This window comes from Bubalus kerabau, chromosome 3 (genome assembly GCF_029407905.1).
Source record: "Bubalus kerabau isolate K-KA32 ecotype Philippines breed swamp buffalo chromosome 3, PCC_UOA_SB_1v2, whole genome shotgun sequence".
NCBI classification, from domain to species: Eukaryota; Metazoa; Chordata; class Mammalia; order Artiodactyla; family Bovidae; genus Bubalus; species Bubalus kerabau.
Genome location: NC_073626.1, coordinates 17,742,901 through 17,803,848, shown reverse-complemented (window position 1 = coordinate 17,803,848; position 60,948 = coordinate 17,742,901). Strand labels below are relative to the sequence as shown.

At 38.6% G+C, this 60,948-nt stretch overlaps 1 protein-coding gene, 2 non-coding genes and 1 pseudogene across 3 annotated transcripts; 2 read left to right on the top strand and 2 right to left on the bottom strand.

Annotated features, from left to right (window-relative positions):
* Nucleotides 1–1,295: 1,295 nt before the first annotated feature.
* LOC129647448 (placental prolactin-related protein 4) lies at nt 1,296–12,118 on the bottom strand. Its single transcript, XM_055574539.1, has 5 exons — nt 12,064–12,118; nt 6,318–6,499; nt 4,049–4,156; nt 2,117–2,296; nt 1,296–1,487 (listed from the first exon to the last, which is right to left on the bottom strand). The coding sequence occupies exons 1-5, from the start codon at nt 12,116–12,118 to the stop codon at nt 1,296–1,298; spliced, it is 717 nt and encodes a 238-aa protein (XP_055430514.1).
* Nucleotides 8,488–8,592, top strand: LOC129647999 (U6 spliceosomal RNA). Its single transcript, XR_008712605.1, has one exon. It is a non-coding gene; the product is annotated as a U6 spliceosomal RNA (small nuclear RNA).
* Nucleotides 12,119–30,419: 18,301 nt separating the features above from the next.
* Nucleotides 30,420–42,089, bottom strand: LOC129647447 (chorionic somatomammotropin hormone 2-like; annotated as a pseudogene).
* LOC129648031 (U6 spliceosomal RNA) lies at nt 37,674–37,783 on the top strand. The gene has a single exon (XR_008712636.1). It is a non-coding gene; the product is annotated as a U6 spliceosomal RNA (small nuclear RNA).
* Nucleotides 42,090–60,948: the final 18,859 nt, after the last annotated feature.

Genomic DNA, 60,948 nt, shown 5'->3' with positions numbered 1-60,948 from the left:
CCCCAACTTGTGAATGTCCTGGAAAATCACCAGGATACCCCACAAGGGAAACACTTGTCAGTCAGGGGGAATTTCAGATCAGTCCGTCTAGACCAAGAAAAGGCTTCAACAGCACCATGTAAGTCAGTGATGTCAGAACTTTCCCATCTTGTTACCATTTACCCTGATCCAACATGGCCCAAGGAATGAAGATCCAGAGAGGGAGAGATAAGGGACCTTGCAGAAATGGACACATCTGCACTTCCTGGTAGGTTCCCTGGGCCTCAGCAGGGGAGAGGGAAACATTGAATAGGCTGAATATGAGATGGAGCTGACACTTGACTGACCTGGACTTGTGAAACCCTGAGTGATAGAATGATTGGCATGGCTGCAAGGTGATGCAGGAAATGAAGATACAGCGGAGTGTGGGTGATGACAGCCACTGCAGGAGGATGAGCCAGTTCACGTTTGTATCTGCTATAGTCTCAGCCTTTGCGTTCCCCAGAAATTTCATATGACAAAATCCCGATTCCCATGGTTATGACATCCATGGGCGGAGCCTTTGTGAAGTGATGGAATTATAAGGATGGAGCCTCCTCAATGAGTTGAGTGCTTTTATATATAAGAGACCCACAGAGCTCCCGAGCCCTCCCCCGTGTGAGGATACAGTAAGAAGTGTATGACCAGAAAGAACCCTGCATGACCACGCTGTGGAAATCCATTTCCATTGTTTTTAAGCCTCTGATGTTTTGTTATAGTAACCCAGAAGGACTAAGACAGCATCCTAACAATCCTTAGATAGTTCAGTAAAACTCGTGCTGTTTATACAAAGGTTCAAAGCATTTATATTGTCTGGTGTAACACTGTGATTGTAACAGTTGACTGACAATTCGTGGCTGGCTTTCATAAAGAATCCTGAGAATTCAGTCTTCTTGGTAGCATGACCAGAATGATGAACAATTGTCTAATTCTTTGACTCTAATAACATGACCCAGAATAATTGGCTGTGATTCTTAAGTAATTTTTAATGGTCTTCTTTGTAATGCCAGCTTCTATTATTTGTGACTAATTTTAATAGGAGCTTCATTCTTTCAATTGTAGGGGTAGATTTTTTTTTTTATTTTATATTAAATGAAAATAAGAAATGTTGACAAATTGCCCTCTTAGATTTTGACATCTCTACAGAGTCTGTGTTTATTTTTTTAAGAAGAGACCCATTTCACAGAGCATGAATTAAAAATCTGTAAATTTCAAATAAGCTTGCTATGGGATAGATCATTATGACCATCTCAGACCTGGATGTTATAGATGTGGATTTAACACTTCTTATAGATCAGTCGGCATGCCACGAACTTGGTGTAAATGTCAAGTTTACGTGTATCTCTGCGCAGGCAGTGGAACAGGTTAAAAAATGCAGAATGACGCCTATCTTCATTGCTCGACAGTAGGGATCGTCCAAACCAGTAAACGCGAGCGATGTACATCTTCCTCCTGGCTGTAAAAATAACCTGAATATCCAAAAGATAATGACTTCTTATGTGTTTTATTAGTATTTGTTTATCTTTGTTCCTTCTAATTATCAAATTAAGATTTGGGGAAGACATACAAATATAAAATTCTCTAGATATGGATTTGGAGCCAGCCTCTAAGAAAACTATTAGGAATCTAAAAAGCAGAAACATAACTCAAGTTTAGTTTTAACTTTCTCTTTGCTTCCTTCCCACTCTCATCCTTTGATTTGAGGAGCGCAGATAAAGAAGACAAGTGGAACTTGAATAGCAGATGTCCTGGGATACTTTGAAGAAAATGCTGATCTTGGAAATTCTGTACTCTAGTTCTCTTACTCTTGAAAATATTTCAACCACCAGTTCCCAGGAAGAGGCAAGCTTTTGGTGGAATTGTATGTAATGTAGGGAAGGCTGCACATGTCAAAAATTGCAGTGAAATTCTGATTCCTTTACAGTAGAATCTATCACTATGAATGACTAGGCTCCTGCTTTATGTAGTAGCAGTCTAGAATATAGAAGTCATGAATCTTTTTCTTACAAAATGAGATATTTCCAAACTCCTTACACATAACAGAGGTCACCTCTTTCATCCATGAGCAAAGCATGAAAGCCCTCTGCAGGATGCTCACCTGGCTGAACGGCCTCTCTATGAGTGCTTGAAGTTCTTTTAGTTTTTTCACATTTTCTCTACCGCTGGATAGGATAGTATCTGAGACTTCTTTCACACTCCGCAGGTCCGTGACTAGCTGATACAGAGGTTTTTGCCAGGAGTACAGTAACATGAGTATCCACATAATAAGGCCTTTACTCTAAGCAAGCATAAGAAACAGTCTCATTAAAATAATAATTCAGTGGTTTTGGTGACATGTGATCTTTGCTCAGAGCAGCTGACCTAAAAAACTCTTGGTTATTCCTATGTGCATGCAGAGATTTTTGAAGGTAGTAAAAGCTGCAAAAGTATAAAATGTAAGCTATTAGTTCACACTTTGTTGAATTATTAAAACTCTAGGTTATTTTACTAATATTTCTGATAAGTTCTAATTTATACCATGAAGAATTTTCTTTTTTCTTCTGAAATTCTACCACCACTCAGTGAGTTCTTTTGTGTTTGTATATTTGCCTGAGAGAATCTAAGTATTTACACAAGTCAGTATGTGCTGCAGGGCCTGACCCAGGAAAGAGGGATTCCACCTGTGCCCACATCAGTGTCACCCAGTGATTCATTCGTATTAATGAATCAGATGAGTCCTTCGTATTTATTTTTGATCAGTAATTTGTTTTATGATATTACAACAAAGAGACAATGAAGAAGACAAGACATTCCTAAATAGGCTTCTCTTCTCAGCTGATCCCAACACCAGCCCCCTGCTGATATCAGAAGAGTCTGTTTTGTTGACATGTGTCCAGGCAGAAAATGGCACAGCGTTGTCTTTAGTAACAGCATCAGTGGGATTCACAATGGAGGGTTCCCCTCTAGTTCACTACTACTACCAGAATTGAGCTTGAAAATCCCGGGGGCTGAAGATCTCTAGTTAATATGCTTGATTTCTTTACAGCCATGAACTGTTTTAGTGGTAAAGAACAGAGAACTGAATAGGATTAAATATAGTCCTCAGCATGTTTATATGCTGAGTAAAATGTATAGCCATGTAGTAACTCTCAATAAAATTTAAATTTAAGCTTATTGAAAAATCCCTCCTCCTCTTCCTCTTTGATCTTTGTCCTTTACTTGATTATCCTCATTATTAATGAGCTTAACAGAGGAAAAGAATGCTGGTATCATTAAGAAGGTTGTAGAGAAAGAAGATAGTATTTTAAGAGGGGATGCATGTGAAAATATTTTAAATAATGTTGGGACGAAGGATAATGCAGGAAATCAGAAAGGAGAGATTATAATGATGAAAATTTGGAGCTGCCATGAATGATTGAGGCTTGATATGTAAACTGTGTTGTTCTCAGAACAGAGGCAATCGTTACGGCCATGAGAAGCAAAACAATGTTTTATAGGCCATTGTTGGGGAGACTTACAAATTAAGAATAAAAGGTGACAGAGGAATCATTGAGAATGACGAATGAAGGTGGTGTCAGGGAAATAGAAGCAGAATAAGGAGAGCCTTGAAAGGAAGATGCGATGGCTCGGGTGGTGCAGTATAGGATTCCCATGTAGGAGTCACTAGTAACAGGGAGTATTCAAAACTGGGGTGTGTTTCTTACATATTCATGAATTTTGCAATCTTTTATTTTACATATGGACATTCCCATTTATTTCCTGTTTTCGTACAGTATAATAGCTGCAATCCTGTGTCTAATGCATTGGGTGAAGTAAACTTGTCTGCATGGATGATTTATAGATCTGTTATTTATGTTGCTACTATAGATCTTTAGTCATCCCTTGATTTTGCTCATGCTTCATCAACTGCATAATATAATTTCTCTTCAATTGCTTACAGGCCTCCAACTTTTTCTGCATGTACAGTTAACATTACCTCTAATAATCTGAAGCCTGGTAACCTACATACTGTCTCATTTGATACAGTAAAAACCCCAGGTGAAAGACTCACATTCATCCGTCGGATGTGCTCCATATCTTCAGGCATATGGAGGGAATTGGTGTGGCACTTGTCGGAGGCATTGATAAAGTACTCTTTGCCCTGGGCATACTGTTCATCCTGAAAGTGATCAGACAATTAGTTAGGGTTGTTGGGCATTCAGTAGATGAACCTAAAACCACAACATTAACATGTTGATACATGTATAATTTTTTACTGGGGGGATCCCCAAATTAGAAAGTCATTCTTTTCCTACTTTTTCTATACATTGTCTCTATAAAATTGATTTTACATCTAACTTCTCTAAGTTTAACCTTTTCTCTTCTCTGTTATATTATTATATATTGTTTATTTTTTAGTATTTGAACCAAATATAGTACATATGTACCAATATTTGGTGCTTCTCAGGTGATGGTAGTGGGAAAGAACATTCCTGCCAATGCAGGAGATATAAGAGGACTCAGGTTTGATCCCTAGTTGTGGTGAATCCCTTGCAAGAGTGTACATCAGCATACTCCAGTATTCTTGCCTGGCCAATCCTATGGACAGAGGAGCCTATTGGGCTACAGTCAGTAGGGTTGCAAAGAGTTGGACAGAACTGAAGTGACTTAGAATGCATGCATGCACCTATATTTAACCATTTAATCTCTTATTTACTGTGGGTTAAAGCCAATATATTCCCTTGCAAGGAGTTATACAGTTATGACTGACTTATCTCTGAATCCGCATACCAAAAAGCTTAGTGTTCATCCCAGGTGCAGAATATAATGTTGTTTATGGTGACAAAATGATATGGCAGAAAAACATGGCATAAAGTTATAAGAAATAATAAGCAATGGACTGAGAATAAGAGTAGAAAAATCTAGCTAACACATTGACAGAGAAAACTAATCTTTGGCAAAAGTTATGAACATTTAGAGAGATTACTTGGAAGAGTTGGAAAAAAAATGGACAGTCAAAAATGGAGGATGAAACAAAAATAGTGACTAAAAAGAACTACGTGAATTTAATAGAAACCTTTAGCACCGCTTTTTATTAGCTGTCTGCTCTACTGTGTGCTCCTTGATTGACCAAAAAGAATTAACATACAATTTTCAAAGACCTTCATCAGAAAGAGAATAATTGTTTCCAATTGTAAACTCCCCTTCTATTGTAGCTCAAAACCTATTTAAATCTCAAAATCTTAAAACAATAATTTGTAGCATTAACAAAAAACTACCAGTATTCGTTTTTATGACCTGGATTCAGCTTTGTTTAACATGTTCCATCCACCCAGTTCACTGCAGAGCAGTTCTCATTTACTGGCTCTTTACCCTGAGCCTGGAGAAGAAAGCCCAGAGAGACACTGAAGGACCAGAAAATCAACACGCTTCCTTTTCCCCAGTCCCACCTGAAAGTGCTTTGTGTCAGGTAGTATTGTGGGCTGAATCTGTGTTCTTCAAATTCATGTGTTAGAGCCCTAACTGCCAAAGTGCTGTGTTTTGAAATGGATTGTAGCCCACCAGACTCCTCTGTCCATGGGAGTTCTTAGGCAAGAATACTGGAGTGGCTTGCTGTTCCCTCTTCCAGGGAATCTTCCAGACCCAGGGATAGAATCCAGGTCTCTCACATTATGGGCAGATTCTTTACCATCTGAGCCACCAGCGAAGCCCATTAACGTTACATGAGGTCATAGGATGGAAAACTGATCCAACAGGTTTAGTGTCTTCATGAAGCAAAACAGCAGAGAATTTTCTCTTTTCTCTCTACGTCTCTGTGTCTTTTCCTCTGTCTCTCTTCCCCACCCCCCACCCTGTGTGAGGACACAGGGAGAAGCCAGCCTGGGAAGAAAGAGTTCTTACCAGAACCTCACCTTCCTGGCACCCTGATCTGGGACTTGTAGACCCCAGAACTGTGAGGAAATAAATTTCTGTTGTTAATTCCACTGAGTCTTTTGTATTCTTTTATGGCATTCCTAGCCTACAAATACAAAATCATTTATTTTGGAAAATAAAAAACAAAATGAATGAAAGGAAATTGAAACAGTTATTGCACTTCTTAGGAATCTTTGAGATTTCATAAAACTGAACCTTTCTTCAATTTCCACATCTTATGAGCTGATAGCTTCTTTGACCTAGAGAGGGTATTGAAGTTTGGCTGATGCAGCCTTCTTATTGAAAGGATGATATAGCCCAGTCACTTACGCGAAGGTTCCTTCTAGGAGCCTGGCGGGCTACTATCCATGGGGTCAGAAAAGTCAGACACGACTTAATAACTAAACTACCACCACCACAGTACTTACAAAATCAGTGAACATTTTCACGGAGTGGTTATACATGCCGTTGGACAGAATGGTGGCACGGACAAACAGGTCTATAAGGGAGGCCCGGCAGATGTCATCCCCGTCAGAACAGAGGGATGGGCATAAGACGCCTTGGCACAAGAGCAGATTTGACATGACCAGCAGCAGGAGCAGGCAGGACCCTGTTTAAATAAAAACATGAGCCATTTTGAGATGATATAGTCACCTGAGATGATCAAATCCATCCGGTGGAGGGAAGCCTTCTCTTTCCCTGTTGCTCTGAGCAGGAGTTGGTGCTGTAGTAGTTGGGGTGGGGAAGGAATGCTTTCTGTGTAAATTTAAATGGATGATGATATTGTACAGATAGATAGTTGGAGAAGTAGGTTACTCCCTGCATTTTTGTATTGCTCCCAGAAGTACTTCTGTGCTCTGCAAACATTTGGAACTTAATTCTGAACCAGATTGCTTAGGTCATTCTTTTAAGACAGTTTAATACTGGGACTCTGCAGACTCTCAGCAGCAAGGCCTCTAGGAGTTTGTAATTTTTTCACTCTACATTGTCTAATGCTTGCATTTTAGACACTGAAATGACAAGAAAAGTCCAGTTGATCTGTGTGGTTTACCATCACGCTGGGATAAGAGTAAACACGTGACTGACTGCTGCTATTAACTAAAAAGAGAATACTAAGAGAAAAAGGATACTGTACCTTGGATCTGCTCACTCACCTTAAAACCCTATGCATGTCTTTGATACTTTCACAAAAGCTTTAGAACATCTTAAAATTTGTGTTTCACAGGAACCCTGTGAGATAGCCTTAATCTTCACTATAATCATGAAGTTATATCAATTAAGATGCAATGACTTGGAGAGAGCAAGTGATTTTCCCCAGGTCCCATTATTAGCAGATGCAGGTGACTGGGCAGCAGCACACTCATGTGTTCACTTCCTGATGTCACATCACACGTGCCTGTGGCCCTCGGTCTGCATGTGTGTAACCAGGACCACATCCGGAGCTGTGATGACTCTGCTTAAAGAGAAAATTATTTTGTCTTTGGCTGCAAAACAGCAGTGGCCCTAGAACATTGGTTTTATCCACTGTTCTACTCTGTCTATAAAACACTCACTGTTACAGTCTTTGACGATTATCAGTGTGGGGGCCTGGTTCTCCTGGCTAGCCTTTTTTCTAGGCACCTTGACAGCTCTTCTACTTTTATGCATCCTTAATCCTTTCATTATGTTTGTTTCTTCGAGAAAATAGCAAATAAATCTCCAAATGGTAATACAAGAATATTACCTGGTCAACACCCTAGACAATGTCACTGGCTCTGCAAACAAGGCCTGCCTTTTCCTGACTTTGACTTTATAGGAACAAAATTTATCTGTTTGGTCGGGAGTACATCCTGACAACCCATGGGGCTTAGTTTTTGAACCATCTCCAAACATCTCCTCTTTGATAGTAGAACTAGACCTTCATGCTTCCACGATGTATTGTAATATTTGAGAAATTATTCCTGGCCCTACCTTTGGACAACAGAAGCATAAAATCATAGACTCTTGAAGCGTGATTTTAATATTACTTTTCCTGTGCGTCCTTTGTAAGTAATAGAATTTAAGACTGAAGTGAGCAAGAATTGAGTTTGGACAAGAGAACTGATAAAATAGAGATTTTATCCTCCTGAATAAGATCTGAACATGATTCTTTTTCCAATTTACCAGAAGAGTGATAATTTAATTAAGGATAAGATATCAGCATTTACTAGGTTTTCTCTACTCTTCATTAGTTTAAAGGGGCATTGTATCTAAGAATAAACTGGTCATTTAAAATTAGGTGATGAAAATAAAAGAAGTGGTTCTCAAAAAGGAGACATAAAAGTTGGAGAAATTTGGGACTATATCTCTCATCAACTAAAGAGCTTATTGTGAGAGGCAAGGAGAATAATAGGTTGTATGAACACAGATGTATTTGTGTGCATATATTTCTGTGCATGTTATATGTGTTATGCATAAATATATGCTTAATTCCTACATGGAATTTTGGACCTTATAAAATTCAATTCTATAAGGGGTAGTAAATATGGCAGAATACCCTAATTCCTAATGTAATTGATCATTTATTGGTAGATGACTAACTATATGATTTCCTTTTCTGTTAAAATGTTAGATGTGTCATTGCTTTGGTAGCACATATATTAAAAAATTGGAATAATACTGAGAAGATTAGCATGGCCCCTGCCCAAGGATGAAACACAAATTTGTGAAGCATTCCATATTTTTTTGTATCAACTTCAAGGGTTGGGATGGGAAAGAAGGTGGGAAGGAGGTTCAAGGGCAAGGGGACATAGGTATACCTATGGCTGATTCATGCTATTGTTTGGCCAAAAGCAGTACAGAATTGTAAAGCAATTCCCCTTCAATTAAACATCAAGAAATTCAATTATAAAAACTGTTATTGGGGATCATATAACAGGTTCAGATATCCATTGTATGACTAAAGAGGATCTAATTGTAAACTGATGATGTCAGTTATCATTGGTTAGTGACTCATTAACTTTATAGTTGAATGAGAAAAGTAAACTCACAAACACTTGTCTTGATTCAGTGTCATAGCAGGCTATAATCCTTGTCTGAGTTCACTTTTCTGTGGTATAGTGCCCAAACTTTGAAACTGAGGCTGTTCCCAGAAGCGCACAGTTGTGAGTCCTGCCCAGGGTTTTTGTTCCTGATGCTGGAGGCTCTGTTCGCTGGTCACTAAGGCTGAAATTTTCTCTCCTGAGCATTCTCTAGGTCTATCATGTGCACAAGTCTTTATAGTTTGGTATTCTCTTATTCTTTTGATCAGACTACCAAGTCTCTTTATGATTTATTTTCAGACCCTTTTATGCTTTGATCTTTCTGATGCTCATTAGTGTGTTTGCTTCCATGTCTCTCTCTCTGAGTAGTTTTCAGCATCTACATAAACCCTACCCTATTCTCTTACTGTCTGGATTTTGGCGTTTAGCATCAGCATATTTTTATGAACTTCATTTTCCTTCTGGTGTGGTTTCTGGTACACAGTTTAAGCTGGTTGGCTCTCATCTGGCTTGTTCGTGTTGTCTCCAAACAATTAGAGAACTCTTCTTTCTTTCTAGGTAATACAACCCCTTGTTTTGATACCATTGCTAACTTTCTGTGATTTCACTTCCTGCCTCATAAGCTTTGTCTTTCTCAATCTACTGTAACTTGAGTACTATGTGCCTCTATGTTGGTATTATTATTTTAAATCAATATCAACCTAGTATAGCAGAGAATTAAAGGGAAGAAAATTACAGTAGTATTAGCAATAATACATTCCCCCAAATTATAATCCAGTAATGCTCCCAGTTTTAAATGACTTTCTATCCATGTATTGTTGAGGTCCCCTACTCATTTTTCCTTATTAGGAGTTTCAATTTTGAAATATATCATCAAAACAGAAAATTAATAAGGAAACATAAGCCTAAAAGGAAATATTAGAGCAAACAGACCTAATTGATATCTTCAGCACATTCTATCCAAATACAGAAGAGTACACTTTCTTCTCAAGTGCACATGGAACATTTTCCTCATCTTGGGTCACAAATCAAACCTCAGTAAATTTAAGGAAACTGAAATTATATCAAGCATTTTCTCTGACCACACTATGAGACGATATCAATTATATGGGGAAAAAAACTTTAAAGAACACAAATACATGGAGATTAAGCAACACATTTCTTAATAATGAACAGATTACTGAAGAAATAAGGGAAATCAAAACATTCCTAGAAACAAAGAACACTGAAAATATGATGATCTAAAACCTAGAGGATGCAACAAAAGCAGTTCTAAGAGGGAAGTTATAGAAATACAAATCCTACCTCAGGAATCACATTGAATAGACTGCCTAACTTTACATATCTTTCACTGCTTTTAAATTTCTCTTATCAATGTCTTAAAGGTTTTGTATAAAATCTTTTGACACCTTTTTTGAGTTTATTTCTTATTGTTTTATCTTTTTTTGATGCAATAGTAAATGGGATTGTTTTCTTTATTCCACTTTCTGATAGTTCGTTGTTGATATACACGTCGACAACTGAGTTTCGTATATTGCAATATAGCAAACATAATGTATGCTCCATCTTTAAAGAATAGACATTTCTCCACAGATAAGACATATAGATGATCAAGAGGTATATGACAAGATGCTCAGCATCACTAATAAGCAAAGGAAATGCAGATCAAAAGCACAACAGGTATCACCTCATACCTGTTTGAATGGCTAGTACCAAAAGGTAAGAAATGACAGATGTTGTTGAGGATGTGGAGAAAAAGGAGTGCTTATGCACTGTTGGTAGGGATGTATACCGGTCTCCCATGGAAACATACTGTGGACGTTCCTCAAGAAACTTAGAAGAGAACTGTTATGTGATCCATTATCCCACTTCTGGATATATAGTCAAAGGAAATGAAATCATTGTCTCAAAGAGAGATCTGTACTCCCATGTTCATTGCAGCATTATTCACAGTAGCCTTGGTATAGGCACAACCTGAGTATCTTTCGACAGGTAAATAAATGGATTAAAACAATGTGATGTGACATATATAGGTAAATATTATTTAGCCATTAGAAAAAGAAAGAAATCCTTCCATTTGTGGCAACATAGATATAACTGGAGGGCATTACACTAAGTGAACGAAGTCACAGAAAGACAAATTCCATATGATCTCAGTTATAAGGAATCTCAAAAAAAAAAAAAAAAAAAAGATGGAACTCAGAGTAGAAAAAATAATTGCTGAAGACTGGAGGGTAGGGGAAATAGGGAGATATTTTTAAAGGTTACACACTTTCATATATAAAAAATTAATAAAATCTGAAGATATAACTTTGAGCTTCATGATCTAATCATGGGATCTAATCATGAATTTGAGCAAGCTCTGGGAATTGGTTATGGATAGGGAAGCCTGTGTTGCCACAGTCCATGGGGTCACAAAGAGTGGGACATGAATGAGCAACTGAACTAACAGGGCTCTAATATATAGCATGGTTAATGTAACTATAAGATAGTGTTGTATTTTTGAAATTGTCTGAGAGAGTGGACATCATTGAGCAGCATCACCAACTAGATGGACATGAGTTTGAGTAAGCTCTGGGAGTCGAGGATGTACAGGGAAGCCTGGTGTGCTGCAGTCCATGGGGTCTCAAAGAGTTGGACATGACTGAATGACTGACTCAAATGAAGGGAGTGGAACTTACCTGTGTTCTCTTAAAAAACCAAAAGTTAAACATGTGCAGCAATTGCAATGTTACTTAATAGAAAGGGAAATTCATTTCTAATACATGCCCAAATAGGAGTGGACAAGATGACAGAGGGGTAGGTGGAAGTTGGGTACACCTCTCTCCACTGATGCATCAAGAATGTCTAAAGATGCAGCAGTTCTCACAGAAGACCAGGTGAATACTGGCAGGACTCCCTGACTACTGAGAAGGAATATCCGGATCCATACAGAATTCAGTAGGACAAAGGAAAGAAGGGACAAAGAGGAAGGGGAAAGAAGGAGGAGAGCAAGTGGGAACAGCCTGCACCTGGGGGTGAAGGGGCTGAAGCACTGGGGAGAGATCCCCGCATCTATGGCTGTCCACTGGGACGGGTGAGGCATTTGAAGCAGTTGGGGAGTGAGCTAACAAATCTGTGACAGTCTGAACGGAGTGAGAACCACATAGACAAGCCATGCTGCAGCGTTTCATACCTTGGACAGGGTTGTAAGTCCACTGGTGTCCACGGAAGCTGGGAGCTGGAGCCATGGGGATTGTGGAATGATCCCAGGGTGAGGACTCCTGTTGACCGTGGGGAGTCAGCCTGATGGGATGGGATGGAGAAAATCTGCTGCATGGAATGCTTCTTAAGGAAAGCCATTAGGCCATAAAGGTAGGGTTCTATTGCCTGTAAAGTAGTGCTGTCTCTTTCTCCATGCTGGTACCTGTAGGTTGAGCAATAGAGAAAGACTTCAGTGAGGGTGGTCCTTGAGTGCCTGATGCACTAATTAATGGAGAATTTTGAACGTCTATATACCTGACCCAACCCTATTCTCTGTCTAAATTTTGGGTTTTAGCATCGTAATGTTTTTATGAAATTAAATAACTTCTGGTAGAGTTTCTGGTTTACAAATTAAGCTAATTCCTCACATCTGGTTTGTTCTTGGTGTTTCAAGAAACTTTGAGAACTTTCCTTCCTCTCAAGGCAATACTGCCCTTTACTTTCCTACCATTGCTGACTTCCCATACTTTCACTTCTTGCCTAATATATTCTGTCTTCTATACTCACTATAAATTTAGCAGTAGGTGTCTGTATGTTGGTATCAATATTTATAATAAATTATTAACCTGATGCAGTAGAAAATCAAAAGGAATACACTTACAACAATAATAATAAATTGCCCCAAAACTTATAATGCATTAATGCTCCCGTTTAAAACTTATTTTCTATCCATATATTATTGAGGTCCCTTAACTCATTTTCCTTACTAGGTGGCTCAATCTTGAAATGAAATATAGAAAACAATGGATTGGTAAACTCTGGAAATTACCTTCCTTTTGATATACCTCATTAGTAAGTATGCAAATATTAGGATTTTTTCCCAGTGGGACTGTTCTTAGTACACATTATAGCTCACTGTGGGCTGATTGCTATTGATTGGAGAATGTACACTGTGAACTGTAATTGTCAAACAAGTGAGTGGAGATGAAAGAAAGTAATGTCAGGAAGGCACAGGCTTTTGTTGATCTAGAAGGAAAACTTTGCTGTGTCTCTCATCTACAGTCTAATCTTCAGATTTATTGAAACTCTTACTTTTCTTATGCTCCATTAAAAATTTAAATTATTTGGGTTTTTTGCCCTTGAGTTGTATGTCTCATGTATTTTTGGATATTAAGCCCTTATCAAATATATGATTGGGAAATATCTTCTGTCAATCTGTAAATTGCCATTTGATTTTGCTGATGTTCCTTGGTTTGGAGTTGGATGTGGTCCCACTAGTCCATTTTTGCATTTGTTGCCTTTGCTTTTGGTGTGAAACCCAAAAACCCATTGCAAAGACCGATGGCAAGAAGATTATCTTGATGTCTTCTTCTAGGAGTTTAATCGCTTGAAGTCTTATGTTCAAATTTTTAATCCCTTTTTAGTAGACTTTGTGTATGTTAAAAGATGGGCACAGTTTTGTTTTTTCATAGGACTATCCAGTTTTCCCAGTGTCATTTTGTAAAGCTTGTCCTTTCCCCACTGGATATTCTTGGCTCCTTTTTCATAAGCTAACCGACAATATATGGCTGTGCGTTTCTTTCTGGCTTTGCTGTTCTGCTCTGTTGATCTATGTATCTGTTTTCATGCCAGAAGCAAATCATTCTTTTGGATTACTATAGCTTTCTAATACAATTTGAAATCAGCAACCCTAGTCTCGAACTTTGTTCTTCTTTCTCAAGATCACTTTTATCTTAGGTGTTTTGTGATTTAATACAGCAGAATAGACCCAGAAGAGATGGAAAAAATACACAGAGCTATACAAAAAAATATCTTAATGACCCAGATAATCACAATGGTGTAGTTTCTCACTCAGAACCAGAAATCCTGGAATGTGAACTCCAGTGGGTCTTAAAAAGCACTGCTGCCAACAAAGCCAGTGGAGGTGATAGAATTCCAGCAAAGCTATTTAAAATCCTGAAAGATGATGCTTTAAAGTGCTCCATTCAATATGTCAGAAATTTTAGAAAAGCCAGCAGTGGCCAGAGGACAGGAAGAAGTCAATCCTTGTCCCAATTCCCAAGAAGGACAATATTAAAGAATGTTCAAGCCCGAAAGGTGCACTCATCTCCAGTGCTCATAAGGTTATGCTCAAAATCCTCCAGGCTAGGCTTCAGCATTATGTGAACCTAGAACTTCCAGATGTTCAAGCTGGGTTTAGAAAAGGCAGAGGAACCAGAGATCAAATTGGCAACATTTGCTGTAACATAGGGATACCAAGGGAATTCCAGAAAAACATCTGTTTCATTGACCTCACCAGACTGTGTGGATCACAACAAAGTGGAAAATTCTTAAGGAGATGGGAATACCAGTTGAATTTTACCTGACTTCTGAGAAACCTGTATGCAGTTCAAAAAGCAACAGTTAGAGGCAGACAAGGAACAATAAACTGGTTCAAAATTAGTGAAGGAGTCCGTCAAGGCAGAATATTGTCACCCTGCTGATTTAACTTATATGCAGAGCACGTCATGTGAAATATTGGACTGGATGAGTCCTAAAGGCTGGAATCAAGATTACCTGGAGAAATATTAACAACCTTAGATGTGTGAATGATAGCACTCTAATGGCAGAAAGTGAAGAGGAACTAAAGAGCCTCTGATGAGGGTGAAAGAGGAGAGTGAAAAAGCTGGCTTAAAACTCAATGTCAAAAAAGCTAAGATCATGGTATCTGGTCCCATCACTTACATGCAAATAGGAGGGGAAAAGGTGGAAGCAGTGACAGACTTCCGCTTCCTGGGCTCTAAAGTCACTGCGGATGGTGACTGCAGCCATGTAATTAGAAGACGATTGCTTCTTGGCAGGAAAGCTCTGACAAACCTAGACAGTGTGTTAAAAGCAAAGACATCACTTTGCCGACAGAGGTCTGTATAGTCAAGGTTATGCTCTTTCCATTAGTCATGTACACATGTAAGAGCTGGACAGACAATAAAGAAGGCAGAGTGCTGAAGAACTGATGTTTTCAAACTGTGCTGGTGTAGAAGACTCTTGAGAGTCCCTTGGGCACCAAGGAGATCAAAACCAGTCAACTTTAAAGGAAATCAACCCCATATACTCTTTGGAAGGACTGATGCTGAAGCTCCAATACATTGGCCACCTAATGTGAATAGCTGACTCATTGGAAAAGACCTTGATGCTGGGAAAGATTGAAGGAAGAAGAAAAAGAGGGTGACAGAGGATGAGATGGTTGGATGGCATCACCAATTCAATGGGCACCAACTTGGGCAAATTCTAGGAGATGGTAAGGGACAGGGAAGTCTGGGGAGCTGAGTCTGTGAAGTCAGAGTCAGACAGGACCTGGCAACTGAACAACAACAGTTTTATACATTTTGTAGAATTTTTTTTTCTGTTTTGTGAAAAATGCTTTGGAATTTTGAAAGAGACTGCAGTGAATATGCAGATAGCTGTGGGTAGTATGGATGTATTAAAATATTAATTCTTCCAATCAATAAATATGAAATATGTCCCTCCTGTGTCTTTTAAATATTTCTTTCATGAGTGTCTTGAATGTTTTCATTCATAGATCTTTCAACACTTTGCTTAAATTTATTTATAAGTATTTTATATTTTTGATGCAATTGTAAATGGGATTGTTTGTATTTCTGTAATGTATTTTGGTGTATGGATAGGTATTGAGTTTTATATATTCAAATACAGTGTACAAAATGCATGCTATTTTTTAAAGAATAGACAATTTTCCTCCCAAATAAGATAGTTTTTTATCTGTATCTTTCAAAACTCTGAAATCCCCTGGGTATATACCAGGAGAAATCTATAATTCCTTAGTCCTTGGCTTCCTATCAGCACCAGAGAGCTTTCAGTATGGATAAGGCTTTGGGTTACATTAGACAAGTCAGTCTCCTCATTGGGTGCCATGGTCTAAATGCTTGTGTTCTCCCAAAATTCATATGTTGAAAACCTAATAACCAAAGCCACAATTTTAGATGGTGGGACCATTTGAAAATAATGAGTTCATGAGTTCAGAACCCACATGCAGGCAGAGCCCACATGAATGGGATTTGGGCTCTTGTGAAAGAGGCCTGAAATACTTGTTAATCCCTGCTATTTAGGGATATGTCCTGGAAGAGGCCCTCACTCACTCAACCATGCTGGCACCCTGATCTTGGACTTCTAGTCTTCAGAACTGTGATAAATAACGTGGTTTATAAAACACCCAGCCTCTGGCATTTTGTAATAGCAGCCTGCATGCACTAAAACACTGGACATGATTAAGTGGGAAAATAGAAAATTGTCAATCTTGTTTTTCCTTCCTAGGTCATGAATGTGGAACAGGTAGCATAGATATTCAATTCCAGTGGCATGTGGTACATACACCATAGACGTGTACATTTCTTTCAAATTGTAGTTCTGTGACATGCTCACCTGGGAAGATATTTTCTTAGATGTAATTAACATTTAAACCAATAGATGGTGGATTTTATGCGATCAGTTGAGGGTGTTAAGAGCAAATATATAGGTTTCCCAAACTAAAAGCAATTCAGCCTGAAGACTGCACCATTACTGGTACCCCAATCTCCAGCATGTCAGCCCAAAGAGGAAGCAACTGAACCCTAAGGCGTGTCACTGGGTTCTATCAGAATCCTAACACAACTGCTCTTTGACTTAGTAAACTTATCTTCACTTCTCTAGACCTTGGTTTTCTCAACTAAATAAGGAAATTAAAGTAGAAAATCCTTTATATTTCCTAAATTATGCAAATCTCTGTATAAAACATGATCCCAAAGTCAAGTTTTATTCTTTTTCCTGAAAAGAAAATTATCAATTAGTCGTGCAGCTTCTGTGTTTGGATCTCTTCTACTTCGCATTATCTGCTCTATCTCACAGTGTATTTCTCTAGCTTAGCTTTAAGAAAAATTCCTTGATAGAAATAATTACTTGATTGTTAGGGAATACTACTTTTATCTTTGGTCTTTCATTGAAAAGCAGGAGTTGTAGTTAAGCACAATACTGAGAGAAAACTGTTTCTAAATATCAGTATGTCACCTAAGGAATTTTGCTATGCACAGTTGCTCATTTGAGTCTAACACTTTCCAACTCCATGGTCTGACCACCCCACAGCCCACCAGGCTCCTCTGTCCATGGGAATTCTCTAGGCAAGAATACTAGAGTGGTTTGGCATGCCCTCTTCCAGGGATCTTCCTGACTAGGGATGGAATCCAGGTCTCCTGTACTGCAGGCGGACTCTTTACTGTCTGAGCCCACAGTTCCCAATAAAAGGAGTCTTGACGTATACAGAAGATGCGTGATTTGTCTACTTTTGTTTCCTGCAACAGTGGTCTTTTTCCAGTTAACATATCAGTCCCATTTCCATTCACCTGAAAGCTATCTAGAATGCAAGTTCTTTCTGGAAAAAAAAAAAATAAATAACAGAAAAAGAACTTCCATCTGGAATAGCGGTTAAGATTTTGTCCAGTTGTCAGCTTTTTCAAAATACCAGAGCCTGAGTATTTGCTTTTAATTGTAATATTTATCTCAAAAGGAACAAATAAGCTGGTCTGTGAAAAATACCAGTTTCTGCCATGGTTGATATTCAGTAAATAGTAAGTTCAGGGCAGTTGGTGCAGCCTTTGTAAACCCAAGGGAACTGAATTAAAGCAGTGGGGATTGGTGTGGTTCAGATAATTAACTATAAGACAGAATGTGGTCAGTGAGATAAAAATGGTGAGAATGAAATTAGGAAGCCATAAGGAGGAAGACGGTACTTTCGTCTGGGAAAAGTAGGTAACAATTCATCAAGGAGGTGAATTTGTTTTGTACCTTCGAAGACAGAGTAGTTGTTTGTGTAAATGTAAGAATATTTGATTTGTAGACTCTCTTTAAAGTATTTTCATCTGTCAAGATCAGAGAGTACAGCTAAGAAACTGAACTCCTCTAGTGAAGCTGAGAATCCTATGGTAAAAAGTAGACTCAAGCGGCAGGTTCAGAGCACTGTCTCTAGTTCTGTCCTATTCAGCCTTTTGGTCAGTGACTCGATTATCACAGTATCTTAGGACATGAAACTGTGAGGGCTAGTGTATGTGGAATAAAAGACCTTTGTAAATTAGGACTTAAATTTTAATAGAAAAACAGAAATGAGGTAAATTTAAAAGTTAAATGCTGCACCACAATTGGGACACGTGTGGAGAGGGAAAAGCACAGAATGCCCTATGTCCACATAACAAGGAGCCCTGAGCTGTGTTGGAGTCAGGAAAGACTGTTGTGTGGAAGTGGTTTTTACTGAGAGCCAAAAGATGTCGAGGAAGTAATCATGTAAGAGAGGGAGGGTGTTCCAGGGGGAAGAAGGCACTTATAAAGAGCTTTAGCCATATGTGAGAATATAGAGAAGAACAGACATGCCAGGATTGAGCCTTAAAGGAATTTAATTGACTTGGTAAAACTTATGCTAACTGGACAATGAATACAAGGTGGAATATGATCACCTCTGTGAAAGAGATAAGAATCAAGTTTTGCAGAGCATAGGAGACATTTCCATTTACCGGGTAATTCAGTGAAGATTCACTTAAACCTAGGAAACCTGGTTTCTATTGCTACTTTTGCATCGAGTTTTATAAGTTTAGATAAGTGACTTAATCATTCTTGGATTTACTTATATATCCTTAATATGGGAGGACTGTCTAGATAATTTCCAAGGTTTCTTCCTTTTCTAAATATCCAGTGAATCCCACTGGTTATTATCTAGAATTAAAAAAAAAAAAAACTTTTACATACCAAGTGTAATATCTGAAATACCTACAAAATTATATAAAAAGCATTGAAATTCTTGCTTTTTTTCTTTTTTCAGTTTTTTTAAAATGTATTTTCCAGATAAAATGGCAAGATATTTAAAGTATACATGACAATTTAAATAGGTTTACATTATTAATGGATTCCCTCATTGATTTAATTAACATATCTATTAATATCACCTCACATATTTACCTTTCAAGATCTTTTTGGTGAGGACTTTTAAGTTTTCCTCTCTTACATGTGTGCTAAGTGACTTCAGTCATGTCAAACTCCTTGTGACCCCATGGACTATATAGCCTGCCAGGCTCCTCTGTCCATGGGGATTCTCCAGGAAAGAATGTTAAGGTGGGTTGTCATGCCCTCCTCCAGGGGATCTTCCTGAACCAGGGATTCTACTCTTTTTTCCTCATGTAATGTCCTTGTATTTCCTTGTCTTTCAAAATTTTCTTTAATCTAAAATCTACTTTATCTCATATTAGCATATGCTTTTATCCTTTTATTTTCCAAATATCCATGTGATTATTTAGTTTCTTGGTCTTTCCTGGTGGGTCAGATGTTAAGGAATCCACTTGCCTTGTGAAGATCTGGATTCAGTCCCTGAGTTGGGAACATCCCCTGGAGGAGGACATGGGAATCTGTATTCTTGCCTGGAGAATTCCATGGACAGAGGAACCTGGTGGGCTACAGTCCATGGGGTCACAGTCAGGCACAGCTTAGCAACTAAACCACCACCTGGTGTTCCTTCACATGTATTCCTTGGGAGGAACAGCCCTACTCAGGCTGCCTTCTGATGCTAGGTTGGAGGTCAGGAATGCTGGGCCTAGCTTGTCTTCTCTTAGGTGCTGCTGTGTTGCTCTTCCATTCTTCAGGCCCTAATCTAGTTCACCTTCTTCTTGCCAAATATACAAGGTCTCCTTTAGTGATCTCTTCTTATTTCCAGAACAGACAGAGGAGTGGGCACAAAGAGATCAAGGCCATCTTGTCTGAACCAGAAGCCCAAGGTGTGTTTTATAACCTAGGGAAGAGATTTCATGGAGGGAAGTTGAGAAGGAAAGTGGAAAGGAGTCCACAGTAGGATAGAGATGAAAGTCTTGGAGTCCCCTTCTTTAGAAGTCATCAGAAGCTGAGAAAGTATTTTTTCTAGGTGATATGTGTATTCAGCTCTGAGTGAGTACACTTTCATTTCAGCAAACTGTAAGTCTTCTGCATTTTTTCATTAATTTTCTTTACAAATGCATATATATGATGATATCCATGTGACATTTTATTCATTCTTCTAGGCCATTGCTCCACCTTTATTATGACTTGAGATTTAAACCCTGAAAAAAAGATATCTATTGTAGAGTTTGGATTATTTACCAGTAGATGAATTGATGGAATAACAAAAGAACTAAAGGTGATTACTTAATTGAGCTCACAAAATTTTATATATGCATATGAAGAGAGTTACTCACATATAATTGTATTCTTGGCCCCTTGTGGTAATCCAAGAACTTTGATTGAAACTATATGTAAAAGAAATTACTTTATTATGATAGTTAACTTGTATAAACATGTGTGTACATTCAGAATCCATTAGTCCAGTGGCCATAAAGATGAGTGTTCTCATTCCCTGGGGAAGAAAATGTTAGCATTTCCATTTCCATTTATTTTTATCTCACTGTCATTTAATTTATATTTTGTGTATATTTTTAAATGTCATAATATATTAGAATAGCAATCATATATAATATTTTTACATAATATAATTAGGTCACTGACACTGTGTTGAAAAATGGAAAATAATTTGGAGATTAGTTATTCAGGAAACAGAAAATTATCAAAATTCGCTGCATAAAATGTTACTTAGTTTGGGGGAGTTTACCAACAATTTTTTATGAAACCAGTTCAACTGAACAGAGGTAGAAGGTTTAGAACATCCATGTTTACATGAGTTTGCATAGAGCCTCAGAGATGGAAACATTTTTGAAGTTGGGTAGAAGACCAAGAGACCTGCCTGGACAGGGGAAAACTTGAATCTTGAATGCAAGAGAGCATGTTTGCTCCCCTCAGTGTGGTCTAAGTTGTTTTTCTTTAAATCACCTCCCTTTCTTCACCTTTATTCCCTAAACCCCATCCTCTGCTTTACTATTTCTTTTCCAATAGTACAGATCACCTGTTAACATACCACATAATGTACGTGGATTCATGTTTATTGCAGATTATTTGAAGATAATGTTTTAGACCAAATATGATTGCCAACATGCACATTTGAAAAAAAAAAAACTATACGAGTTGATTTGTTTTCTTTATCCAAAATATAATTATATTCCTTTTCAAAAACTGTTCCTTACATAGGTGTGAGGAACTGTTCCGTACATATATGTTTTATATATAAATAAATTTCCATCTAGTCAAACCTATGGTTTTCCCAGTAATCAGTATGGATGTGAGAGCTGGATCATAAGGAAACTGAGGACTGAGAAATTGATGCTTTTGAACTGCAATGTTGGAGAAGACTCTTGATAGTCCCTTGGACTGTAAGGAGAGCAAACCAGTCAATACTAAAGGAAATCAGCCTTGAATATTCATTGAAAGGACTGATACTGAAGCTGGAAATCCAATATTTTGGCCACATGATGCAAAGAACTGACTCATTGGCAAAGACCCTGATGCTGGGAAAGATTGATGGCAGGAGGAGGAGAAGGCAGAGGATGAAGTAGTTGGATGGCATCACCAACTCCATGGACATGAGTTTAAGCAAGCTCCAGGAGATGGTGACGGACAGGGGAGCCTGATGTGCTGCAGTCTGTGGGGTCTCAAATAGTTGGATATGACTGAGTGACTGAACTTAACTGAAGGTATACACATGTGCTATGTATATAACATAATGATTATATGATCATTATACATAGGTCACATTGACAAATATGCTATTTTAGTTTCAGGTATCATTATACATAAATAATATTGACATATAATGTTATTTTGGTTTCAGGTGTACAACATAATTGTTTGAAATATATTGCAAAATGATCACCTCAATAAGTCTGGTGGAAATCCATCACTAGAAATAGTTATAATTTTCTTCTTGTAATGAGAACTTTTATAATCTCTTAGCAGTGTTCAAATAGACAATGAGTATATTCCCTTTTTGACTTAGTGCAGTTAAATGAGGCAAGTGGCTTTGAGTCTTAGAATCAAAGAATCATGTTGAAACAGTTGAGTTGAATCAAACTTCTCAGTGCCAACTCATATAGAGCTTTCTAGAAAAATCCATTCCTGATTAGACCCACCTGGCTCCATCACACATGGTATGGTGTGCAGGCATAGATCCATGTTTAAGGCATATGCTATCTTTTCCACTTGTCCATGCATTTTTTTTCTCAACATCTTTCAGTGCTTCATCCGTCTCCTGTCTTCACTATCCAAACAGGTTATAATTATGGTAGAAGACATCTAAGTAGCTAGACTCGCAATTGCTGCCCACTGGGCATTTTGGAAGGAGGCTGGGGAGGAGTCCTTCCAGTATTATGGTTTACTTTCAGGGGATTAGAAAGCTTTTCATTTTGTAGAGTCCATCAATACAAATATATCTCAGGAGTGAATACTGTTCCTTTATTTGATTAGTGATTAGCTGATCATCTGCTGAGAGTAAGGCAATGAAGGGTTAGTAATCAAGGGAGGATTCAGGCAAAAGGAATGAGAAACTTGGAGAAAGTGGACACATGATTAAGGAGACCATTACCTCTATTTTATTTAGGTTTTAGGTTTTGTTTAGGCTGGCTCTGTAAAGGTATGGGTTGTTTCCATTTGATTTCCATTCATCCTCTATGCTTTACAATGTATGTCTTATTTAACTGTTGAAAGTGACCAGTGACTTACTGCTTGTTATCACTGGATAGTCGTGCTTTGGTTCTGATATTCCATAGGGTCTAGCAGAGGCTCCGTAGACTACTTATTTCTATCATTTGCTGCAGAACCTTAACATTTTTTGGTGATTTCTGGTACTAAGATGATTAAATACAGATAAATACAGCTCAGGTGCTTTTGGATAAAACCTTAATTTATCTCCTCCCTTCCCTCTGAATTTTCAGTCATTTATGGACTCAACTAGTTGCATATTGTGGATGCCTTTTTTGACTCTAATATCTGCCTCATTCCTTGCATGTGGTCAAGGTCTATTTCATTTCCTGTATCTCTCACATCCTTTGCTACTTTTCACTTGGCAGAGCCCTCTTTGATTTTTAATGTCATAATATTCTTTCTGGTCTCTTTCTCTTTCTCTACCAGCCCCAACAGCCTTAACTCCTCAATCCACATTAAAGTTTCTCTTTTCTAATTCTGGACATTCTGGTCTCTTGGACTAAATGTTCTTGGTTTCCTGTTGCTTTGTAGAATAAAGACAAACTCTCCAAATTGACATATATGATTCTCCCTAATGCATAAAAATCCATACAAGTATTTCTCCACTCTTACCCTACAATAATATATACAGTATATCATGGGAACCTAGTCATGAGAGATACAACATGTATAGTAAAACATGAACATTTCTTGTGTTTTTGTCAGACTTGATTATTCACTAATACCTTATAATGCTATACATATTAATATCTCAGTTTCCTTGATCTAGGTTGTCAGAGATCCTTCTTCATAGGATGATCCTAAATGAATTGACAGATATACTGTTTTCCTATTTTTCCACTCAATATCCCATCAACCTTTCAAAACTGTATCATAAAGCCATCCCATTTGTGTCACTCCTATGACACACTTAGATGGCTCCTAGCTTTACTTCAATCCACTGTAGCACCGTGTTCACATCACATCTTATTATTTTTCACTCTACAATGTAATGTAGCAATTTGTGTGTTTATGTCACCCTCTCCTTTTTCACAACTTGCGGGTCTACTACTGAAAAAAATAGATTTTTTTAAACCTCAGTTTAAGTCCTCACTGTATCCATGACATGTGATTTACTAATCTATAATGTCAGTGAACTTCAAAAGTTCTTCATTTATTTGTTTCCATTCGGTAACCACTGCTCCTGAACTTGATACAGCAGGGCCATTTCTTCAAATGTAATCTTACATGGAAATCTGTAAAAGATGGGGAAATCAATGCTTTCTGGATGGCAAGGGAGTGATTGTTAAATTCTGTCCAAATATCCCCTCTTTGGCTATTCCTGACTGACTCTCTAGAGTATCTATGGCTCTGTTCAATATTGTCTGAAATCTACAGTATTCACCTTATATGTCACAGTCAAGCAAGCATAGAGCTCTCAATGTCACCACCTCTGTACTTGATGTAAAGTCCTAAATTTATGCTTGAAATAAATTTTATAACAGACAAATACATGAAGATGTATGGTCTATTGGTGAGTGTATGTTTCCTCCAATTGCACCATCCCCCTTATTGCCAAATTTTCCCTGTAATAAACGCCATCCACTCTGCTGGAAATATCTAACATTGAAGGAAAGAAAGTTAAGCAAGTAACAAAATAGAATTAGATGTTTTGGGCAGTAAATGACTTAGAAAGTGCTTACAGGGTTTTTTCATGGTCTTTTACCTTTTGAAAAAAGAAAGTGAAAGTACAATAAAGCTGACACTTTACATGCATGAAGGACACTAAGGAGGGATTGATAGATTGCTTTGGGGCAGAGTGTTCTGTCATGTTCTGAGAGGTTTGGGTCATCCCAGGTAGAGGCAGGGGCAGGACTCAGGCAAGAATAACCCTGGCTATGAGGGAAGAGGTTGGTTTTTCTGGACAGTGTTCCTGTATGTGGGTGAAAGGTGTCTTCGCCTAAAAGAAGATAATTTGGCTGGATTCTGCCCTGAAGAGTTGCCAAGCTTTGCTTATCTCTAGAACTATGGCCTTTAGTAACAACAAAAGAATACTCCTAATATAAAGAACAATTTCAGAAAAAATAGGATAGAAGAGAAAATGGAAATAAAAGGGAATATGTATGAGATATTTGCTCTTAGGATATTAAAGCATATATATTTGGGTCCTTAAAAATAAAGTGTTCTAACAGCATTTCTGTGATTATGGCTTCAGTGTGTCTGCCCTCTGATGCCTCTCGCAACACCTACTATCTTACTTGGTTTTCTCTTACCTTGGACGTGGGATATCTCTTCACGGCTGCCTCAGCAAAGCCCAGCACTTGCTCCTAACCTTGGACGAGGAGTATCTCCTCATGGCTGCCCCTCCTGACCTTGAACGTGGAGTAGCTCCTCTCAGCCCTTCTGTGCCCGTGCAGCCTCCACTCCTTGGACATGGGGTTGCTCCTCTAGGCCGCCGTCCCTGACCTCAGACGTGGGGTCGCTCCTCTCCGCCATGCTTTTGTGCAGTCCATCACAGCCCGCAGGCTTCTGGGGGGTCTGCACAGAAAATTACTCAATCTAATCAGACAGACCACAGCCTTGTCTAACTCAGTGAAACTAAGCAATGCCGTGTGTGGCCAGCCAAGACAGACGTGTCATGGTGGAGAGGTCTGACTGAATGTGGTCCACTGGAGAAGGGAATGGCAAACCACTTCAGTATTCTTGCCTTGAGAACCCCATGAACAGTATGAAAAAGGCAAAATGATAGGATACTGAAAGAGGAACTCCCCAGGTTGGTGAGAGCCCAATATGCTACTGGAGATCAGTAGAGAAATAACTGTAGAAAGAATGAAGGCATGAAGCTAAAGCAAAAATACCCAGTTGTGGATGTGACTGGTGATAGAAGCAAGGTCCGATGCTGTAAAGAGCAATATTGCATAGGAACCTGGAATGTTAGGTCCATGAATCAAGGCAAATTGGAAGTGGTCAAACAAGAGATGGCAAGAGTGAATGTCGACATTCTAGGAATCAGCAAACTAAAATGGACTGGAATAGGTGAATTTAACTCAAATGACCATTATATCTACTACAGTGGGCAGGAATCCCTTAGAAGAAATGGAGTAGCCATCATGGTCAACAAAAGAGTCCAAAATGCAGTACTTGGTTCCAATCTCAAAAACGACAGAAAGATCTCTGTTTGTTTCCAGGGCAAACCATTCAATAATCACAGTAATCCAAGTCTATGCCCCAACTAGTAATGCTGAAGAAGCTGAAGTTGAACAGTTCTATGAAGACATACAAGATCTTTTAGAACTAACACCCTAAAAAGATGTCCTTTTCATTATAGGGGACTAAAATGGAAAAGTAAAAAGTCAAGAAACACCTGGGGTAACAGGTTAAATTTGGCCTTGGAATAAGGTGTGAAGCAGGGCAAAGACTAAATAGAGTTTTGTCAAGAAAATGCACTGGTTATGCAAACACCCTCTTCAACAACACAAGAGAAGACTCTACACATGGACATCACCAGATGGTCAACACTGAAATCAGATTGATTATATTCTTTGCAGCCAAAGATGGAGAAGCACTTTACAGTCAGCAAAAACAAGCCCAGGAGCTGACTGTGGCTCAGATCATGAAATTCTTATTGCCAAATTCGGACTTAAAGTGAAGACAGTAGGGAAAACCACTAGACCATTCAGGTATGACTGAAATCAAATTCCTTATGATATACAGTGAAAGTGAGAAATAGATTTAAGATAGATAGAGTACCTGATGAACTATGGACAGAGGTTTGTGACACTGTACAGGAGACAGGGATCAAGACCTTCCCCATGGAAAAGAAATGCAAAAAAGCAAAATGGCTGTTTGGGGAGGCCTTACAAATAGCTATGAAAAGAATAGAAGTGAAAAGTAAAGGAGAAAAGGAAAGATATAAGCATCTGAATGCAGAGTTCCAAAGAATAGCAAGAAGAGATAAGAAAGCCTTCCTCAGCAATCAATGCAAAGAAATAGAGGGAAAAAACAGAATAGGGAAGACTAGAGATCTCTTGAAGAAAATCAGAGATACCAAGGGAACATTTCATGCAAAGATGGGCTCGATAAAGGACAGAAATGGTATGGACCTAACAGAAGCAGAAGATATTAAGAAGAGGTGGCAAGAATACACAGAATAACTATACAAAAAAGATCTTTACGACCCAGATAATCATGATGGTGTGATCACTCACCTAGAGCCAGATATCCTGGAATGTGAAGTCAAGTGGGCCTTAGAAAACATCACTACGAACAAAGCTAGTAGAGGTGATGGAATTCCAGTTGAGCTATTTCAAATCCTGAAAGATGATGCTGTGAAAGTGCTGCACTCAATATGCCAGCAAATTTGGAAAACTCAGCAGTGGCCACAGGACTGGAAAAGGTCAGTTTTCATTCCAATCCCAAAGAAAGGCAATGCCAAAGAATGCTCAAACTACCGCACAATTGCACTCATCTCACACGCTAGTAAATAATGCTCAAAATTCTCCAAGCCAGGCTTCAGCAGTATGTGAACCATGAAATTCCAGATGTTCAAGCTGGTTTTAGAAAAGGCAGAGGAACTAGAGACCAAATTGCCAACATCCACTGGATCATGGAAAAAGGAAGAGAGTTCCAGAAAAACATCAATTTCTGCTTTATTGTCTATGCCAAAGCCTTTGACTGTGTGGATCACAGTAAACTGTGGAAAATTCTGGAAGAGATGGAAATACCAGACCACTTGACCTGCCTCTTAGGAAACCTATATGTAGGTCAGGAAACAACAGTTAAAACTGGACATGGAACAACAGACTGGTTCCAAATAGGAAAAGGAGTACATCAAGGCTGTTTATTGTCACCCTGCTTATTTAACTTATATGCAGAGTACATCATGAGAAACGCTGGGCTGGATGAAGCACAAGCTGGAATCAAGATTGCTGGGAGAACTATCAATAACCTCAGATATGCAGATGACACCACCCTTATGGCAGAAAGTGAAAAGGAACTAAAATGCCTCTTGATGAAAGTGAAACGGGTAATTGAAAAAGTTGGCTTAAAGCTCAACATTCAGAAAACGAAGATCATGGCATCTGGACCTATCACTTCATGGGAAATAGATGGGGAAACAGTGGAAACAGTGTCAGACTTTATTTTTTGGGAGTCCAAAATCACTGCTGATGGTGATTGCAGCCATGAAATTTAAAGACGCTTTCTCCTTGGAAGGAAAGTTATGACCAACCTAGACAGCATATTGAAAAGCAGAGACATTACTTTGCCAACAAAGTTCCGTCTAGTCAAGGCTATGGTTTTTCCTGTGGTCATGTATAGATGTGAGAGTTGGACTGTGAAGAAAACTGAGCACCAAAGAATTGACACTTTTAAACTGTGGTGTTGGAGAAGACTCTTGAGCGTCCCTTGGACTGCAAGGAGGTCCAACCAGTCCATTGTAAAGGAGATCAGTCCTGGGTATTCTTTGGAAAGATTGATCCTAAAGCTGAACTCCAGTACTTTGGCCACCTCATGCGAAGAGTTGACTCCTTGGAAAAGACTCTCATGCTGGGAGGAATTGGGGGCAGGAGGAGAAGGGGCGACAGAGGATGAGATGACTGGATGGCATCACTGACTCGATGGACGTGAGTCTGGGTGAACTTCGGGAGTTGGTGATAGACAGGGAGGCAGTGGTGTGCTGCAATTCATGGTGTCTCAAAGAGTCAGACAGGACTGAGCAACTGAACTGAACTGAACACCATTTCATCCTTTACTACCCTAGTCCTTGACTCACTTTCCCTTTGCTGCTTTTCCTTCCTTCTGTCTTTCTCTTCCTTCCTTCTTATTCATCCCACTTTCTCTTATAATTTTTGATTTCCCATTTTCTGTTTACTAGGAATTACTGCTAAAGCCCTAAAGATGCTGCAACACCAGCCCAGCAACATCACTGACTTCTTAGCAGAGCCAGTCAAGACATTGGCCCTCATCTTAGGTTGTTTGGAGGCTGTTGAACAGGCTGAGGAATGCTAATCCAGTCACATTTATCCAGTCTTAGTAGAGAATCAGTCTATTTGGAGGATTTTATAATTCAGGGACCTTCTAGGGCATGTTTCTAAGGCCAAATAATTAATGACAAGTATCGTTACTCTAAAACAAAGAGAGAATGGCATCTCACTTCTCAGATAAATGTGTTTTTGAATCTTGCGTTCTGATCTACTTGGTGTCTATGTGACCAGTTGGACAATTATCCAGACGCCTCTGGCGGGGGACAGATGCACACTAGTATTTTGCCATTCAATTGTTTAGAGTGTTTATGATACATGCATTTCTGTGGGTCACCTAGTAGATATATGACTGTGGGATACTTAATTTTCTCCAGATTGTGCTTGCAGAGTGAGGGAAACAGAGAGGCTCTGGTGAATAGTGCAGGTGGGGAGTTGTGGGTTCTAGAATATGTCTCCTGATTAAAAAAGAAATATGAAGTTGGGGATCACCAACTTGTGAATGTCCTGGAAAATCAAAGGGATACACCAGAAGAGAAACACGTGTCAGTCAGGGGAAATTTCAGATCAGTCCGTCTGCACCAAGACAAGGCTACAACAGCACCATGTAAGTCAGTGATGTCAGAACTTTCCCATCTTGTTACCATTTACCCTGTTCCAACATGGCCCAAGGAATGAAGATCCAGAGAGGGAGAGAGAAGGAACCTTGAAAAATGGACACATCTGTATTTCCTGGTAGGTTCCCTGGGCCTCAGCAGGGGAGAGGGAGACATTGAATAGGCTGAATATGAGATGGAGCTGACATTTGACTGACCGGACTTGTGAAACCCAGAGTGATAGAATGTATGGAATGGCTGCAAGGTGATGCAGGAAATGAGGATCAGTGGAGTGTGGGTGACGACAGCCACTGGAGGAGGAAGAGCCAGTTCACATTTGTATCTGCTATGGTCTCAGCCTTTGCATCCCCCAGAAATTTCATATGATGAAATCCTGATTCCCATCCATAGGTGGTGCCTTTGTGAAGTGATGGATTTATAAGGATGGAGCCTCTTCAATGAGATGACCGCTTATATATATAAGAGACACACAGAGCTCCCAAGCCCTCCCCCATGTGAGGATATAGTAAGAAGTGTGTGACCAGAATGGACCCTGCATGACCACGCTGTGGAAACCCATTTCCATTGTTTTTAAGCCTGTGATATTTTGTTATAGCAACCCAGAAGGACTAAGACAGCATCCTAACAATCTTTAGACAGTTCAGCAAACCTCATGCTATTTACACAAAAGTGCAAAGCACTTATCTTGTCTGGTGTAACACTGTGATAGTTGGCTGAAGGTCGTGGCTGGCTTTCATAAAGAATCCTGAGAATTCAGTCTCTTGGTAGCATGACCAGAACCATGGACAATTGTCTAATTCTTTGATTCTAATAACTTGACCCAGAATAATTGGCTGTGATTCTTAAGTAATCTTTTAATGGTCTTTGTAATGCCAGCTTCCTCTATTTGTAACTAATTTTAATAGGAGCTTCATTCTTTCAATTGTAGGCATGGATTTTCTTTTTATTTTCTATTAAATGAAGGTAGGAAATGTGAACAAATTGCCATTTTAGATTTTGACATCTCTACAGAGTCTGTGTTTATTTTTTTAAGAGAAGACCCATTTCACAGAGCATGCATTAAAAAGCTGTAAATTTCAAAGAAGCTTGCTATGGGATACATCATTATGACCATCTCACAGCTGGATGGGATGGATGTGGATTTAGCACGTTTTGTGGGTTCGGCATGCCAGGATCTTGGTGTACATGTCAGCTTTATGTGAATCCCTGTGCAGGCACTGGGATAGGTTATAAAATTCAGAAAGATGCCTATCTTCATCGCTGGACGTCAGGGATGGGAGTCCTGACCAGTAAATACGAACCTCATACATCTTCCACCTGACTGGAAAAATAATCTGGACACCTAAAAGACAATGACTTCTTATGCATTTTATTAGTTAGCTTATTTTGTCCCTTCTAATTATCAAGTTACGATTTGGGGAAGACATACAAATAAAAACTCTCTAGATATGGATTTTGGAGCCAGCCTATGATAAAACTATTAAGAATTTAAAAAGTAGAAACATAACTTAAGTTTAGTTTTAACTTTCCTTTCTTCCCACTCTCATCCTTTGATTTGAGGAGAACAGAGAAAGAAGACAAATGGAATTTGAATAGCAGATGTCCTGGGATACTTTGAAGAAAATGCTGATCTTGGAAATTCTGTTCTCTAGTTCTCTTACTCTTGAAAATACTTCAACCACCTGTGGCCAGGAAGAATCAAGCTTTTGGTGGAATTGTATGTAATGCAGGGAAGGCTGCACATGTCAAAAATTGCAGTGAAATTCTGATTCCTTTACAGTAGAATCTATCACTATGAATGACTAGGCTCCTGCTTTATGTAGTAGCAGTCTAGAATATAGAAGTCATGAATCTTTTTCTTACAAAATGAGATATTTCCAAATCCTTACGCATTACAGAGGTCACCTCTTTCATTCATGAACAAAGCAAGAAAGCCCTCTACAGGACGCTCACCTGGCTGAATTGCCTCTCCATGCGTGCTTGAAGTTTGTCTGAATTTTTCTCATTCTCTATGGCACTTGATAGAATAGCATCTGAGACTTCTTTCAAACTTGGCAGCTCTTTGACTAGATGATACAGAGGTCTATGCCAGGAGTACGTTAACATGAGTATCCACTTACTAAGGTCTTCATTCTAAGCAACCATAAGAAACAATCTCATTAAAATAATCACAATTCAGTGGTTTTGGTAACATGTGATCTTTGTTCAGAGCAGCTGACCTAAAAACCATTTGGTTATTCCTATGTGTATGCTGAGATTTTTGAAGGTGGTAAAAGTTGCAAATGTATAAAATGTAAGCCATTAGTTCACACTTCACTGAATTATTAAAAATCTAGGTATTTTAGAAACAAATTCTTCTAATAAGTTCTATATAACATGAAGAATTTTCTTTTTTCCTCTGAAATTCTACCACCACTGAGTGAGTTCTTTTATGTTTGTAATGCCAGCTTCCTCTATTTGTAACTAATTTTAATAGGAGCTTCATTCTTTCAATTGTAGGCATGTTTTTATGTTTGGATATTTGCCTGAGAGAATCTAAGTATTTACGCAAGTCAGTATGTGCTGCAGTGCCTGACCCAGGAAAGAGGGATTCCACCTGTGCCCACATCATTGTCACCCAGTGATTCATTTGTATTAATGAATCAGATGAGTCCTTCATATTGATTTTTGATCGATAATTGTTGTATGATATTACAACAAAGAGACAATGAAGCTGATCCCAACACCAGCCCCCTGCTCATATCAGAACAGTCTGTTTTGTTGACATGTGTCTGGGCAGAAAATGGTACAGTGTTGTCTTTAGTTACAGCATCAATGGGATTCACGATGGAGGGTCCCCCGGCTCTAGTTCACTACTACTACCAGAATTGAGCCTGAAAATCCCAGGGGCTGAAGATCTCTAGTTAATATGCTTGATTTCTTTAAAGCCATGAACTGTTTTACTGCTAAAGAACAGAGAACTGAGTAGGATTAAATATAGTAATGCACATAAAGTGCTTAGTAAAATGTATGTCCATGTAGTAACTTTCAATAAACTTTAAATTTAAGCTTATTGGAAAATCCCTCCTCCTCTTCCACTTTGACATTTTTCCTTTACTTGATCATCCTCTTTATTAATGAGCTTAACAGAGGAAAAGAATTTTGGTATCATTAAGAAAGTTGTAGACAGAGAAGATAGTATTTTAATGGGGGATGCATGTGAAAATATTTTAAATAATGTTAGGAGGAAGGATAATGCAGGAAATCAGAAAGGAGAGATTATAACGGTGAAAATTTGGAGCTGCCATAAATGATTGAGGCTTGATATGTAAACTTGTTGTCCTTTGAACAGAGGCAATTGTTGTGGCCATGAGAATAAAGCAATGTTTTATAGGGCATTTGGGGGAGACTTACAAATTAAGAATAAAAGGTGATAGAAGAGTCGTTGAGAATGACGAGTGAAGGAGGTGTCAGAGAAGTAGAAGCAGAATCAGGAGAGTCTTGAAAGGCAGACGCGGTGGCTCGGGTGGTGCCATATAGGACCCCACATAGCAGTCACTAGTAACATGGAGTACTCAAAACTGGGTGTGTTTCTTACATTTCATGAATTTTGCAATCTTACATTTTATACATGAAAATTCCCATTCATTTCCTGTTTTCATACAGTATAATAGCTGTAACCCTGTGTCTAATGCATTGTTTGAACTAAACATGTCTGCATGGACAATTTATAGATCTGTTATTTATGTTGCTTATACATATCTTTAGTCATCCCTTGTTTCTGCTTATGCTTCATTAATTGCATAATATAATTTCTCTTCAGTTGCTTACAATTCCTTCAGCTTTTTCTGTATGCACATTTACCATTACCTCTGATAATCTGAAGCCTGGTAAGCTACATACTGTCTCATTTGATCTGGTAGAAAAAAAACCCAGGTTAAAGACTCATGTTCATCTGTTAGGCTTTTTCTCTTTCTTCAGGAGTATGAAGGGAATTGGTGTGGCAGCTCTTGGTGGCATTGATATAGTACAGTTTGCCCTGGGCATATTTTTCATCCTAAAAGTAATCATGCAATTAGTTAGGGTTGTTGGGCATTCAGTAGATGAACCAATTAACAGAACACTAACATGTTTTATAGACGTGTATTTTTTTTAACGGGGGGGCATCACAAAATTTGAAAGTCATTCTTTCCTACTTTTTCTATACATTGTCTCTATACATATGATTTTACATAAAACTTTTCTAAGTTTAACCTTTCCCCTTTCTCTGTTTTATCATTATCTTTTTTTTCTTAGTATTTGAACCAAATATAGTACATAAGTACCAATCATTGGTGCCTCCCAGGTGATGGTAGTGGTAAAGAACATTCCTGCCAATGCAGGAGATATAAGAAGACTCAGGTTTGATCCCTAGGTGAAGAGCATTCCTTGCAAGAGGGCACAGCAGCCTACTCCAGTATTCTTGCCTGGCCAATCCTATGGACAGAGGAGCCTGTTAGGCTACAGTCAGTAAGGCAGCAAAGAGTTCGACACAACTGAAGTGACTTAGAATGCATGCATACACCTATATTTTACCATTTAATCTCTTGTTTACTGTGGGTTAGAGCCAATATATTCCCTTATACAGTGTTATATAGTTATGACTTTGACTTATCTCTGAATCTGCACACCAAAATCTTAGTGTTTATTCCAGGTGCAGAATACAATCTTGTTTATGGTGACAAAATAGTACGTCAGAAAAACATGGCATAAAGTTACAGGAAATACTAAGCAATGGACTGAGAATAATAAGAGTAGAAAAATCTAGCTAACACATTGATAGAGAAAAACTAATCTTTAGTGAAAGTTATGAACATTTCAAGAGATTACTTGGAAGAGTTGGGAAAAAAATGGACAGTCAATAATGGAGGATGAAACAAAAACTAGTGAGAAAAAAGAACTACATGAATTTAGTAGAAACCTTTAGCACTGCTTTTTATTAGCTGTCTGCTCTACTGTGTGCTCCTTGATTGACTAAAAGAATTAACACACAACTTTCAAATACCTTCCTCAGAAACAGAATAATTGTTTCCAATTGTAAACTCCCCTTCTATTGTAGCTCTAAAGCTATTCACTGCAAATCTTAAAACAATAATTTGTAGCATTAAAAAAACTACCAGTATTCATTTTTGTGACCGGAATTCAGCTTTGTTTAACATGTTCCATCCACCCAGTTCACTGCAGAGCAGTTCTCATTTATTGGCTATTTACTCTGAGCCTGGAGAAGAAAGCCCAGAGAGACACTGAAGGACCAGAAAATCAACATGCTTCCTTTTCCCCAGTCCCACCTGAAAGTGCTTTGTGTCAGGCAGTATTGTGGGCTGAATCTGTGTTCTTCAAATTCATGTGTTAGAGCCCTAACTGCCAAAGTGCTGTGTTTTGAGAAGGGTTCTGACTTTTTGGGATCCATGGACTGTAGCCCACCAGACTCCTCTGTCCATGGGAGTTCTCAGGCAAGAATACTGGAGTAGCTTGCCGTTCCCTTCTCCAGGAAATCTTCCAGACCCAGGGATAGAACCCAAGTCTCTCACATTGCAGACAGATTCTTTACCATCTGAGCCACCAGAGAAGCCCATTAACATTAACTGAGCTCTTAGGGTGGAACACTGATCCAGTAGGTTTAGTGTCTTCATGAAGCGAAACACCAGAGAATTTTCTCTGTGTCTGTGTGTCTTTTCCTCTCTCTTTTCTTCCCCAGCCACCACTCTGTGTGAGGACTAACGGAGAAGCCAGCCTAGGAGGAAAGAGTTCTTATCAGAACCTCACCTGCTGGCACCCTTATCTGGTACTTCTAGCCCCCAGAACTGTGAGGAAATAAATTTCTGTTGTTTACTTCACTGAGTCTATTGCATTATTTTATGGCATTCCTAGCTGACAAATACAAAATCATTTATTTTGGAAATTTAAAAAAAGAAAATGAACAAAAGGAAATTGAAAAAGTTAATTGCACTTCTTATGAATCTTTGAGATTTCACAAAACCGATCCTTTCTTCCATTTCCACATCTTATCAGCAGACGGCTTCTTTGACGTAAAGACTCTGTTATTTGAAGTTTGCCTGATGCAGCCTTCTTGATTAAAGGACAGTATAGCCCAGTCACTTACGCCAGGTTCCATCTCAGAGCCTGGCGGGCTACAGTCCATGGCGTTGCAAGAGTCGGACTCGACTTAGCATCTAAACCTCCACCACCACAGTACTTCCAAACTCAGTGAACATTATGGTGGAAAGGTTATGGATGTCATGGGACAGCCTGGCGGCATCGATAAACATCTGTAAGTGTTTTCAGGGGGAAGTCAAACACGTCATGATTGCAGGACAGGCATAAATTGCCTTGGCACAAGAGCAGATTAGAAATGACCAGCAGATGGAGCAAGCAGGACCCTGCTTAAATAAAAACATGAGCCATTCTGAAATGATCTAGTCACCTTAGTTTATCAAACCCCTCCTGTGGAGGGAAGCCTTCTCCTTCCCCGTTGCTCTGAGCAAGAGTTGTTGCTGCAGCAGCTGGGGTGGGGAAGAAGGAGTGCCTTCTGTGTAAATTTACATGGATGATGATATTTGCACAGATAGAGAGTTGGAGAATAGGTTACTCCCTGCATTTTTGTATTGCTCCCAGAAGTACTTCTGTGCTCTCCAAACATTTGGAACTTAATTCTGAGCCAGAGTATTTAGTCCAGTCTTTTAAGACAGTTTAATGTTGGGACTCTGCAAACTCTAAGCAGTGAGGCCCTCTAGGAGTTTGTCATTTTTTCACTCTACATTGAATAATGCCTGCATTTTAGACACTGAAATGACAAGAAAAGTCCAGTTGATCTGTGTGGTTTACCATCATGCTGGGGTAAGAGTAAACACATGACTGACTGATCGCTACTACAGAGTACAGAGAGAATACTAAGAGAAAAAGGATATTGTACCTTGGATCTGCTCACTCACCTTAAAACCCCATGCGTGTCTTTGATACTTTCCCAAAAGCTTTAAAACATCTTAAAATTTGTGTTTCACAGGAACCCTGTGAGATAGCCTTAATCTCACTATGATCATCAAGTTCTGTTAATGAAGATGTGATGACTTGGAGAGGGCAAGTAATTTTCCCCAGGTCCCATTATTAGCAGATGCAGGTCACTGGGCACCAATACACTCATGTGTTCATTTCCTGATGTCACATCACACATGCCTGTGGCCCTTGGTCTGCATGTGTGTAACCAGGACCACATCAGGAGCTGTGATGACTCTGCTTAAAGAGAAAAATACTTTGTCTTTGGCTGCAAAACAGCAGTGACCCTAGAACATTGGTTTTATCCACTTGTTCTGCTCTGTGTATAAAATACTCACTGTTAAAGTCTTTGACAATTATCAGTGTGGGGGCCTGGTTCTCCTGGCTAGCCTTTCTTCTAGGGACCTTGACAGCTCTTCTACTTTTATGCATCTTTAATCTTCTCGTTACATTTGTTGTTTTTTTTTTGAGAAAACAGAAAATAAATCTCCAAATGGTAATACAAGACTATTACCTGGTCAGCACCCAAGACAACGTCATTGGCTCTGCGAATAAAGCCTGCCCTTTCCTGACTTTGACTATTTAGGGACAAATTTTATCTGTCTCATTGGGAGTACATCCTGACAACCCATGGGGCTTAGTTTTTGAACCACCTTCAAACATCTCCTCTTTGATAGTAGAACTAGACCTTCATGCTTCCATGACGTACTGTAAAATTCCAGAAATTATTCCTGGCCCTACCTTTGACCAACAGAAGCATAAAATCATAGACTCTTGCAAGTGTGATTTTAATATTACTTTTCCTGTATGATCTTTGTAAGTAAGCAGAATTTAAGACTTAAGTGAGCAAGAATTGAGTTTGGACAAGAGAACTGATAAAATAAAGATTTTATCATCCTGAATGAGATTTAAACATGATTCTTTTTTCAATTTGCCAGAAGAGTGATAATTTAATTAAGGATAAGATATCAGCATTTACTAGGTTTTCTCTGCTCTTAGTTAGTTTAAAGGGGCATGGTATCTAAGAATAAACTGGTCATTTAAAATTGGGTAGTGAAAATAAAAGAAGTGGTTCTCAAAAAGGAGACACATAAGTTGGGGGAATTTGGGGCTACCTATCTCATCAACTAAAGAGCTTATTGTGACAGGTAAGGGGAATAATAGCTTGTATAACATAGACGTATTTGTATGCATATATTTCTGTGCATGTATACATGTGTTATGCATAAATATGTGCTTAATTTCTTCATGGAACTTTGAACCTCATAAACTTTGATTTTATAAGAGGCAGCAAATGTAGCAGAATACCCTAATTCCTAATGTAATTGATCATTTATTGGTAGATGACTAATTATATGTTTTTTTTCTGTTAAAATGTTAGATCTGTGTTTGCTTTGGTAGCACATATATTTACATAATTGGAATAATACTGAGAAGATTAGCATGGCTTCTGCCCAAGGATGAAACACAAATTTGTGAAGCCTTCCATATTTTTCTGTTACAATTTTGAGGGGTGGGACAGGAAGCAAGGTGGAAAGGAGGTTCAAATTCAAGGGGACATAGGTATACCTATGGCTGATTCATGCTGATGTTTGGCCGAAAGCAGTACAGTATTGTAAAGCAATTCTCCTTCAGTTAAACATCTATAAATTTAATTATTAAAACTGTTATTGGGGATCATATTACAGGTTCAGATATCCACTGTATGATTAAAGAGGATCTGACCGGAAACTGATAATTGATGGCGTCAATTATCATTGGTTAGTAATTCATTAACTTTATAGTTGAATGAGAAAAATAAACTGACAAACACTACTGTCTGTGATTCAGTGTCATAGCAAGCTATAATCCTAGTCTGCGTTCGCTTTTAGGTGGTATAGTGCCCAAACTTTGAAACTGAGGCTTTCCCAGAAGCGCACAGTCGTGAGTCCTGCCCAGGGTTTTTGTTCCTGATGCTGAAGGCTTCTGTTCACTGGTCCATTGAGGCCCAAATTCTCTCTCCTGAGCATTCTCTGGGTCTATCATGTGCACAAGTCTTTATATTTTGGTTTTCTAATTTGATTCTCTTTTTCTTTTGATCAGACTACCAAGTCTCTTTGCAATTTATTTTTCAGACTGTTTTGTGCTTTGATTTTTCTGATGCTCATTAGTGTATTTGCTTCCATGTCTACCTCTCTGAGTAGTTTTCAGCATCTACATAAAACCTACCCTATTCTCTTACTGTCTGGATTTTGGTGTTTAGCATCAGCATATTTTTATAAACTTCATTTTCCTTCTGCTGCAGTTTCTCATATGCAGCTTAAGCTGGTTGGCCCACATCTGGCTTCTTCACGTTTTCTCCAAAAATTAGAGAACTCTGCTTTCTTTCTAGGCAGTACTGCCACTTGTTTTGATACCATTGCTAATTTTCTGTGATTTCACTTCCTGCCTAATAAGCTTTGTCTTTCTCAATCTACTGTAACTGGAGTACTATGTGCCTCTATGTTGGTATTACTATTTTAAATAAATACCAACCTAGTATAGCAGAGAAGAAAATTACAGTAGTATTAGTAATAATACATTCCCCCAAATTATAATCCAGTAATGCTCCCAGTTTTAAATGACTTTCTATCCATGTATTGTTGAGGTCCCCTACTGATTTTTCCTTACTAGGTGTTTCAATTTTGAAACAGAATGTAAAAAACAATGGAATGGAAAATTCTGAAAATCACCTTGGATTTTAGATGTTTCAAGATTAAGTATGTAATTGTTAGTTTTTTATACTTAGTAGGGCTATTCTTAACACATACATCTCAGTGTACGGTGATTGCTAGTGAGTGAAGGATGTATACTGTGAACTGCAGTCACCAAACAGGTGATTGGAGATAAAGAAAGCAATGCCAGGAAGACACTGGCTTCCACTGTGGAAGGAAAAACTTACAGCGTCTGTCATCTACAGTCTACTCTTCAGATTTTTCCAAAACACTTACTCTTCCTTTGCTCTTTTAATAATTTGGGTTGTTTGATTTCTTTTCCTGTGAGTTGCATGAGTCTCTTATATATACGTGGATATGAAGTCCTTATCAAATATGTGATTTGCAAATAATTTTTTTAATTCCATAGGTTGCCATTTCATTTTATTGATGGCTTCTTTTACTATGCAGAAGGTTTTGAGTTTGATGTGGTCTCACTAGTTTATTTTTGCAGTTCTTGCCTTGTCTTTTGATGACTGAGTTGTTTGAGCAGCTTATATTTTAGAAAGCAATCCTTTTTTAGTTGTTTTTTTGCTATTATCTTCTCCCATTCTTACCAAAAGACACAGACTGGCTGAATGGATACAAAAACAAAACTACTATATATGCTGTCTACAAGAGACCCACTTCAGTCTTTGAGACACATACAGACTGAAAGTGAGAGGATGGAAAAAGATATTCCATGCAAATGGAAAAAAAAAAGAAAGCCGGATTGGCAATTCTCATATCAGAAAAAATAGACCTTAAAATAAAAACTGTTATAAGAGATAAAGAAGGACACTAACAAGGAATCAGTCCAAGAAAAAGACATAACAGTTTTCAATATTCATGTACCCAACATAAGAACACCTCAATACATAAGGTAAACACTAACTGACACAAAAGGGGAAATTGACCATAACACAATAATAGTAGGCATGTTGACACCACACCTATACCAGTGGACAGATCAACAGAACAGAAAGTTAATAAGGAAACAAGCCTAAAAGGAAATATTAGAGCAAACAGACCTAGTATCTTCAGCACATTCCATCCAAACGCAGAAGAATACACTTTCTTCTCAAGTGCACATGGAACATTTTCCTCATTTGGGTCACAAATCAAACCTCAGTAAATTTAAGGAAATTGAAATTATATCAAGCATTTTCTCTCACCTCAACACTATGAGACTAGATATCGATCATAGGAAAAAAACAACAACTGTAAAGAACACAAACACATGGAGATTAAGCAACACATTTCTAAATAATGAGCAGGTTACTGAAGAAGTAAGGGAAATCAAAACATAGCTGGAAACAAAGAACAATGAAAACATGATGATCTAAAACCTATAGATGCAACACAAGCAGTTCTAAGAAGGAAGTTCATAGTAATACAAATCCTACCTCAAGAAACACATTGAATAACAACCTAAATTTATGTATCTTTAACTCTTTAAAAATTTCTCTTATCAATTTCTTAAAGGTTTTGCATAAAATCTTTCAACACCTTGCTTAAGTTTATTTCTAAGTGTTTTATCTTTTTGTGATGCAATAGTAAATGGAATTGTTTTCTTTATTCCACTTTCTGATAGCCAGGCAACTGAGTTTCGTATATTGGAGTATAGTAAACATAATGTATGCTACATCTTTAAAGAATAGACATTTTCCCACAAATAAGACATCTAGATGATCAATAGGTATATGACAAGATGCTCAGCATCACTAATAAGCAAAGGAAATGCAGATCAAAAGCACAACAGGTCTCACCTCATACCTGTTTGAATGGCTAGTACCAAAAGGTAAGAAATGACAGATGTTATTGAGGATGTGGAGAAAAAGGAGTGCTTATGCACTGTTGGTAGGGATGTATACTGGAGCAACTCCCATGGAAACTTATTGTGGAGGTTCCTCAAGAAATTTGAAAGAGAACTGTTATGTGATCCATTATCCCACTTCTGGATATATAGTCAAAGGAAATGAAATCATTGTCTCAAAGAGAGATTGGTATTCCCATGTTTATTGAAGCATTATTCACAGTAGCCTTATTATAAGAACAACCTGGGTATCTTTCAACAGGAGAATGGATTAAAACAATGTGATGTGACATATATAGGTAAACATTATTTAGCCATTAGAAAAAGAAAGAAATCCTTCCATTTGTGACAACATGGATGAAACTGAAGGGCATCACCCCAAGTGAACTAAGTCAGAGAAAGGCAAATACCATATGATCTCAATTATAAGGAATCTCAGTAGAAAAAAAAAAAAGATGGAAGTCAGAGTAGAAAAAATGATTGCCAAAGACTGGAGGGTAGGACAAATAAGGAGAGATTTTTAAAGGTTGCATATTTTCATGTATAAAAAATTAATAAAGTCTGAGGATCTAAGTTTGAGCTTCATAATCTAATCATGAGGTCTAATCATGAGATTGAACAAGCTCTGGTAGTTGGTTATAGACAGCAAAGCCTGTGTTGCCACAGTCCCTGGGGTCACACAGAATGGGACACCACTGAATGACTGACTGAACTGAAGAGAGTGGAACTTACCTGTGTTCTCAAAATGCAAAAGTTAAACATGTGTGGTGATGACAGTGTTACTTAATAGAAGGGAAACTTGTTTCTAATCCATGCACAAAATGGGGGTGGACAAGACGATGGAGGTGTAGTTGGAAGTGGGGTACACCTGTCTCCACTGATGCATCAAGAACATCTAAAGATGCAGCAGTTCTCACAGAAGACCAGGTGAATACTGGCAGGACTCCTTGACTACTGAAGGAATATCTGGATCCATACAGAACTCAGTAGGACAAAGGAAAGAAGGGACAAGGAGGAAGGGAAAAGAAGGAGCAGAGCAAGTGGAACCAGCCTGCACCTGGGAGAGAGGGAGCTGAAGCGCAGGGGAGAGATCCCTGCGTCCATGGCCATCCACTGGGATGGGGGAGGCATTTGAAGCTGTTGGGGAGTGAATTAACTAATGTGACAGTCTGAATGGAGTGAGAACCACATAGACAAGCCATGCTGCAGCGTTTCATACCTCGGACAGGGTTGTAAGTCCACTGGTGTCCACGGAAGCTGGGAGCTGGAGCCATGGGGATTGCAGAATGATCCCAGGGTGAGGACTCCTGTTGACTGTGGGGAGTCAGCCGGAAGGGATGGGGTGGAGGAAATGTGCTGCATGGAATGCTTCTTAAGGAAAGCTGTGAGGCCATAAAAGAGGGTTCAACTGCCTGTGGAGTAGAGCTATCTCTTTCTCCATGCTGGTACCTGTAGGGTGAGCAATAGAGAAAGACTTCAGTGAGGGTGGTCCTTGAGTGCCTGATGCACTAATCAATGGAGAATTTTGAATGTCTATATACCCTACCCTATTCTCTGTCTAAATTTTGGTTTTAGCATAGTAATGTTCTTATGAATTTAAATTTCTTCTGGTAGAGCTTCTTGTTTACAAATTAAGCTAATTCATCACATCTGCCTCATTATGGGTGTTTCAACAAACTTTGAGAACCTTCCTTCCTTCCTCAAGGCCATACTGCCCTTAACTATCATTGTTGACTTCCCATACTTTCACTACTTGCCTAATATAGTCTATGTTTTTCTCTATTCACTATAACTTTAATAGTATGTGTCCCTGTGTTGCTATTAATATTTATAATAAATTATTTATGGATGCAATAAAGAATCAAAAGGACTACAGTTACAACAGTAATAATAAATTACCCCCAAATTATAATCCATTAATGCTCCCACTTAAAATTGATTTTCTATCTATATATATATTATTGAGGTCTCTTAACTCATTTTCCTTACTAGGTGGCTCAATTTAGAAATGAAACATAGAAAACAATGGAGTGGTAAACTCTGGAAATTACCTTCCTTTTGACATTCCTCGTTAGTAAGTATGCAAATGTTATTCCCCCCCACCCCCCCCACCAGTGGGGCTGTTCTTAGTACACATTATAGCTCACTGTGAGGTGATTGCTATTGACTGGAGAACGTACACTGTGAACTGTAATTGTCAAACAAATGAGTGGAGATGAAGAAAGTAAGGCCAGGAAGGCACAGGCTTTTGTTGTTCTAGAAGGAAAACCTTGCTGTCTCTCTCATCCACAGTATAATCTTTAGATTTATTGAAACTCTTACTTTTCTTACCCTCCATTAAAAATTTGGGGTTTTTTGCCCTTGAGTTGTATGTCTCATGTATTTTGGATATTAAGCCCTTATCAAATATATGTTTTGGAAATATCTTGTCAATCTGTAAATTGCCATTTGATTTTGCTGATGTTTCTTTCTTTGGAGTTTGATGTGGTCCCACTTGTTTGTTTTTGCAGTTGTTGCCTTTGCTTTTGGCGTGAAATCCCAAAAGTCGTTGCAAATACTGATGGCAAGAAGATTACCTCAGTGTCTTCTTCTAGGGGTTTAGTTGCTTAAAGTTTTATGTTCAACTTTTTAATCCCTTTTAAGTTGATTTTTGTATGGTAACAGACAGGGGCACAGTTTCATTTTTTCATAGGACTATCCAGTTTTCCCAGTGCCATTTTGTAAAGCTTGTCCTTTCCCCACTGGATATTCTTGGCTCCTTTTTCATAAGCTAACCGACAATATATGGGTGTGTGTTTCTTTCCGGCTTCGCTGTTCTGCTCTGTTGATCTATGTGTCTATTTTCGTGCCAGAAACAAATCATTCTGTTTTGATTACTATAGCTTTCTAGTACAATTTGAAATCAGCAACCATAGTTTCGTATTTTGTTCTTCTTTCTCAAGATCACTTTGACACTTTGGTATTTTGTGATTTAATACAGCAGAATAGACCAAGAAGAAATTGAAAAAGTACACATAAGAAATATACAAAAAGAAAACTTAATGACCCAGATAATCACAATGGTGTAGTTTCTCACTCAGAGCCAGACATTCTAGAATGTGAAGTCAAGTGGGTCTTAAGAAGCACTGCTGCCATAAAGCTATTGGAGGTGATGAAATTCCAGCAGAGCTATTTAAAATCCTAAAAGGTGATGCTATTAAAATGTTCCACTCAATGTGTCAGAAAATTTGGAAAAGCCAGCAGTGGCCAGAGGACAGGAAGAGGTCAACCTTGTCCCAATTCCCAAGAAGGGCAGTACTAAAGAATGTTCAAGCCACTGAACAGTTGCAATCATCTCCAGTGCTAGTAAGGTTATGCTCAAAACCCTCCAGGCTAGGCTTCAGCATTATGTGAACCTAGAACTTCCAGATGTTCAAGCTGGGTTTAGAAAAGGCAGAGGAACCAGAGATCAAATTGCCAACATTTGCTGGAACATAGAGAAATCAAGGGAATTCCAGAAAAACATCTGCTTCATTGACCTCACCAGACTGTGTGGATCACAACAAAGTGGAAAATTCTTTAGGAGATGGGCATACCAGACCAACCTTACCCGTCTTATGAGAAACCTGTATGCATTTAAAAAACCAGCAGTTAGAAGCAGATAAGGAACAATAAACTGATTCAAAATGAGTGAAGGAGTCCGTCAAGGCTGAATATTGTCACCCTGCTGATTTAACTTAAATGCAGTGCATGTCATGCGAAATGCTGGACTGGATGAGTCCTAAAAGCTGGTATCAAGATTGCTGGGATAAATATCAACAACCTCAGATATGTGGATGATACAATTCTAATGGCAGAAAGTAAAGAGGAACTAAAGAGCTTCTGATGAGGGTGAAACAGGAGAGTGAAAAAGCTGGCTTAAAACTCAATGTCAAAAAAGCTAAGATCATGGCATCTGGTCCCATCACTTATATGCAAATAGGAGGGGAAAAGGTGGAAGCAGTGACAGATTTCCGCTTCCTGGGCTCTAAAGTCACTGTGGATGGTGACTGCAGCCACGAAATTAGAAGACGATGGCTTCTTGGCAGGAAAGCTCTGACAAACCTAGACAGTGTGTTAAAAGCAAAAACATCACTTTGCTGACAGAGGTCTGTATAGTCAAGGCCATGCTCTTTCCAGTAGTCACGTACACATGTAAGAGCTGGACAGACAATAAAGAAGGCAGAGTGCTGAAGAACTGATGTTTTCAAACTGTGCTGATGTAGAAGACTCTTGAGAGTCCCTTGGGCACCAAGGAGATCAAACCAGTCAATGTGAAAGGAAATCAACCCCAAATACTCTTCAGAAGGACTGATGCTGAAGCTGAAGCTCCAATACTTTGGCCACCTAATGTGAATAGCTGACTCATTGGGAAAGACCCTGATGCTGGGAAAGATTGAAGGAAGAAGAACAAGAGGCTGATAGAGGATGAGATGGTTGGATGGCATCACCAATTCAATGGGCACGAACTTGGGCAAATTCTAGGAGATGGTAAGGGACAGGGACGTCTGGCGTGTTGCAGTCTGTGAAGTCACAAAGAGTCAGACATGACCTAGCAACTGAACAACAACAACAGTTTTATACAAGTTGTAGAATTTTTTTTCTGTTTTGTGAAAAATGCCTTGGAATTTTGAAAGAAACTGCAGTGAATATGTAGATAGCTTTGGGTAATATGGATTTATTAACAATATTATTTCTTCCAGTCAATAAATATGAAATATATTTCCTTTAGTATCTTTTAACCATTTATTTCATGAGTGTCTTGAATGTTTTCATACATAGATCTTTCAACACCCAGCTTTATTTATTTCTAGGTATTTTATTTTTTTGATGCAATTGTAAATGGGATTATTTGTTTTTCTGTAATTTGTTTTGGTGTATGGATAGGTAACTAAGTTTTATATATTCAAATACAGTACACAAAATGCATGTTATTTTTTTACAGAATATACAATTTTCCCCCCAAATAAGACATACAGAATGCCCAAGAAGTATATGACAAGATGCTCAACATCACTATCAGGGAAGTGCAAATCAAAAGTACAACATATACCACCTCATTCCTGTTTAAATGGTTTTTACCAAAAAGTAAGAAATAAGTGTGTTTGAGAATGTGTAGGAAATGGAGGTCTTATATATTATTTGTAGGACTCTATATTGGTGCAACTCCCATGGAATACCTTCTGGAATTTTCTCACGAAATTTCATAAAGAACTGTTATATGGCCATTAATCCCACTTCTGGATATATATTTGTTTCTGAATATATATTCAAAGGAAATGAAATAATTATCTCAAAGAGAAATCTGTACTCCCATGTTCATTGCATCAATATTCACAGTAGCCTGGCTCACTCGCTCTCTTAGTCGCTTCAGTCCTGTCCGACTCTGTGCGACCCCATAGACGGAAGCCCACCAGGTTCCCCTGTCCCTGGGATTCTCCAGGCAAGAACACTGGAGTGGGTTGCCATTTCCTTCTCCAATGCATGAAAGTCAAAAGTGAAAGTGAAGTCGCTCAGTCGTGTCCGACTCTTAGCAACCCCATGGACTATAGCCTACCAGGCTCCTCCATCCATGGGATTTTCCAGGCAAGAGTACTGGAGTGGGGTGCCATTGCCTTCTCCGTCACAGTAGCCTAGAAACAACCTATTATGGGAACAATCTAAGTATCTGTCAGGAGGTGAAGAGATTAAAAAATGTGATGTGAGATATATATGTGTGTGTGTGTGAATTTTATTTAGCCATTTAAAAAGAAAGAAATTCTTCCATTTGTGGCTGCATGGTTGAATTTGGTGGGCCTTATGCTAAGTAAAATAAGTTAGAGAAAGACAGATACTGTATGATCTCAACTGTAAGGAATCTGAAAAAAAAAAATTGGAAGTCAGAAACCGAGTAGGAGAGTGATTGCCAAAGCTTGGAGAGTGGAGGAAATAGGGACGGGTTTGTAAAAGGTTATAAATTTTAACATATGAAAATGTTAAGGTCTGAGGATCTAATGTATAGCATGATTATTATAACTGATAAAATTGTGTTGTATAATTGATGCTGTCTAAGAGAGTGGAACTTACCTGTGTTCTCTTCAAAAAATAAAAGGTAAACAGGTCAGATGACAGCTAAGATACTTAAGTTAATAGAAAGGGCAAATCTTTTCTAATACATATGTAAATGAAGGTAAGCATTATGGTAGAGGGGTAGGTGGAAATGGCAAGTATAGTGGAGTGGGTTGCATTTCCTCCTCCAAAGGAGCTTCCCGACCTAGGGATTGAACCATCTCCTGTTACGCCTGCACTGCAGGCAGATTCTTCACATGCTGAGCCATCAGGGAAGTTCTAACAAACCTACCATATGTCCTAGAAATTCCACTATTGGACATATACCCTGAGAAAACCATAATTCAAAAAGACACGTGTACCCCAAAATTCATTGCAACAGTGATTACAATAGCCAGGACATGGAAGCAATCTAGATGTGCATTGAGAGAGGCATGGATGAACACATGTTCCCCATCCTGAACCCCCCTCCCACCTCCCTCCCCATACCATCTCTCTGGGTCATCCCAGTGCACCAGCCCCAAGTATCCTGTATCCTGCATCAAACCTGGACTGGCACTTCATTTCTTATATGCTATTATACATGTTTCAATGCCATTCTCCTAAATCATCCCACCCTCTCCCTCTCCCACAGAGTCCAAAAGTGAAATCACTTTGAACTGGACCCTGCTTCTCCTCTTTCTAATGCTTTAGTGGGTTCCTTATCTTTGAGAGCAAATTTAACAAGTCAGTTTCCATACAAATGTTATAACTGGGTGCTTAGTTCCCAGAGGTGACAAAGTCCCTTATACTTGAACCTGCTTGTGTGAAATAAAAGCCTCCCCTGTATCATTCGTGTTTTGAAGGAGATCCAAGAGGCTGAGGGTAGCACTGAGGGAGAGGTTCTGTTTTCCAAGCTGGATCCTCTTGTCAGGACTAGACTGGGGATGTGTGAAATTTTTCAGTCTGCTTGAGCAGCAGTGGCTGCCTTATGCTTGCATACATATGCCCATCACACACACACACACACACACACACACACACTAAATGACTGGCATGCAAAGGAAACTCAGGTTCCCATTTTCCAGTGACTGAAGATAAAAACTTAAGACTGAACTTGTTGCCCTAATTCTCTTTTCAAAGTAAAATGTGAATGAAAAGAGTGAAAAATCCCACACAAAACCTTCAAATCAGAAAAGAATTTTAACATTCCTCCTTGATTTTCTTAAAAGAAAAATATTCAAAAAATATAAATACATAGACATCAATATATTCATACTGATACACATAAAGGGTAGCTGAAGGATCTTCTAACAAAGAGGTCATTAACTTTGGTGTAGAAGGTCTGTGACAATGTTATGATGACCAGTCATTGAAAGGTTCGACATTTTTCATGTGGCTGAAATATATTTTTTATTCTGGACACTTCAGATCATAAAGCCTTTGTGGGGCTACATGCAAAAACTGAGAAACTTGCTGCATGTTCTACCAGGTAGGATGTGGGAAATGGGTAGCTCAAACACACACATTAAAAGTTGTAGGGATAAAGTTGACTCCATTATGAATTACAGTCACACTGCTGGTTTAGCAGTAAAGATCCCACCTGCCAATGCAGGGGACCTGGGTTCGATTTCCCGAGTGGTGAAGATCCCCTGGACAAGGAAATGGCAACCCACTCCAGTATTGATGCCAGGGAAATCCCATGGACAGAGGAGCCTGGTTGGTTAAGGTCCAAGGGGTTGCAAAAGAATAAGGCACAAATTAGTGACTAAATAACAAAATCAGGGAAGTCTTTTCCCCATTATTTCCTCTTTCTGGCCACTGCTGAATATGATTTAAAAACTGAAGATTTGGAGTTGTAATTGAAAATCAGATAGATACTAATTTTCCTATTGAAGGAGGAATCTGTGAACTCAGTCCATGAATGTTTAAAATCTTAGAACTTCATTAAGTTGTGATGACTACAGTGAGACAGTCAAGGTTGAGGAAGCACTGAGTAATTTAGGTTTTGTTCTAGCCGTTTGACCCCTCTCAGTAAAGTGTTTAGGCTGAGGAGGACTGAAAGAGCTTCTAGATGGGATATTTCCAACCTCTTCCAAGCTAGAGTAGTCTTCCTCTCGACATGGCAAAGCCTTATATAGAAATGGTTTCCAGCCTCTATAGAGTGTTCTGGTGGAGCAGCTCAGATCAAAGGCTTGATATTTGAAAAATGTACATTCACATTGCAGAGCAAAAAAAAAAAAAATGTTATGCAAGTCAATAATATCACTTCAAAGTGACTCAAGTGTGTTCTCAATTTCAAAAGAAAATGGAGAAAATGAGAACAGGGCGTATAAGTTTTCTCTGCCTAATTCTATTTGTAACTGAGATTAAATCTCAACTATGCCTTTACTGCTAGTGATGGGTCCCCAAGGACTCCTGGTGTAGGGCAATCTGCTTATTAATTGCCTGTACCTGTGATAATCTTGTACACTTAGATTAAAAGCGTGACAAACTTTTATCCACCTCACACTTTTGGAATGCAAATTAGTTACACATTATTAAAGGAATAGCATTTTAAGGAAGAATATAAAATGAGAAACAGATAATGTGGATTATTAGCCCTTTAGATAACTTTAGTCTCAGAAAATTAGTGGTATTCATAGGGTTTTTCTCTGTTGTTTTATAGTATTTGTGGATTACCCATTTTATGGGTGTCTGTCATTCTTCTAGGTACAGTATAATTGTATCTTTAGATTACACAACAGTTTAGGGATAGGGCTGTTTATTTTTTTTTCTTTGCATGTTCAACATACTTTATGATAACATTAGAAAAAGTCTTATGTTTGCATCTATGCATGCAAATATTATATCGGTAGTTACTTGACATATATCTAGCACAAATTATCTGATTTGCTAGAAACTAAATATTAACCATATTGTGATGAAAATTAACTCTCCTGACAAGTCTTTCTTTCCTTGTATTCTTTCCTGAAATGATGATGGTGAACTATAATATTGTGGAAGTCTATGTTCAGAGTGTAAATCTCAAAACATGAGACTCAGAGATTGAATCTTGAGGTCTGATCTGTTCCTTAACTTTGCCTTAACCTGTTAGACATTATGTCAGCAGTTAAGCAACGCAATATTTTTCCTTCTACAACAGTAGCTCTTATTTTGCTTCTCAACCTCTGATAAATCTATTTGTTTGCATCCTCTTTTCAACACAGTGCTAACACGTCAAAGTTCATATGTAGACTGAGATGAAAACTGAACTATGGATCTTAAATGATACTACACAGTCCTTTGTTTGGAAAATGGGGAGACTCCAGATTGAACAGATATGATACACAGATATTTTTCTAAAGTGGTACTGGTTCTGACTCATCTGTGACTGAATCTTGGTTACCAGACCTGCATTTCATTTCTACTTAAACTCCAAAAGTGCTTCAGAGATTTTGATCAGGTTCTTTTGAATTTACTTTTAGTTAATCTCTTAGACACAGTTTATAGACTAAGGGGAACCTCCCAAAATTTTGCAGAATGAAATTGCATCCCCTAAAATGGTTACTTCTTGTATTTCTCAGTGACTGATTGGTGTAAGAAAAGCTATATATGACAAACCCACAGCAAACATTATCCTCAATGGTGAAAAATTGAAAGCATTTCCTCTAAAGTCAGGAATAAGACAAGGGTGCCCACTTTCACCATTACTATTCAACATAGTTTTGGAAGTTTTGGCCACAGCAATCAGAGCAGAAAAGGAAATAAAAGGAATCTAAATTGAAAAAGAAGAAGTAAAACTCTCACTATTTGCAGATGACATGATCCTCCACATAGAAAACCCTAAAGACTCCACCAGAAAACTACTATAACTAATCAATGACTATAGTAAAGTTGCAGGATATAAAATCAACACACAGAAATCCCTTGCATTCTTATACACTAATAATGAGAAAACAGAAAGAGAAATTAAGGAAACAATTCCATTCACCATTGCAATGGAAAGAATAAAATACTTAGGAATACATCTACCTAAAGAAACTAAAGACCTATATATAGAAAACTATAAAACACTGGTGAAAGAAATCAAAGAGGACACTAATAGATGGAGAAATATACCATGTTCATGGATTGGAAGAATCAATATAGTGAAAATGAGTATACTACCCAAAGCAATTTATAGATTCAATGCAATCCCTATCAAGCTACCAACAGTGTTCTTCACAGAGCTAGAACAAATAATTTCACAATTTGTATGGAAATACAAAAAACCTCGAATAGCCAAAGCTATCTTGAGAAAGAAGAATGGAACTGGAGGAATCAAGCTGCCTGACTTCAGAGTCTGCTACAAAGCTACAGTCATCAAGACAGTATAGTACTGGCACAAAGACAGAAATATTGATCAATGGAACAAAATAGAAAGCCCAGAGATAAATCCATGCACATATGGACACCTTATCGTTGACAAAGGAGGCAAGAATATACAATGGATTAAAGACTCTCTCTTTAACAAGTGGTGCTGGGAAAACTGGTCAACCACTTGTAAAAGAATGAAACTAGAACACCTTCTAACACCATACACAAAAATAAACTCAAAATGGATTAAAGATCTAAACTTAAGACCAGAAACTATAAAAACTCCTAGAGGAGAACATAGGCAAAACACTCTCCGACATACATCACAGCAGGATCCTCTATGACCCACCTCCCAGAATATTGGAAATAAAAGCAAAAATAAACAAATGGGACCTAATTAAACTTAAAAGCTTCTGCACATCAAAGGAAACTATCATCAAGGTGAAAAGGCAGCCTTCAGAATGGCAGAAAATAATAACAAATGAAGCAACTGACAAACAACTAATCTCAAAAATATACGAACAACTCCTACAGCTCAACTCCAGAAAAATAAATGACCCAATCAAAAAATGGGCCAAAGAACTAAATAGACATTTCTCCAAAGAAGACATACAGATGGCTAACAAACACATGAAAAGATGCTCAACATCACTCATTATCAAAGAAATGCAAATCAAAACCACTATAAGGTACCATTTCATGCCAGTCAGAATGGCTGCGATCCAAAAGTCTACAAGTAATAAATGCTGGAGAGGGTGTGGAGAAAAGGGACCCCTCTTACACTGTTGGTGGGAATGCAAACTAGTACAGCCACTATGGAGAGCAGTGTGGAGATTCCTTAAAAAACTGGAAATAGAACTGCCTTATGATCCAGCAATCCCACTGCTGGGCATACACACTGAGGAAACCAGAAGGGAAAGAGACACGTGTACCCCAGTGTTCATCGCAGCACTGTTTATGATAGCCAAAACATGGAAGCAACCTAGATGTCCATCAGCAGATGAATGGATAAGAAAGCTGTGGTACATATACACAATGGAGTATTACTCAGCCATTAAAAAGAATACATTTGAATCAGTTCTAATGAGGTGGATGAAACTGGAGCCTATTATACAGAGTGAAGTAAGCCAGAAAGAAAAACACCAATACAGTATACTAACGCATATATATGGAATTTAGAAAGATGGTAACAATAACCCTGGGTACGAGACAGCAGAAGAGACACTGAGGTATAGATCAGTCTTATGGACTCTGTGGGAAAGGAAGAGGGTGGGGAGATTTGGGAGAATGGCATTGAAATATGTATAATATCATGTATGAAACGAGTCACCAGTCCAGGTTCGATGCACGATACTGGATGCTTGGGGCTGGTGCACTGGGACGACCCAGAGGTATGGTATGGGGAGGGAGGAGGGAGGAGTGTTCAGGATGGGGAACACAGGTATACCTGTGGAGGATTCATTTTGATATTTGGCAAAACTAATACAATATTGTAAAGTTTACAAATAAAATAAAATTAAAAAATAAATTTATCAAAAAAAAAAAATTACTGATCAACAACAAAAACAAACAAACAAAAAAAGAAAGCAGGCTGACTTGGGCTGTTTTCTATGCTACTGTAAGATCCAGAAGTGCTACAATTAAGACACAACACAGCCAAGTAAATAAAAATGCTAAAAAAAGAAGTGCTGGGATCTTCGCCACATAGTGGCTTTAAGTGTGAACCTTGGAGTCTTGTAGCCTTTGTACATACTCCCACTCCACCACTCACTAGCTCTGAATCTTCAGGCCAGCTTTAATTTACTTCTCTCCATAATGCCATTCAAACTAGTGTCTGCCTTATGGAGTTGCATAAGAATTAATGAAGATAATGCAAGAAAAAACATTTCAGAGAAAGACCAGAAGAAGATAAATGCTTGACCAATGTTTGTTACTTCACATTTTCTTATTGTGAAGTTACAACGAGGGAGCCTTGTCAACCAAAACCAGCCACCAGGCTCTGTAGTGAAGGGCTCAGCCTCATCCAAAGGGAAGTCTGGACTTTGCCCTTGTTTCCTGGGAGCTCCTCTCTAAACCCTCAGGTTGTTTCCTCTGGGAAAGGGTGACTAAAGGTGTCAAAGGTTGACATTGAGAAAAGTGCTATTGTTTATGTGAGGGTCTTGGGCCAACCTGACAGGGATGTAAACAGTGTGATTTAGAGTAAAAACTTTGGGTCACAAGAATGATATGATTCAGGATGGGGGTTTTGGTCATGCAGTATCAGCTGCACCTCTAGAGAGGTTAGAGCCTGAGATCAGCTGTATGGACTGTCAGTCATGCCTTGGCGATGGAGCCCCAGTAAAAGCTCTGGACATGGAGCCTGGAGTGAGCTCCCGTGTCTGCAAGTGCTCACTGCTGGCACATCAGTGCTGGGAACACAAAGCTGCCCATGACACCCTGGGAAGAGGAAACCAAAGTTTCATGTTTCACACTTTCTTTTACTCTGCCCTATATGCCTACAATCCATGGGGTCGCAATAGTTGGACACGACTGAGTGAATAAGCATAGCATTGTTCATTGCAGCACTGTTTACAATAGCCAGAACATGGAAGCAACCTAAATGTCCATCAACAGAGAAATGGACAAAGAAGATGTAGTGCAGATATACAATGCAATGTTACTCAGCCATAAAACGGAACAAAATAATGCTATCAGAAGCAATACAGATAGACTTGGATATTGTCATACCAAGTGAAGTAAGAGAGAGAAAGAAATGCATCTGATATCACTGATATGTGGAATATTAAAAAATGGTATAAATGAACTTATTTACAAACAGAAAGAGAGTCACAATGTAGAAAATAATCTTATGGTTCCGGGGGAAGAAGGGAGGGATGAATTGTGACATTGGGATTGACGTATACACACTAATATATATGTGTGTGTATATATATATAAGGTATAATATATATAAGGTAGATAACTAATAAGGACCTACTGTATAGAACAGGAAACTCTACTCAATTCTCTGTAATGAGCTACTGAGTTCAGTTTAGTTCAGTCTCTCAGTCGTGTCCAGATCTTTGCGACCCCATGAACCGCCAGGCCTCCTTGTTCATCACCAACTCCTGGAGTCTACCAAAACTCATATCCATTGAGTCAGTGATGCCAGCTAACAATATCATCCTCTGTTGTCCCCTTCTTCTCCTGCCTTCAGTCTTTCCCATCATCAGAGTATTTTCAAATGAGTCAGCTCTCGCATCAGGTGGCCAAAATATTGGAGTATCAGCTTCAACATCAGTCCTTCCAATGAACACCCAGGACTGATCTCCTTTAGGATGGACTGGTTGGATCTCCTTGCAGTCCAAGGGACTCTCAAGAGTCTTTTCCAACACCACAATTCAAAAACATCAATTCTTAGGCACTCAACTTTCTTTATAGTCCAAGTCTCACATCCACACATGACTACTAAAAAAACCATAGCTTTGGCTAGATGGACCTTTATTGACAAAGTAATGTCTCTGCTTTTTAATATGCTTTCTAGGTCGATCATAACTTTCCTTCCATGGAGTAAGCGTCTTTTAATTTCATGGCTGCAATCACCATCTGCAGTGATTTTGGAGCCCAGAAAAATAAAGTCAGCCACTGTTTCCAGTGTTTCCCCATCTATTTGCCATGAAGTGATGGGACTGGATGCCATGATCTTAGTTTTCTGAATGTTGAGCTTTAAACCAACTTTTTGCTCTCCTTTTTCACTTTCATCAAGAGGCTCTTTAGTTCTTCTTCACTTTCTGCCATAAGGGTGGTGTCATCTGCATATCTGAGGTTATTGATATTTCTCCCAGCAATCTTGATTCCAGCTTGTGCTTCATCTAACCCAGCGTTTCTCATGATGTACTCTGCATATAAGTTAAATCAGCAGGGTGACAATTTACAACCTTGACATACTCCTTTTCCTTTTTGGAACCTGTCTGTTTCTCCATGAGAAAAGATTCTAAATAAGAGTGGATATACATATATGTATAACTTATTTACTGTTCAACAAAAACTGACATTTATAGCATTGTAAATCAATTTTACTGCACTAAAAACAAAAAATGAATTAAAAATAAATCAAAGATCTGGAATAAACTATAACCACATGTATAACAGGTTTCAGTGAGCTCTTGCAGTCCTAGCTGATGATGGAACCCAAGAATGGTCTTGGGAGATCCCCAAATGTGTAATTGCTATCTGAAGTGAATAAAGTCTTGAGGACTTTCCACACTGAAATTTGTATCTGTCAAAGGCCCTTTTCTTCATATGCATGGTCATGATGTTTCCATGTTGGTCAACTGGTACTTTGTCTAAGAACTCAGTAATTAACTCATATTTCAAATAGGAACATGTATAGGAGGGGGTGGATTGCTCAGAGACTTATAACCAAGGAAGACCCTGGAGACACTCTTATATTGTTGGGAAATCCATCAAGGAGTTTGCCATCTCAGACCTTCCACCTGGGGCTGCTGGTCCTGATTCAGTTTCCTTAGTCCTTGGCTTCCTATCAGCACCACAGAGCATTCAGTATGGATGAGGCATTGGGTTACCTTAGTCAAGTCAGTCTCCTCATTGGGTGCCATGGTCTAAATGCTTGTGTTCTCCCAAAATTCATATGTTGAAAACCTATGATTTTAGGTTTTAATCACCAAAGTGACGATTTTAGAAGGTGGGACCATTGGAAAATGATTAGGTCATGAGGGCAGAGGCCACATGAGGGGACTAGGGCTCTTGTGAAAGAGGCCTGAAATACTTGTTCATCCTTTCTATTTAGGGATATGTCCTGGAAGAGGCCCTCACTCACTCAACCATGCTGGTACCCTGATCTTGGACTTCTAGCTTCCATAACTGTGATAAATAACGTGGTTTATAAACCACCCAGCCTCTGGCATTTTGTAACAGCAGCCTGCATGCACTAAAACACTGGACATGATTAAATGGGGGGAAAAAAGTGTCAATCTTGTTTTCCCTTCCAAGGTCATAAATGTGGAACAAGTAGCATAGATATTCAATTCCTGAGGCATATGGTAACATATTCCATAGAATTATACATTTCTTTAAAATTGTAGTTCTCTGACATGCTCACCTAGGAAGATATTTTCTTAGATGTAGTTAACATTTAAACCAATAGATTGTGGATTTTATGAGATCAGTTGAGGGTGTTAAGAGCAAAGATAGAGGTTTCCCAAATAAAAGCAATTCAGCCTGAATGTGGCACCATTACTGGCACCCCAATCTCCAGCCTGGCAGCCTAGAGATGAAGCAACTGGACCCTAAGGCCTGTCAGTGGGCTCTCATCAGAATCCTAACTTAACTGCCCTTTGACTTGGAAAACTTATATTCACTTCTCTAGGCCTTGGTTTTCTCAACTAGAAAAGGAAAATTAGAGTAAAAAATCCTTTACTTGTCCAAAGATTATGAAAATCTCTGTATAAAACATGATTCCAAACTGAGGTTTTATTTTTCCTGAAAAGAAAATTATTGATTGGTTGTGCAGCTCCTGTGTTTGGGTCTCTTATACTTCTTGTCATCTGCTCTATCCCACAGTGTATTTCTCTGGCGTAGCTTTCAGAAAATACCTTGATAGAAATAATTACTTGACTGTTATGGAATATTACATTTATCTTTGATTGTCCACTGAAAAGCAGGAGTTGTAGTTAAGCACACTAGTGAGAGAAACTGTTTCTAAATGTCAGGATGTCAACGTGAGAAGTTTGTTGTGCATAGTTGCTCGGTCATGTCCAACACTTTATGAGCCCATGGACTGACAACCCCCTGGACTGCAGGCCACCAGACTCTTCTGTCCATGAGGATTCTCTAGGCAAGAATACTGGAGTGGTTTGACATGCCCTCTTCCAGGGATCTTCCTGATTAGGGATGGAACACAGGTCTCCTGTATGCAGGCCAACTATTTGCTGTCTGAGCTGCCAATTCCTAATAAAATAGGTCTTGAAGTATACAGAAGATGTGTGATTTGTCTACTTTTGCTTCCTGCAATAGTGGGTTTTCTCCCAGCTAACATATCAGTCCCATTTCTATTTACCTGAATGCTATCTAGAATGCAAGTTCTCTCTAAAAGAAAAAAATCAACACAGAAAGAACTTTTATCTGGAATAACAGTTAAGATTTTGTCCAGTTGTCAGTTTATCCAAAATACCAGAGGCTGGGCATGTGCTTTTAATTATAATATTTACCTCAGAAAGAACAAATAGCTGGCGAGTTTCTGCCATGTTTGATACTTAAAAGTAACTTCAGGGCAGTTGGTGCAATCTTGTAGACCCAAGGGAACTGAATTAAAGGAGTGTAAATAGGTGTTGTTCAGATAATTAACTGTAATATAAGTCACAATGTGGTCAGAGAGATAAAAATGGTGAGAATTAAATTAGGAAGCCATAAGGAGGAAGACGGTACTTTCATCTAGGAAAAGTAGGTAACAATTCATCAAGGAGGTGAATTTCTTTTGTACCTTTGAAGAGAGAGTAGGTGTTTGTGTACAATGTAAGAATATTTGATTTGTAGACTCTCCTTAAAGTATTTTCATCTGTCAAGATCAGAGAGTACAGCTAAGAAATTGAACTCCTCTAGTGAAGCTGAGAATCCTATGGTAAAAAGTAGACTCAAGCGGCAGGTTCAGAGCACTGTCTCTAGTTCTGCCCTATTCAGCCTTTTGGTCAGTGACTCGATTATCACATTATCTTAGGACATGAAACTGTGAAGGCTAGTGTATGTGGAATAACAGACTGAACATCCAGTGCTTTCCATCTAATAGGGTAACAATTAAAAGCAACTGCATCCACAGTTCTGTGAAAGTGAAAGTCTCTCAGTCGTGTCCGACTCTTTGTGACCCCATGGACTATACAGTCCATGCAATTCTCCAGGCCAGAAAATTGGAGTGGGTAGTCTTTCCCTTCTCCAGGGAATCTTCCCAACCCAGGGATCAAACCCAGACCTCCCACACTGCCGGCAGATTTTTCACCAGCTGAGTCACAAGGGAAGCCCCCACAGTTCTAGTTCTGTAATTATGTCCAAATAATCAGGGTATGAGGGTTTGGGTGGGGAGAGAAGTCCTCAATGGTTTTAGTTCACTGTATGCTGTGGGAGCAGCATCAAAAATTCATTGGAATTTTACTCTGCACGAATGAAAGTGTTTCATTGAACAAACACATAACGAAGGCGTGTTGGATGCAAAGAATGGACAGCAGTGAAGAGCACACATGTGGACTTTGTGAATTAGGACTTAAATTTTAATAGAAAAACAGAAAGAGGTAAATTTCAAAGTTAAATGTTGCACCACAATTGGGACACATGTCGAGAGGAAAAAGCACAGAATGCCATATGTCCACATAACAAGGAGACCTGAGCTCTGTCAGAATCACAAAAGGCTGCTTTGTGGAAGTGGTTTTTGCTGAGATCTGAAAGATGTCAGGGAAGTCATAAGGTAAAAGAGAGAGGGTGTTTCAGGGAGAAGAAATGACATTTATAAAGAGTTAGCCATATGTGAGAATATAGAGTGAGAAGAACACATATGTCAGAATTGAATCTTCAAGTTATTTAATTTACTTGGTAAAACTTAGGCTAACTGGACAATGATTACAAGGCGGAATATGATCAGTCTGTGAAAGAGATAAGAATCAAGTTTTGCAGAGCATAGGAGATATTTCCATTTGCCGGGTAACTCGTTAAAGATTCACCTAAACCTAGGAAACCTAGTTTCTTTTTTTTTTTTTTAATATAAATTCATTTATTTTAATTGGAGGTTAATTAGTTTATAATATTGTATTGGTTTTGCCATACATCAACATTAATCCACCAGAGGTATACACGTGTTCCCCATCCTGAACCCCACTCCCACCTCCCTCCCTGTACCATCCCTCTGGGTCATCCCAGTGCACCAGCCCCAAGCATCCAGTATCATGCAATGAACCTGGACTAGCGATTCATTTCATATATGATATTATACATGTTTCAGTGCCATTCTCCCAAATCATCTCACCCTCTCCAACAGAGTCCAAAAGACTGTTATATACATCTGTGTCTCTCTTGCTGTCTCACATACAGGGTTATCATTACCATCTTTCTAAATTAAGGAAACCTGGTTTCTATTGCTACCATTGCATCGAGTTTTATAAGTTTAGATAAGTGACTTAATCATTCTTGGATTTACCTATATATCCTTAATATGAGAGGATTTTCTAGATAATTTCCAAGGTTTCTTCCTTTTCTGAATATCCAGTGAATCTCACTGGTTATTATCTGGAATAAAAAAAACAAACCCTTTCACATACCAAAAGTAATGGCTGAAATATCTATAATATGATATAAAAAGTATTGAAATTCTTGTTTTTTTTTTCTTTTTTCAGGTTTTTAAAATATGATTTCCAGATAAAATGGGAAGATATTTAAAGTATACATTACAATTTAAATAGGTATACATGATTAATGGAGTCCCTCATTAATTTAATTAACATGTCTATTAATATCACCTCACATATTTACTTTTCAAGATCTTTTTGGTGAGAATTTTTAAGTTTAACTCTCTTACATGTGTACTAACTGACTTCAGTCATGTCCAACTCTTTGTGACCCCTGGACTATATACACTGCCAGGCTCCTCTGTCCATGGGGATTCTCCAGGAAAGAATACTAGAGTGGGTTGCCATGCCCTCCTCCAGGGGATCTTCCTGACCCAGGGATTCAACCCATGTCTCTTATGCCTCCTGCACAGGCAGGAGGGGTCTTTACCACGAACACCACCTGGGAAGCCCCACAAATGTCAATAACACATTACAAACCATAGTCACCATGTTACACATTAGATCCTCAGACCTTATGCATCATCTTACAGCTTAAAATTTGTGTACTTTTACCAAATCCATTCTTAAATCATTGATCTCTAAGCACTTACTTTTACATGACCTGTGACGTGTTCTTGTATTTATGATTTTGGTGTCAGGGAAAAAGATGTCCCCCTCCTGTTGTAAGCAGTTTAGCATTAGATCTTTGAGGGACCATCTTTACTTAGCAGCTCTATAGCCACCCCTGTCATTGTCAGAAATCAAGAAGATTTAAACAGATAAGGAAAATAAAGAAATCTGGCTTCCCTGGTGGCTCAAAATGTATAGAATCTACCTGCCAAGTGGGAGGCCTGGGTTGCACCCCTGGGGTAGGGATGATCCATGCAGAAGGGAATGGTTACCCACTCCAGCATTCTTGTCTGAATAAGCCTTTGGACAGAGAAGTCTTGTACCCGACAGTCTATGAGGATCACAAAAAGTCATCATGCCTGAGCGACTAACACACAATGAATTTTAAGGATTTGGAAGTTGTATCAGAGATAAGGATAGCTTAAAAGGAAAAGCAAAACTCTTTGAGACAGGCAAGAACATGGATGCATGAACACTTTTAGGCCAACAGGGCAAAGGAAGAGAATGGATATTGCAGTCTCTAAAGAGTCTTGTACATAGCTGCAGCTAAAAGTGAGGCTCTCTGACCAGAGCTCTGGGCTTTAGTGGAGAAACTTGGCTGCTTCCCAGCAAGAAAGCAGTCAGAGGAAAGAATCAATCCACTAATCTTCCTCCACTGACTCATGAAACTCTTTTGTCCACCTCTGACCAAACTCAAGTAGAAGTTAGAGGCGAGGAGAGCTAGAGGGATGAAGTCTGGTCTTCTCAGCCTCCAAAGGTTCATAACCTAATAGAAAATGATCAGCAGGTTTCCCCAGTTCAGTTCAGTTCA

Excerpts from the sequence above, each read along its gene's own strand:
- LOC129647448 (XM_055574539.1), bottom strand. The coding sequence starts at position 12,118 with ATGGCTCCAGCTCCCAGCTTCCGTGGACACCAGTGGACTTACAACCCT. Across the intron at positions 6,500-12,063 it reads GACTTACAACCCTGTCCAAG|GGTCCTGCCTGCTCCTGCTG; the intron begins GTATGAAACGCT and ends TTATTTAAACAG. Across the intron at positions 1,488-2,116 it reads TAGAGAGGCCGTTCAGCCAG|GTTATTTTTACAGCCAGGAG; the intron begins GTGAGCATCCTG and ends TTGGATATTCAG.